General features: G+C 42.7%; 1 pseudogene; it reads right to left on the bottom strand.

The window, feature by feature from the left end:
- Positions 1-41,276: 41,276 nt before the first annotated feature.
- LOC116905610 lies at positions 41,277-60,646 on the bottom strand (annotated as a pseudogene).
- Between the last annotated feature and the right edge of the window lie 11,443 nt (positions 60,647-72,089).

Genomic DNA, 72,089 nt, shown 5'->3' with positions numbered 1-72,089 from the left:
TGAAATAGGAAAATATGATTGGAGTTTGTTTTCAAGTTGAAAGAATCTGGAATCACCTGGGAAATAAGCCTCCAGTCATACCTCTGAAGAATAATTTAGTCTATGGATGTGAGTATGAAAGATCAGAATATAGGGTAAATTGATGCAGAAAGGCCCATCTGAAAGTGGGAAGAATCATTCCCTAGGCTGGAACTCTGGACTGTGTACAAAGGTGAAAGTAGGCTGAGCACAAGTATCTATCACTCTCTGCTTCTTGGCTGTGTATGCATGAGACCAGATGCTTCAAATTCCTGAAAGAAAGACTATATAGACAAAACATGAACATAGACAAAACACACATATATACATATATATGTATGTATGTATATGTGTGTGTATGTATATATGTTTTATTCAGTAAACAGACAATTAGACAAACTAAAAAGGACTATGTTCAAATACCCACTGTGATAGCTATTCTTGGTTGTCATCTTGAGTACATCTAGAATTACTTGGAGGTCACATTTGAGATGAGTTTTGCTTAATTTTAAATGGGAAGATCAACTTCTGAACCGTATCTTTGAGATAGAAAGACACATCTGTAATTCAGATCTTTTGAGCTGGGAAAAGTCTACCTCTAATTTGGGTCACATCTTCTGCTAGAAGCCTATATAAGGACAGGATGAAGGAAGCTTTCCCTCTTTGCCTGCTTGTCCTTGCCTTGTTAGTAAGTCTATTCCTCTCTTCTTTGGGATTCCAGTTTATACTGAAAACCAACCAAGACATCCAACCTGTAAGCTGAACAGCTACTGGATTTTCTGTCCATAGCCAACCATTGTTGGATTAACTAGACCACTGCCTACAAGTCATTCTAATAAATCCTCATTTCTATAAGTAGAGAAATGTATTCTGTAAGTTGTGTCACTCTAGAGAACCTTAAGTAATGTACCACTGTGCAGTTCCTGATCCTTCTTTTGTGCATAACTTGCTAGGACCCATAGTCACTCTAGGTATCTTGTTTTACAAACCTCTATTTTAATACAGAGCCTTGTATTTAGCCCTGTTTGTTTCAATTTTGTTGAACTAGATCATGTGATATGAAACACCCTACAACCACTAGAAGTTTATAAAAGTCAGACCTATCTTTTCCTTTGTTCTTGGGATTGGCCTGAGACTTCTCAGGAGGATTTGCTGGGAGAGGTACTCTGACACTTGCACTCTGGAGAGAGTTCTCTGGCCTCCTCCTGGGCTCCCTCTCCCTCCCCTTCTCCCTCTCCCTCTCCCTCCCCCTCCACTTCTCCCTGCCCCTCTCCCTCTCCTTCTCCCTCTTCCCCTCCTTCCTCTCCCCTCTCCCCTCTCTTCTCCTTGTCCTCCTCCTCAGGTTTAAAGGAAGCCTAGCTTTCCTATTGGGCCCTATCATTTTTAGATCTCTCTTTATCTTGTATTATTTGAGTCTAACCTTCTTCTTCTACCTCAAGACCTGCTCATAGCCTTGAGAACCTCACTTTATGAGAAACCCCATCAAAGGGAATTGTGTTTCAGCTTCTTCTGCATACTGACCACTGTGGCCTTCTACCTCTTCTGCATTTTAGTTACTTGTTCTTGTGGCTCACTCAAAATTAAGATATCAAAGCTATATTGCTAGATCATTGTGATTGGAGCCTTACTCACAAGAGCCACATGGAAACACTGTAAATGTGGATTGATAGAAGAGGGGCCATTGCATAGTGGAGTACTGCTCAACCTTAACAAAAATAAAAGCCACACTATGCAACGAAATGGATGAACTTTGAAGACATCGAGCCGATCATGCAGGGTGAAACAAACCAGCCATAGAAAGACAATGCGTCATCATTCATCCATAGCTGGCATCTGAAGTAGTCAAATTAATAGAATCTGTAAGTGGAATGGTGGTTACCTGCAGTGGGAAAGAGAAGAGATGGAGAGGAACTGATGAACAGTTCTTGCATTTCGAACAATGAAGATAACGAAGCCGTAGAGATCTGCTGTACAACGTTGTACTTAGAGTCAGTAACCATGTACTGCACACTTAAAGATATGTTTAGAGGCTTAATTTCATGCTGTATTTTTTTGTGTCACAATAAAAGAGTAGAAAAAGAAATGATGCAAATGTTAAGGAAAGTTTTTAGAGGATAATTATAGAAAAAATCCTATAGTGTTAAACAAATAAAATAACTGTCTGATGAACTTAAGTCATACTGACTGGTTGAAGGGAAAATGAAAGAACGCCATACACAGTGTTCTTGGAACGATCTAGTAGACTGGGTGAAGGAAAGAAGAAATCAGGGGTGACTCCTATTTAAAATACTTGGCTTCAGATATTGGCGCAAAGAAATACTTTTCTACTTTAAAGTAAAATAATATTTATTGCCATGGAAAGGGATCCATAATATTCTATTGTAAAATGAGTGTGCCTTAAGCTGTTACAGACAGCCAATTCTAATTTTGCTAGTATTTAAAGAGATGGGAATGAATGAACCCATGAACGGACATCTAAAATATTACTACTCAGCTCATAGAACTGCAAATGTTATTGTTCTTTCCAACTTTATGTATAACTTCTAACCTTCAAAAATCAAAGACTGTCTTTCTAGTAAAATGTGTTTGCACACAGACACACAGCATTTTATTTATCTCTGCAGTTGATGGATATTAAGTTGTTCTCACTTTTTGGCAATTGTGAAGAATAGCCAGGATAGAACATAGCTACTAGGAACATTTGAGTCCAAGTCTTTCTGCCGACATATGTTTTTAATTCTCTTGGATACATATACCTAGGAACAGAATTGCTGGGTCATATAATAACTCTGTGTTTAACATTGTGAAGAAGTGCCAAAATGTTTTCCAAAGCAGACACACCATTTTACACGCTCTCCAGCAATGTGAGACGGTTCCAATTCCACTCCAACCTTGCCAACACTTGTTGTTTTCTGTCCTTTTGATTGTAGACATTCTGGCTGGGTTGGCTTTCCTTGCATTTCCTTGATGAGTAGCGATGCTGGTGTCTTTTCAGGTGTTTGCTGACCATCTGTATACATTCTTCAGCAAAAGTCTGCACAGTTTCCATGTGGGTTATTGTTCTTGATGATATTAAGCTGTAATAAGATTTTACACATTCTACATACAAAATTTCTTGTCAGGTTGAGGTTTAAAGCTTTTTCCCCATCTATGTGAGTTTTCTAATTATCCTGTTGATGTTTGTTTGAAGACTTCTTTTTTTTTTTTCTCTGAAAGAAATCTGGTTTGAGCCTTTCTTTTCTTGCTATTGTGATTGGTAATGTATCTAACCAACCATTTCTCTATCTGAGACCAAAATGTACTCCCATATTTTCTTCTAAAAATGTTAACATTTGGGATCATTTATTCGAGTATATGGTTCATTTTGAGTCAAGTTTTATGTGTAGTATGAGGTTACATGTACAATCTCATATTTTTGTCTATGAATAACTCCACTTGTCTCTGTATTATTTGTTGGAAAAAGTATTCTTCCTCATTGAATTGTCTTGGTATTTCTATTGTAATGCTAAATTGTGTGTGTTGATTTTATATATAATGACTAACACACACACACACACACGCGCGCGCGCATATAATGTTCAGTCATTCGGTCAAACATTAGTCTAGATGTTGCAGTGAAGGTATTTTCTAGATATGATTAACACCTATAGCTAGTGACATTAAATAAAAGCAGTGATTCTAGATCATGCAAATGATCCCCATACAATCAACTGAAGATGTTCAGAGCAAAATCAAGAGTCTTCTAGAGTCCAAGTAATTCTGTCTCATCCTGTAATACAATGATTCTGCATATGTTGTATCTGTTGACCTGCCCAGCAGTCATCAGATTCACTTTCCCCAAATGACAAGCATTACCAAGACTTTCACATTCACTGCAGCATTAATAACAACAGAAAAGATAAAGGATCACATTCAGTATTCATGAACAGACAACTATATAAGAAAAATGTGATGTATATTCACACAGTAGAAGATCATCCAACCAGAAAGGCCAATACTGCCATTGGCACATGGATGAGCATGGAGGACATTATACAAAGTGAAACAAGCCAGGCAAAGAAAGACAAATATTGTATATCCTCCTGTGTAGAAGCTAAACATGTCGATCTTATAGAGGTGGAGTATAAAATAGTGGCCACCAGAGACTGGAGAATAAACATGATTAATGGAGGCAAAATAAAATTGGACGTTCTAGTGTTCCACAGCACAGAGGATGACTACAGCTAACAATTTAATGTGTATCTCAAGGTGTTCAGAAGGAAGGAGTGAATTTACCTCCAATACAAAGATATGATACATGTTTGCACTGAGGACACACAATTGGCCTGATTTGGTGGTTGTCCATTGTGACAAATGTTGACATAGCAGCTGCATCCCAGGAGTATGCACTGTCACGTGTCAGCTTAACATTATGGAAATTGAGTTTCCTCTTGTATGCTTTACAAAGTTTTTGATTAGTTTATTTTTATGTGCATGTGTCTTTTGCCTACACATACATCTGTGCTTCGTGTATGTGCTTGATGCCCATGGAACCCAGAATAGAGCATTAGAATAGAGCATTAGACTGTAAAATTGGACTTACAGTTGGTTATGAGTCACCATGTAGTTGTTTGGATTTGAATCTTTGATCTCTGCAAGAACATCCAGTGCCTTATGCACTGAGCAATCTGTCCAGCCCCAGTCCTTTCTCACTTTCCCTTTACAAATGACTTAGCTAATATGTTTTTGTAGATTCCCTTTATAGGGTTAAAAGTTTTCTATTATATTTTTTTATTTACTGAGTGTTTGAATGATAAAAGGGGTATTGTGTAAAATCCTCTTTGTTAGGCTTTGAAATAATCATGTAGATTTTGTCCTTACTTTATTGACTTATGGTAGAACATAGATTGACTTTGTACGTTGAGCCAGTCTAGAATTTTTAGAATGAATGTCATTTTATTATGATGTAGAGTTCATTTTGAATATTGGCATACTTGCCAAATAAAAATTAGCGTATTAAAAGTATTTATCAATAAAAAATATCTAAAATAACCAGTCAGGTCAAAGAAAGACAGAATAAAATTTCTCTTACAACTTCATAATTTGAAGATTTTTTCATCACTTTTCAAGACTATCTCCTCTAGAACATTGTCTAATATACTTATGGAAATCACTCAAAGGGGAAAATCAAAGCTGACTGTAATACTGATGAACTAGACTTCACTAAACATAGAACTCAATGTCTTGTACAGTGACTTTGAATGTCTGTCACAACTTCAGACACTGCATCCTATTTCTCTTTAGTGTCTCTACGCCCATCTTTTGTTTCCAGATTTCTAAGGGTTGAAGGCAGTGAGTGTCAACCCAGACGTGTAGGCAAGACATATGCTCAAGACTGACTACTGTCACACATGGTATACCCAACAACCAACAGTGAAGATAAGAACACACAGGCATTGCGTGTGTTTAGTTACATATATTTTAAAACATATTTATCTTAGTGTGTGTGTGTGGGGGGAGTGCTATCAGATTCTTTTTGAGCTGAAGCCATACAATATGAACTGGAAACTGAACTCAGGTCCACTGCAAACACTGTTAACCTCTGAGCCACTTTCCCAGCCCTTAACTCTGCTTTTAACCATGGGCCTGTAGCCTATGCATTCAGAGCTCTCTTGAGTCATTCAACTCTTGACCTTACCCAAGCTTTAACACCACAGGAATGGTTGCTCAGTTTCTTTTTGAAATAACAGTTGCTAATTAGTTTTCCAAACTATTTCTAGTATATATTTGTGATCCAGAGGCTCTTTTGTAAGGAGGTCCAGGCATTGAGTGTGGAATGGCTACTGAGTGGACAGAGAAGTGGGAGAGCTATTATAAAATCCTTGAAGTATCGAGACTTCACAGTGACAGAGCAGTCATTGAGTTTATGCAGCTTAAGCATCCATTGCAGGATGTGACTTCTAGACACTCACACAGTCCTCATCCTTCCACTCAGCATCAATATAAGATTCACTGCTATAAGTTCTTCCTTACCTCAGATCACACGTTTTCTCTTGTTCTCTCATTCATGGAGATGAAGAACATCTGTTCTCTTTTACAGTCTCATTTAACTGAATTTATACCTCTGCAAACATTGTTGCTCAAAACGCAGTAGAACATTTCAGTCTGGCATGAAGAAAGGGGCCTTATGTCCTATCCCAGTTATTCCCGATAGCTTTGCATTCTGGCTTTGATTTATGTTTTTGTTTCTGTTGCTTTTTCTGGGTTTTGTTTTTGGAGTGGACATTTATTTTTATGACTAGCTCTTCTTAGGAATTCCTCAGGACATGTGACATTCCACCGTGTTACTTTTTAATTGCTTGTTCCCCTGATAGATAGATGACCATGATAAGGCAATGAATGGACGCTTAAGGCAAACCGCGTGACTGAGAGTTAGAAACAGCCCTGTCACTGTAGCTCCCCAGAGGCGCTGTGGATGAAGCCCTGAAGATGGCCTTAAAGTTCTCTCATGTGAGCATCTATTGTCACTGCCAGTATTTCATACAAATAAAAAGTATTTAAGAGGGAAAAAACTGACATGAAGTGAATCAGTCATGTCTTATTAGGAGACATTTCACCTGCCTTTGTTAGGTTATTATTGCTGTGGAAAAACACGATAAAAAACAACTTGGAGAGAAGAGGTATTATTTCAGCTTACAATTCTCAGGTCACATTGAATCATTGAGGGAAACCAGGGCAAGAACTCAAGGCAGGAGCCCGAAGACAGGAACTGAAGCAGAAGTCATGGAAAAATGTTGCTTACTGGATTGCTCCCCATGGCTTGATCATCCTGCTTTCTCATAGAAACCAGGACCACCTGCTCAAGGGTGTCACCATACCCAATGAGCTGGGCCCTCCCACCTCAATCACTAACCAAAACCAAATCTCCACACACTCCCTTACAGGCAATCTGATGGAGACGTTTTTTAAATTGAGGTTCCTCTTCCCGGACAACACCCACTTGAGTCAAGTTGCCACAAAACTGACCAGAAGCCCTGCAAAGATTATCTGATAGTTTCTAGCCATCATTTGACTCTGAGCTTTGACCCAGAGGGTAAACATGTGGAATTTAAAGATAGGTATGTGATTTCTTCAGAGGAAGTTGCATAAGGCTTAAGACACAGTGCTAAACACTGTCCTCCCCTGTGGATTTATGGCCTCACATGTAGATAGAAAAATGAAGCAGCAGGTCTTCATGGAGTGAGTCAGCTGCCTCTGTTCTAGCTTACAATTTCTCTGTCGGCTTAGGCTTATTAGCTTACTTCCTTGTGCATGTTCATGGCAGTCTGGGTTCTAGCCCTCACTGGACTTAAAGACATCCCTTCACCTCTGTGGACAATCCTAAAGTTGATTAGGGTTGTCCTTGACAATGTTACATCCGAGGAGGAAAGTGGAGCTGTCAGAGTAGGAAATTCAATTTCTATTGTCAATTCAATTTCCTTTCCTATGGCAAATGGCATTCATTGCATATTCTTAATAGAATCAATTGTAGTTTGCTTTTTAAAAATATCAACATGGTACAGGATCTAGGATCTTGCTAAGGAATTGTCCCACCTTGTTATCAAATACCTTGGCAAACATGAGTCCTTCTGACACACTTGTGTTCACAGAGGAACTCCCAGTAGGCGGCCAATTTCAGTAGCACACCAGTCAGTAGTGACCTCTGTACATGGTGTATTTGTAATTTCACCGCTGTATGATGAGATGAGAGGCAGAGATAGGAGGATTCCCAGACACTGGAGGGCCAGCTGCCCTGACATACAGAACAGTAAACAACAGGCACGCCCTGTCTCAAGCAAGTTGGAAGGTAAAGAGCACACATGAGTTGCTCTCTGAGCTCCACATGAATACACACATGCATACATACACTGTGCACACATACAGTTGGTTGCTTTTAAAAGAGGAGGTAGAACAATAACTCAAAGTCACAAAGTTCATACCAGAACACAGACTTAGATCCTGTTCTTTCTTTCTTTATATTTATTTTATTATTTTTTCATTAATCATTTCATTTTGTTTACATTTCAAATGATATCCCCCTTCCAGGTTCCCCCTTCGCAAACTCTCCGTCCCATATCCCCTCTCCAGCCTCCCGTTACCTCTGTGAGGGTGGCTCCTCCACCCCTCACCCACTCCCTGGAGGCTCCGGTCTCTTCCCTGTTACGTTTGTTCTCTGCACACAGGGTAAGTGGTTTCCCTCCGCCGTACATTGCCACTGCAATGTCTGGATGTGCCACAGACCTGAAGTGGTGGCGCCAAATGAATTAGAATTTTTAAATTACTAGTAAAAACAAACAAAAACCCACAAACAACAGCAAACTTTTTTTTTTTCCGAATTCATTACCTTGGGCGTTTTTTATAGGGACAGAGTTGACTCCAAACGAAGAACAACTTCTTTCTGAAGGTGAAGCCTTTGTGTCCTAATCTGAATTTCTTTCCTTGGCCAGCTGGACTATTCAGCAATTGAAATGAAGGAATGGGGGACAGCGAAAGATGCCCTCTACCCTGACAGTTTATACTTTGATTTCGAGAAAGGACTGGAAGAGCTTGAAGGGGCTCGAGACCCCATATGTACAACAATGCCAAGCAACCAGAGCTTCCAGGGACTAAGCCACTACCTAAAGACTATACATGGACTGACCCTGGACTCTGACCTCATAGGTAGCATTGAATATCCTAGTAAGAGCACCAGTGGAAGGGGAAGCCCTTGGTCCTGCTAAGACTGAACCCCAGTGAATGTGATTGTTGGGGGAGGGTGGCAATGGGGGAGGATGGGGAGGGGAACACCTATAACGAAGGGGAGGGGGAGGGGTTAGGGGGATGTTGGCCCGGAAACCGGGAAAGGGAATAACATTCGAAATGTAAATAAGAAATACTCAAGTTAATAAAGGAAAAAAAAAAAAAAAGACAGGGTGGAAGAGTCACCTTTTCTAGGGATTCTTTCTTGATTGAAACTGACTTAGGCTTCTCACCAGGAGGACCACACAGACTCTGTCTTTAACTATTCTTCTCACGGACTTGACCTGGTTTTCCTCACACCTGCTTTGCGATGATGATGCTGTGGTTGCCTCGCTCACAGAGACAGGACTCAATGCAACCTGGACCCAGAGACCCTGTCATCAAGCACTTGCCTATATTCCTCTGTTAAGAATTGCCATTTCTGCAGCAGCCTTGGCTACCAGCCCCTAGAAGGTGAGTGCAGTGGCTCTGAGCCACTGAGATAAGGAGGTTTTGATTGAAGTGGGAGCTCCCAGTCAGATCTCACTGACTTTCCTTCAGAGTAAATCAAGAGGTAGAGGCAGGTATTGGTAAGAAAGGGCATAGAATTGGTTCAGTTGCGAAGGAAGATGGTCCACATGATGCTCCCAGAAGCCAATGGATTGGTCAGGTGAACTTACAAAAACCTGAAGATCAAAGATCGTGTCCTATGTTGTAGAGCATATCTGATCACAAATATTTATTGAGTATTTACATAAAATGGTGAGCATGTTCAAATGTTCATGAATGGCACTATTATATACAGCCATAAGACAAAAATCCCTGCCCTTATTTACACCTGGCTAGAAACTTTAGGCAAAATAAAATTATTATCATACACTCAGAAGTAACAAATTCTTCCTCTAGAAAAATACAGCATCCTGAAGAGGTCAAGGTTGAGAATGGGAAGAGGGCGTCACAGCAACTGGTTTTGAACGGGAAGTGGTAGAAAGCTCACTGGAGAAGAGAATTTGAGTAGAATTCTCTAGGATAGAAATGAACTGGTAATGCACACATATTAGGGAAGAATGAATGTTCTGGATTTCAGCCCTGAATATCCTGAGCACAAAGGTGCATATTTGCTAAATAGTAAAAAGTCCTTTCCTCTGGCAAATGTCCGAAAGCGCTTTGTGAATCTTCTGAGTCTCACTCCCCACAACTACATAAAATCCGGTGTCAATGGTGATCTATCTCTTGATACATGAAAGGGTGAATGCACCCCCCTGCCTCAGCCCTACCACAGTCCTACAGCTAACAAGGACTCTCTCCCATAAGAGAGATAAGAGCTCTCTCCTATAGGGACTCCCCAGGGCTTCTGTCTTTAAGCTCCTGCAGTCAAAGTCCCCAATCTCACTCAATCTCTGTCTCCTGCAACTTCAACTGGCATGACAAGACCCAGCCCTTTCTTTCATAAGCATCACCGTGCCCTGTGCCAGCAGCTGAACTGAAGATTTGGGCACAGAGAGGGAGTAGAGGAAGGGCAAGCATCCTGTACAGCAGTGACAGACCCAACACCCAAATGTACAGCTCTTTCTCTGGGCTAGCCTCCAGCATGGGCTAACCTCCAGCATGCTGGCTTCTCCCTCCCTTTCCCTTCTAGTTGCAAAAGAAAAAAAAAAACCTTTCTTTGTACTTTCTCCTGCCCTTCTGACCTCCAACATCACAAAAGCCCAACTACCTCAGGAATAACTCTCAGAGTATTTCTGGAACAAACATAGCAGCATCTCTAAACTTTGCTATGGAGCCAGTCTGAGGAAAATACTGGTTTCTCATATCCCTGTGTTTAAATTGAAGGCAATTACATCAGCTTTGTTAGGTTATTGGAAAGATTCCGTGAGAGGGTACTGGGATAGCTTTAGCATCACTACTGACATAAGTTAAATGTTAAATAAACAGGAGCAATGGTGGGTACAGTGACGGTGCTGGTGACAGCGGCTGTCAACTCGCTTTGTTCCAGCTTGAGGCCTGCTAATTTTGGGACAACATTTAGAGAAATTGAAGAGAAGAAAGTTCTATACAAGTGAACAACACGAAACAAAAATCAATCCCCTAGATGCGTGGGGCGGGGCAACGGAAATAGAGAGGAATGAAGGATATTAAGCTTCGCAACCAAATGTAACCTAGCGAGAATTCCGGTCCAAGTTCTGAGCCTGATGATGAATGGAACTGGTGACCTTACACCACAGAGCACGAAGCTGCAGGAAGCCACAGAAAGAGCAGTGGATTCTGGGTAAAGATCAGGCCCTATAAACATCAATCTGTCCTCCCCCTTCAAAATCTCAAAAGGAACTGAAAATGGAAAACATATTTTAGTTGCCAGTAAAATAAAGGCATGGCCTCAAACTTCAGCCACAGACCATGTTGCAAACCGGCCAACCGTTGTGAAATCCGGACGAAAATGAGGAAGACCACAAAGAACCAACAACGTACTCTCGGATTTTGGGTAGGCTGGACACTTCCCCAAGAGCAGGTGAGACTGCCCACTGATACAAGTGATGTAGGATTCAGAACTCAGAAGGTCCCCATAGGAACCCAGCTTCAGCACAGAGTAACCCAGGCAGAGAAGAGGAACCTGACAGCATGCATTTTAACCGCTGTTTACCTAGCTATAAAGACAGTTGGAGGTGACACAAGAAGGAAACCATCAGTCCTTTTCCAAATGACCAACCTTTTCTTTCTACATGTGTAGTATGTGGAGGGAGGGAAGCAAATTTCGTGTGCCAGCGTGCATGCTTATATGGAGGCCAGAGGTTTTGTATCTCATTTAAAATTGGAACTCATCAATTTGACTAATCTATCGTATCGCCTTGCTCTGGGAATTCTGTCTGCCTTCTTAGTGTCAGGGCTACAAGAGGGCCACCATGCATACCTGGGCGTTCAGGATCTGAACTCTGATCCTCGTGGTTATGTGGCAAGTGCTTTGTCTTCTTAGCCTTCTCCTTGGATGTGAAGTTACTGATCTCTTTAGTGTTAGAAAATGGATAGCCAGGGTTGGGGATTTAGCTCAGTGGTAGAGCGCTTGCCTAGCAAGCTCAAGGCCCTGGGTTTGGTCCCCAGCTCCAAAAAAATAAAATAAAATAAATAAATAAAAAATGGATAGCCATTGGTAGTCCCTGATTAAGAAAAATAATGGAGTTGGTGAGAAGCCGTGAGGGCCAATACACTCTGAGCTATGCAGCCCACATTGGCCTTGAACTTGTGAACCTCCTGCCTTCACTTGACCAAATACCCAGCCACAGACAACTTTTCAATGAATATATATATGACAAGTGATCAGAAAGATAAAACCTCACGGGCCTGCTTTAAAATGAAAAAAGAAAGTGAATACAAGACAATGAAAAATAAAGAGAAATTATCCAAAGAAAGAGAGGAAGGGTTTTCTATAACATTAGAGGAATGGCATGCAGGAGATAGACCTAAAAGGAAAATGCTGCACAGAAGAAATCCGCACACTGCAAGCAACCAAAACCAAATAAACCCATCTTGGATACGCATGTCTCTTGGTGGTAGAGCCCTCGCCAGGATTTCCTGATGCCCCGTGTTCAGTCTTCAGCACTGAAAAAACTAAGCACACCTTAAAAACCCCTAACTTAAAGTAGGCATTCATTCATTGAGTAATGTCCCTTAGATGCTCGTGATTGGCAGGACAAATTTGACAGCATCTATTCCTTTGTATAGGTAGGGTGGGGAGGAAGAAATATGCAGTGAAAAATGTAGACTAAAGTTTGGAAAACAGGACTACACAAGAGTGTGAAAACATTTTGGGTAGCAAGGAACATTCTCTCTGGCCACATGACTTACATTATCACATGGGTGACTCAGGCTCACAATTATTTTGGTGAAATCTTTGACTTTTATGGACTTATGAAGATTTGAAAGTAATACATATTCAGTAAAAACTCTAATTCGAACGTTGACCTTTGCACAGACATTTCCCCATGTTGGCAGTGGTGGTGAAACTGTATACAACTTTAAGACACACACAAGGTCAGGAGTAGAGAGCAATCCCCACTCTACTGTGCTATGTTTCTAAGCTTTGGTATCTGAGGGCTGAGAGTACAAAATGTAACTCTATGTCCAAAATATGATAAAAACATCATACAAAGTCAGGGAGTATCTATTTAACAATAGTAACTATTACAGATCATTTAAAAAGAATAAAATGGCAGGCAAACACACATATGTAATTGTGACTCACAAAGAAAATGTAAAGACAGAAAATTAATTGACACATAAGGAAAATATTCCAAAATAAATGCTTGAGTAAGAGTGAGGCCCAACAAAACTCTGAAGTTTGATGACTACTGAGGCATAAGCACGGCCTGTGTAACCAGACCTCTGGACAGACTTGTGGCTTGTGCTGCATCGTATGGTGGAAATGTTGTGTCACCTCTGAGACTAAGTCTGAAGGGGCCTTGTGCAGCTCTCTCTTCCTGTTGTACCTGTTCTTATTCTGATCAAACATGGAATATCCTGCAGGAGCAGAGAGAGCACAGAGCCTGGGCACTCCCATTGCTGGAGAGACATGACTCACTGCCACACATGAGAGCAAGTTAGGAAGCAGATCACCATGCAACAATGATGAGAATTGCCTGTTTTTCCAAATCCTTTTGGTATATTGAAAAAGATACTTCTAAGAAATGATATCTTTTATAATAACATGTTTACCTGAATTTCAGCATATATTATCATAGTCTCCTAGTATCTGGAGAGCATTGTCTCCAGGACCTACAGATATAAAATTCTGTGATGTTCCAGTCTTATATAAGTGATGTAATATTCGCTTATAAACTCAGCAATCTTCTCCAATACCCTAGATAATCTTTAGATTGATTATAATAGTTGCTATCTTATAAATTAGTTATGTTGTATTATGTAGGGAAAAAAGCAGAAGAGAAAATTCTGTAATGTTTATACAAACATAGTTGGTTTTAGGTATTTTCAATCCGTGAATGGCTGAATCCACAAAGGATCTGGAGGGCCCACTGTACATTTTAATTTCTTTTTCTTCTGCAAAATTAAAATGAAATTACATTTACATCCACTCCCATACCAATACCCATGATATGCATATCCACACTAATGCCAAAAACACGCTGCAAACCTATAAACAAACAGCTCTGACACGTTCCAAATGCTCCGCGAAGGAGCTATTTTTAGAAAGAGGATCGTTTCATTCCAGATTCATCATAAAGGAAATCCCCTGGAGGATTCTGACCCAAATAGAAAGAAGACAACATAAACTTGGGCCTGACAAAATAAAATTTTCTTTTCCTTATTCAGGGCAAGTGTTGACTTCTTTGTTATTAAAACAAACAAGCAAACAGTAATTCTCACCAGGAATATTATGTTTGTTTACGAAAGTTGCATCTGAGCCTTCTAAAATACTACCTTGAAGTCAAATGTGAAGAATGTTAATTAGCAAAAGGAAGAGGAGTGGACAGAGGCAGCCAGGAGGCGGCCATCCCTGCCAGCTCCCTGTGTAAACAGCCCTGGGTCTGACATTCCACAGCAGCGACATGGGGGTGTACTTGGAGCAAAGGAGATAAAAACATGAGGCAGGCCGCAAAGAAGATAGGCAGAGCTTTGCAAAAGCTGTTCCCTGAACAAATACAGTCTTCTTCAAAACTACTAAACAAAACAAAACAGAAACAGAAACGAAACAAAACAAAACTGGGTTTCAATTATCTGGCTTACTGGTTTTTACCATTTGACTTAGACTCCAGCATTTCTTACTTTGCTCATTCTTTGAATTAGTCTGAAACTCTGTTAAAATGGCTTCTACAACAAGGATTACAAAATGCAGACACATTTTTAAAGTACATGGAAAAATTTTCCAACTCTACATATTCTCCTCTAGAGCTACTCGCCCACTAGTTCAAGTATACAACAGGGGAAACCTATGTACAAACAAACAAACTTTAACCCTCCACCCTCTCATATCTTACCATATTTATTGTGGGGCATGAAATTTAAAGTTGGTTAAGTTTGACAATCAATAATCCTTTAGTCCATCTTTTAGTCCTTAAGTTTCACCAAAACCATATCTTCTTTTGTGCTATGTCACCCTGAATTCAACAGAAAGGACTTAGCAGTCAAACCCATGGTATTTTCTCTGCCTGTTATACTCACCAATGTAATGATTGCCTTAGAGGTTTAAGGAGCCATTTTATAATTTCACAGATCAGTGTTCAACCCATTTAAAATAAACATCAGTTAAAACATTTTGAATTATACAGATCAATGGATAAGCCAGCTTCTATAAGAGTAAAGTACATACATCAAAATGTTAGATTTTCAAGAAAAATTCCTGAACATGAATGCATGTGTTACTATGAATCTGTGTTAAAAATAAACAAAACTCTTGAATATATTAAAAGTCAAGATTGAACAAGGAGTTTGGTAGTACACCACTATCACTTAGAAAGCTAAAGCAGGAAGTAGTATTGTGAGATTGGGGACAGCCTGAGATACGTGGTAAAATATTAGTGGATGGATGGATGGATGGATGGATGGATGGATGGACAGGGAGATGAACAGATAGATGGATAGAGTGATATATGGGTAACAGACTGATCGATGGATAAAAGATAGATAGATAGATAGATAGATAGATAGATAGATAGATAGATAGATAGATGATAGATAGATAGTTAACAAAAATATTTATTGCCAATGAAATTTCCAGGTATTCATTCATTAGGCAAATCTTTTGTAGAGAGCATGAGCTCAGGGTGTAGGACATAGGTGTCTTCTTTGTTCTTTCTCTCCAATATCCACTGTTTGTTTTATGACCTGTGTAGTCATCCACACAGCATTGCAAGCTGGGTATGGATTACACAAGTAGCAAGATCAAGGCCAACTCTGATATATATTTTTGCTTTTGGAGATAAAAGTATGGCTGGACAGTGTTTTTCTTCCTGCAGGAGAGCCTTTCACCCATCATGGTGACTGAGAAAATTGGGGCTGAAGTAGTCCCACCTCAATGGACAGTGTCACCACCTGCCCTGAAAAGAGTTGTGAAGAGGAGGGGTCAGTGAGCCTGTGTTCTTGAGGCAGAGTTTGCTTTGCCCTCTACACTAAAGCCAAGTACATGGATAAGGCCAATGTTTAAGAGCAGGCCTCATCAGCAGTGCACATCCGGTGGTGGCCACCAGGCTTTAAGGGATGAAGGGCACCATACCTAGTCCCTAAGACAGATGTGCCACCTAGCTATGTTCACATGTCACTTATTCTCCTAAAGAGAGCCAGGCTCACTGTTAGACAAAGACCAATTGCACACAGCGTTTGAAATGGGCATTAGAAATGTTGTAATTGTGTGAGAAGTAGGATTGTTTAGTCTAGGCTATGCCCACGGTTACCTGGCAACAGCCAGCTGTGCCTGACACTATAAAAAGGGCTGCTTGCCCCCTCCTCACTCTCTTGTTCTCTTCTCCTCTTGCCCTTGCCCCTTACCCTCCACGTGCTCATGGCCAGCCTCTTTCCTCCCTCTCTCTCTCTCTCTCTCTCTCTCTCTCTCTCTCTCTCTCTCTCTCTCTCTCTCTCCTCCCTCTCTCTCTCTCCCTCCCTCTCTCCCTCCCTCTCTCTCTCCCTCTCACTCTCATTCGCTCTCTCTCTCCCCTCCTCTCTCTCTCTCTCTCTCTCTCTCTCTCTCTCTCTCTCTCTCCCTCTCTCTCTCTCCCTCTCCCCCCCTCTCTCTTTCTGCATGTGTGAGCGCGAGTGCGCAGCGTGCCTTTGCCTTTCTTTGTCTTTACTCCCATACTTCCTCAACTCCCCTCCCCCATGCCTTAAATAAATTCTATTCTATACTATACCATCGTGAGGCTGGTCCCTCAGGGGGAAGGACATGAGCCCAAAGAGGCACCCTTTTCCCCCCACACCATACCACTCCTCCACCAAACATATCCCTGGCTTTCCTCTTTTTAAAATATAAAACACAACGTTGATGCTGAGATTTATCATCCAAGACAGACCTTTCTCAAGAGGACATTATTATAAACCATGCTAGGCTGACAGGCATATAGGAGCTTGCCTAGAAAAAATCACATGACCAACCTACAAGAGGGGAGTTGCTTGGCATGGCTGCATCTTCTCTGTAGTAGGTTTACAATCAATTGCATTCTTGAGATATTAAGAGTCCAGGAGGTTCCGCCTCCAGGGTTACACTGCCTGGAAATGGTTTCAAGGGTGTATTTTGGGACAAAACAGAGTTGTTGAAGAAAATGTCCCTATAAATGCGTAGTGATCGTTACGTAAGAGGTCACATTCCCACTTGCCTTCCCAGTGTGGTTAGAGAAAATTCTAGAATTAGAAAAGAAACCAAAAAATGAAAGACCTGCTCTGAGGGTTTAATTTTGCCCTTTACAAAACAAACATTCAAAGTGGCTGACGGAATCTTTAAAAAGGTCTCCGTCAATCTTCTACCTCTTATTCATCCTGTCTACATTCAATTGATGTTCTCCTGTTTTCCTTTTAGGGAAAAAAATGTTACTTTTCTCTGCAGCTTAGAAATCTTGATAGTTCATCGATATGAAACTTGCTACATGGAAAGTGCACATTATCTTTGCCAAGGCATGGCTGCTGGTCCAGCCCGCATCATTTCATTATCAAATCCTGCTTTATATGAAAGGCCTTGGATGTATCATCTCAAATGGAAAAACGCTTCCTCCACAGCTCAGGAGAGAGAGCCTGGGCTGTCATAGGAAGAGACAGGCTAGAGCTGGGGAGAGAAAAGGGTGTAAATAAAGGCCTGAGCAGAACTACAAGAAATAGCTAGCATTCCTGGCTTCCCACAAAGGATAGGTCAAGGAGAGGGAACGGGCTGTCGGGATGGCGTGTACACCACAACTATTCTTTCTCAGGCCTAACCCAGTCCGCTGAAGCACATAAACCTCCCCAGTAAGAAGGCCCCGAGTTTATTTTGCTGTGTGGCATTAAATGTCGGGGGGTAATTACACATGAAGTCTGTCTATCAGGCAGGATGGGGTCAAACTCTGCAGCAAATACACAGCCGCCGCTTTCCTGACTACGTGTTAAATGTGCTTTTGCTCACAATTGTCAAAGCCATATTCAGAGCAGCTCTGTGTTTAAAAGTCCGAATCCCCAGGCTCCAGTCAAAACAAAGTTTGCCTCTTTCCATGTGCCCACAGGCAGGCAGTCTCCCTCAGAACCCTGATGTCAGCCTTTTGGATTGGGATTTTTGGACAAGGAGGCACGGCTGCTCTTCCTCGCATGGGCAATGATTTGAGATTTGACAACGTGTGTCTCATTTTTACTGAGACTCTGGAGCAGAAAACCCACTTCATGGTCGGTAACGTAAAGCGCCACACACACACCCCAAGACAAAAGCAGCTACTCAGCCCCCGTCTTCATTCAGCTCCGCTCTGTCTTTGGGGGCTGGTTTTAGCTTCTGCTCTTAGACCTATAAAATGCTCTATTGAGACTATTTCACTGGGTTTCCAGTGAAGGGGATTTCCAGCTACTGGAAATACCCAGTGCCAGTCTAAGCTCATTTGTTTTTCTTAATATGAGTCTCTAGTTACAGACAAGGAGCAGAAACTGCTTGGAACTGGGTGCTAATTCGCTCAAGTTCTACCAAGGCAACACGGAAGGAGCTAGGACTCATGGGAAACAAGACACTGTGACAGACAGGTCAGCGGGTAGACAGATCCCTCCTTCTAAGCTAGGTGGATGGACATTTTGGGGGTGAGAAAATTAAGAAAAAAATCCCTCATAGCCCAGCCTAATAACAGAAGGGTCTTGGTGTCCCACCATTGTCTTCATCTCTTTGCTCAAGCCTGCAGTAGAGAGTCCTTGTGTGAAGTGTAGCATTTGGTGAGCATCGTGATAAAGTAGTTTTGATTTTTGTTCAGTTCAGATGACTCCATGGGCAGACACCTTAGACTTCCTGATACAGCCATAATTTCAAATATTGAATTGGTGATGTCTATAAGCCTGCCAGGACCGTGTTCCTTCTATGTTGGGTTCAGAGAATGTGGCTGCATAAATCTTAGCAGATGAGTGTGTTTTATGGGAAAGACAGAGGAGTAGGAGAGAAGGAAGGGGTGGGCATGGAGTACAGACTTTGAGGCAAGAACCATAACAAGAATTTGCATGGCAAGTATCCTTAGTTGTCACAGTGGCAGGCACTGTAGCCTGGTTTTATGACATAAAAGAGGAAGCCAGAATTCGGAGAGGCTCGTCAAGCTGTAGTATTCTACAGAGAAGTAGTCTGTTGGGGGAGTTTAGGTGGAGTCATTCACATAGGAAGGCCCACACTAACTGAGATACAGCATTCTGTGAGCTGGAGTTCCAAACTACACAGGAGAAGGCAAAGCCAGTCTGTCACTCATCTCTTTCTGCGTCCTAACTACACACTCTGTGTGACCAGTTGCCACAGTTGCCCACCGGAACTCCTCCTCCTTAATGGCTCAAAGAAAATCAGAAGTGGGTCTTCTAGGAGATTCTAGATCCTGTCATGTCAACCAGCAAGAGCAATCATCACAGGGAGGGTATCTGCTTTCTGGAGTCCACCCATTTAATTTATCGCATCCAAATTATTCTTACTGAAATATCTGGGATAACATTTGACCAAAGGCACCCTGAGACCTAGTCCAGTGGGATAACATTTGACCAAAGGCACCCTGAGAGCTAGTCCAGTGGGATAGCATTTGACCAAAGGCACCCTGAGAGCTAGTCCAGTGATAAATAAATAAATAAATAAATAAATAAATAAATAAATAAATAACCATCACATAGCATGGTCATGAAGTGATGAAACCAGGCTTCAAAACAAAGTCCGTTTGACACTAAGCATTATGGCCTGTCTACCATTATATATGAGTTATCAATTTTGTTCTCAACCAAGTTACCTGTTCTTAACAATACAAGATTTACAAACATAAAAACTCCCCCTCATATAGATGAGTGTTATTTGCTCACATGCTATAAAATGTGGGTCACGTGTACCCCTAAGCTTTATTCCTAGTGGGATCAATTTTTGTTCATTATATCCTGAGGAGGATTCTCAATTGCAGTCCAGACTGAAGTATTTTTGAATCCCATACAGCATACATAACTTACAGGAGTTGAGAGCTTCTGGGTAATACCCTGACTCTGCTCAATGTTTAGTGACAAAAGAGATGAAGAGGTGACAAGGAATAGCCGACAGATAGAGAGGGAGATACTGTTTCTTAATTACTGTCAGCCCCCAATATGTTCCATCCTATAACATATACTGGGTATATCTTCCAAGCAAAGCAGAATGTTGACACATGCTCAGGCTATTGAAAAGCAAAAGGCACAATTTCTATGCTCCGTGTGTTTATAATAGACTAGAAAGGAAACACAGTGGTTCTTAAGAAAAATGCTAAATGATAAATTCAAGCAATGTATTCTGGTGGCTCCCAGTGGGAATGCTGCCGTTGCGGGAAGGCGGGGGTTGGTGGAGGTAGTGTTTGACATAGGCTTTGCAGTACTTGTAGGAGTCTAGCAGACACGGGAAGGGAGGGAAAAGCAGGAGAAAATGCTCAGAAGAGAAGAGGATTTGTTTAAACAGCAGTGAGTCATTTCTTCACCTAGGTTGTAGACTCTGGGAGGGGGAGTGGCAGGGACATGACTTAATCCCTTGCCTTGCACTTGATCTTGAGCCTTAGTCATAGGTACGATTTATCACATTTGGCATGGGCTCCTGAGTATGACCAGACTTCCCAGACAGCGGGAAGCACTTGCCTGGAGGTCATAAGATGCTGCCCTATGTTTGTGTCTGGAAGAAGAGGACACTGGGAGCCCAGTGGTTTGCTCTCCATAAATTCAGCCTGGCTTGGAAGAACGAACTACTTCTTGGCTTGCGTTATTGGTTTGACCTCCTTTCTGACCTCCTGCCTTTGGTGTCCTCTGCTCCAGTCTACCCCATTTGTTCTGAGTCTCAGACCCTCTGCATGGAAGCTGCGTCGGCTTCGCTTGCATCAGAGGCCACAGAGGGAGCTGTGGGCCCCAGAGGAAAGTAGCAACCAGAACTGCTTTCCATCTGTCTCCAGGGAGTTTCTAAGGCTGGCGGTGACCTATCAGAGAGGCTGCAAGCTGTTTGCATTTGGATGTGGTTTATGTGTCAGTCTGAGATTTAAAACAAAACAGAACAAAACAAGGCAAATTGTTTCATTACATCCTAAACTGTTGATTTCTAGTCATGTTCTCCAAACATGTTGGGGCACAACCACCACAAGCCAACTTCCATAAGGAAAGAAATCACGTGACAAGCCTGCTTGGCTCTTCCCTCGTTTCAGTGCCTTGTGAAAGTGTCTAATTCTACAGTTGAGCTGGACTTCTCAGCTGGGATATTTGCTGTATTTAAAATCTGCCTGGTGGGTTGTTTAAAACTCAAGTGCTAGGACTCATCTTTTGCAGGACCAAATATAATTGTAAGGCCAAGGACACTCTCTGAAGTTTATTATTATTATTATTATTATTATTATTATTATTATTATTATTTGTGTGTGTGCATTTGTTTGTATGTGTGTGTGCATGTATGAATGTATGTATGTATGTATATGAGAGATCTTAGAGATTAATCAGCTTAGCATTTTCCAAACTTCATATAGGAAAACTGAGAACTCTTGGAGGAACGGATGGAGCTGACAGCACTCCTCAGCTTTCAGGGCTGCGCACCATCTGCCGTTGGAGTATAAGTTGGAATCTCTCTGCCTGAGGACCACAAGGAACTTGTGCCAGTTTATGTCAGTTTGACACAAGCTAGAGTCATTTAGGAAAAGGGACTTTCTACTGAGAAAACGACCCCATAAGACTGACCTACAGACAAGTCTTCTTGATTGTGATTGGTGTGAACAGGCCCAGCCCACTGTGGGCGGTGCCTACCCTGGTCGGGTGGTTCTGAGTTGTATAAAAAAGCACCAGAAGCAGAGTAGTAAGCAGTGTTCCTTCATGGTTTCTGCTTCAGTTCCTGCCTCGTGGTTCCTGTCTTAAGTTTCTGCCCTGATTTCCTTTAGTGAGGAAGTGTGCCGTAGAGCTGTAAGCTGAAATAGAATCCTTGTCACGTCAATATAAACCTATCTAAGGAAATGAAGGCCTAGGTCGACTCCACCCGAGAACACATGGCCCCTGGCCTCGTAGCCCCCCTGCTTTCTGCCTGTGTTGCTTCTGTATGGTCCCTCAGCCTCCCGCTGTTGGCTGAGGATGGAGTGAGATAGCGGATGAGATGCTCGCTGAAAACGCACCTTCTGGAAGTGCAAAAGGATGTGAGCAGTAAGTCAGGTGATCTGATTATCAGAGAGTATGTGAGAACAGTGGAAGTAAAGCCTTTCCTTCTCCCAGTAAGAAACCTGGGTCTTAGAACCTAGAAACCAAGACTCCTTTCCTCCCATGTGAATTTGAACGCAGCTTTCTTTTTGGACTCTGAGAGGCACTAATTAGTAGTTTGTCTCTGATCTCACACTCCCTCCTGGCTGAGGTTAAGTACTAGGAGTTGATGCTCGGAGGGGAAGATGTTCAGCAGAGCAGGGAGATGCAAGTGGAGAGCTGGAGGAAGCTGGCACAGAGAGTGGACAGCACGAAGCCTCTGGGCCCCATTCCTCCCCTGGCCCAGAGCTCTGGAGGCACGTGGCACATTTGACCCGGACAGCGTGTGAGATCAATTAAAGGGCGCCTTCATCTGATGCTACAGAAACTACGCAATAATGCTTCATGCCTTCGGGACATCTGTCCTTGCTCTGCTTCCTATGAATTATTCAGCTGTCATACAAATAATCAAGGGCGCCAAGTGCCACGGTGGGACTTCTCCATCCTCACAAACATCTGCTCTTACCCTCTCTTTATCCCTTTTAGTGGAGAAGCTCTCCCGCTTGTTGGGAACGATTCTTTGCTGGGACCATTTCATGACCCCCATCGTTCCCCCAACAACACCACCTAATCCATTTACTTTCACATCCTTGCCTAGAAATCTCCTGGAACATTGTCTCAGTCCTGGCTCCCCAGGAGGAAAGCTTGGCTGGAACAGAAGCTTTTCTCACCTCGGTTTTTTAATAGCAAGTAAGTAAAGTGTTCAAGACTCCAAATAGCGCAGGCAGAAAGCGGCCACACATAGCGTGGGGACGACTACCACAATAGACGATTGTTTAAAGTGCTTTAATGGGTCTCAAATCTTGGTACTTAGGATCAGCCTCCACTTTTATCCCTTGACAGGCTCCAGTAAATAACATGAATTGACAGGAATAAAACAGCTTGCTCAGGAGCAAATGAGTGGACTTAGAAGGAACAGTCAAGAAAGGAAAATGGGCACTCAGGTCACAAGGAACTTTTTGTTGGGAACACTGGGGGATTTGGTGGGAGGTGGTCCTGTTGACTAGATCACCGCTATCGAAAGTTTACGGCCTGCCTACCAGGCCAACTTCTCAAATAACTTAAAACAACCCAAGAGGTGGCTGTTAATTCCATAGGCAGTCATATGAGGCTTTTAACCAGTGTGGCACAGAGCGTGTGATTAGCAGCCTGTGAGATAATGAACCCTTGAAATAAGGCTTTCAAAGACAAATAAACAAACAAACAAAAAAAACCCAAACGAACAAAAACTTCCCTGGGTTTATTTTTGTTTAAGCCAACGGTACAGACATTTGCTTCTGTAATTTAAAGAAAAATGTATGGTGGGGCATCCATATTTCACACAAGATGAGTCATTGGGTCATTTCACATGAGTTCCTTGGCTGCTCAGGATGGTGGGGCTCTGAGATCCTCCGGATACTTCTTATCCAGAAGAAGGCAGGTTACATATGGTGGCCACCAGTTGGCCCACAAACAATAGCTATGGAGCCTTCCCTCTCTCCTTGATAATAATCTCGCAGATAACACAAGGGGCTTGCCACACCCAGTAATGGCAATGGCACAAGGCAGAGAAGCCGGAGAATAAACCTGCGGCTTCCTTGACTGAGGGAGGAAAATGACCAAAAAGAGAACAAGAGATCATGTGTTTTCTCTGTGGAACCAGGAGCTGAGGGGCCACATGGAAAAAGCAAAATGGGTATACTTGGTTCTCCAGGCAGAGAACTTCTAGATCCATGTGTAACATTTGAGTCTGCATGTTAGGGAATGGGCAGCTGATAGGTTTAAAAGTTCTGAGCTCCAGTGATAGGAAGGTTAGGCCCCCCTCACCTTTAACCAGCTAACTATGACTGCCCCGTCTGATCCATGAAGTCTATAATAGTGTCACTCCTCTTCCTCCCCTGCCTCTTCCTCTTCTCGCCTTGAAAATCACATACCACATACCTATCATTTCTGTATTGACTGCTCATCATTAAACATGGTACGAAGAGCTAGGGATATAAGTGTAAGTAGGTGAAAATCGACCAGAGTCCTCTCCTTCTTCCACTGATCACAACTCACAGGGCAGCCCCATGGGATAAGCAGGTACATCCCTGGGGGGGCTGTGGCTGGCTTTACCCTCTTTCTGTACCTATTGTGAGTCAGAGCAGTGGTTTCAGGCCTGGGGATTCTTGAGCTAAACCCCAATGTGCCTAATGCCACTGGCCAAGGACTGAATTTTCTTTGTTTGTTTGTTTGTTTATTTGTTTTTGTTTTTTGAGACAAGCACTTTCTATGTAGCTCTGGCTATCCGGAACTCACTATGTAGACTAGGCTGGGGGTCTAACTCACAGAGATCCGACTGCCTCTGTCTCCCTAGTGCTGAGACTAAAAGCCTGTGTCACCACTCCTGGCCCTTGGCCAAAGATTAAAACAAATATAGCATAACGTAAAACATAACATAACAAACAGACCTTCTTTGGAGCAGTGTTGGGGAGGGAAGGGAATAATGTAAACAAAGAGATTAGTTACAGGAGAATGAATGGTTTCCTGCCTCAGCACTGGCACCAAACCCAATCTTTCCCATTACCTAATTCAGTCCTGTTGGCAGCATCCATTCTGGCCTCAAGTCTGCATTCTTTTTTGAAGGCAGTTTTTCTGCCTTTCACCCAGTATGGGAACATTAGTAGTTTCCAGGGACTGGCCCCCAGTGTTCATCATTTTCTCTTCCCCTGGGTGTAAGTGCACGAGAGTCCAGGAAATCCCCTTCTAGAAGTTTGAGATCTGGTGAGTTCTGAGTGAAATCTGACAGCTTCACCCACCTCCAGCAGTTCTGAACATGCTGTGAATTGCATCTGAGATCTGTGGGAGCCTGGAATGCATAGGAAAGCTACACAAAGCCCATTTTGTGTTAAGGTACTCTCTCACTCTCCAGATGATCATGCACAAAAAAGGAAGAGGGTGGCTGTGCTTAAAGAAGGGACCTCATTCTTGGAAGGCTGTAGAAAGCAGAGATGCTCTCTGGGGGTCAAGAACACTCTTCTAAAGTTCTTAAAAAAGAAAGTAAGGTTTATAATGCACTTTGACCTTTGCATACTCCTGAATTTTCAGTGCTCCCCAGTTCTGGAAGTGTCTAAGAAATCCCTGGTAAACATGTTTCATTAGGGTTAGCTCCTCCCTACTCCCCAGCCTCCACCCTAGGGCTCATCTCAAATGAGACCCAAGAATCCTAATGATTCTTACTCCACCTCCTGCCACTACAGAGGGATGCTGACTGACACTGGGGGCTGCCTCTGGGGTAGGGTGTAGTGAGACTTAAGCCTGAGACACTCTGAAGGAACTCTTGTCTTTCTTAAAACACTGGATCTTGGACTTTAGTTAGACAGGGTGCAGGAGGGCTAGAGGCCTCCAAGACAGAGCCAAAACTTGCTTCTGAACCCCATGAGCTTGTCTGTTCACATCCTCAGTAGTTTGGTCAGGGAGCTCCAGCATCCCCTAGTGATACAGTCAGTGGAGGGAGGGGTATGGGAAGTATTGGAGAGGAACTTGTAAGTTCTCCAGAGAACTTAGACTCAAGCTGACTCTCCGGTTATGAACAAGAGGCAGGTATTTTTTAATTCAGCCTGAGGCTGAATAAAGCCTTTTAACCTAACTTCACATCTTTGCTGGTTTACTTTGTCTACTTTCTATTGTTACCGTAGACAATCCTACCCTTGGGTAATTTATAAAGAAATTTTGGCTCAAGTGTTTTGAGGTCCAAAAGGATCTATCCGGAATCCATTTACTGTTCTATGCATGCAGGAAAAGACAAAGGTACTTAAGTACAAATAGAGCAGAAGTCACATGGTAAAAGAGAATGGTAGAGCACTGATCGGCGAGCGTGGAAGAGAAACACGCACACTCAATAGATGCATGCATGTACTAGAGGAAGTAAAAGAAAATCGAGGACGCTGAGCGTGTTTTCATAGACACCCAATCTGGCGGTAACCCATCCAGTGCCACCATAGTGTGGACTCATTCCTGCAATAAAAGGAATCAATTGTCCTCAATCTCTTATAGGCTCCATCACTTGATGGCAGCATTATCCTCGGAACCAAATCTGTCCCACCATAATCTTCAGGGAAGACAAACCATTCCCACCCCTACCATCAGCTGTGCATGCACCTGCCGGCAAAGGCTTATTGAGTCACCCTATGCCACACACAAACATGGGTGTGGTAAGCCCACAGGCAGGAGCAAACCTCTCCCTGAGAGGGATGGGGACCTTTAGGTCATTTCCTGAGTTCCATAGATGTACCAGACTCTGTACCCTCTAGCCCAGTGGTTCTCGACCTTCCTAATGCTGAGACCCTTTAATACAGTTCCTCATGTTGAGGTGATCTCCAACCCCAAAGTTATATTTATTGCTAACTTCATATCTGTAATTTTACTACTGTTATGAATCATAATGTAAATACCTGATATGCAAGATATCTGATATACAAGCCCTGTGAAATGTTGGATCAATTCCCAAAGGGGTGACCTCACAGGTTGAGAACCACTGCTCTAGAAAGAAATAAAAATTGCCCCCCCTTTTTGTGCAGCAACCTTGTGCCCACAAGGAAAGAAATAATATCTGCGTTAGTTCCTAAGGATCGCTACTTTTCACAGCAAAAGAGCTGGGTGACTGGCTCTTCAGGGCCTGCAGAGTCATGAGTATGTAAAATGGAAAGACGGCTGTTGTACCTCACCATCTGCGTAGGTAAAATCCCTGACTGAAACGAACGGCTCTGTTATAGCCAGGTATCCAGATAGATGGAGGCAAAGTTAGGTCAGCCTATCATAAAATTATTGCCTTACCAGGGATTCCCTTGGACGTTTCGTTTTACAAGTTAACTTTCAAAGAAAACCCAGGATGTGTAGGCCAAGGTGTATTCCTATGACTGATTGTGGTAACACTCCCCGCACCCCACCTCATTCTGTCTCTGGTGTTTATTTGACTCAGCACAGTGAGTCTGGTTATAGAATCTTCTGAGAAGTTCTTGAGATGGTTCTGACTGGATACCACTAGCTTTCACCCACAGTCCCTGTGAGCTCTGCTTTCACGTGGACAGCCCAGGATGGCTCATCAGGATGGCCTGTGGTAGCACCATCCTCATCCTTAAGTGTTGTGTGCATAGCATGTTCAACCTAGCACATGAGGCTTGGCTCCAAGGTAGCCCCTTTCTTCTGAACCTATTGGGATCCTTGAGCTGGCAGGGCCATCCCATCACTGGTACCCATGCTGGGAGCCCAGGGAGTCAGAGCAGCATGGCTGCTTAAATTCTCAACCTGTCCTGCGATGAACAAAGACAGCTGCAGGGACACTGAGGTTTCTTCCTGGGCCAGGTCTCTTCCCTCCTCCTAGACTAGGAAGCAGCCCTAAGAAACACCCGGAGCAAGGTTGCCTCTAGCCTTCTTGTTTCTACTCTATTGCCCCAGGGATATGAACTGGAGGGGTTGAGAGGGAGCTCAGACACCCCAATACCTCCTCACAGTCTGAGTCAGGCTGCAGATCCTGTCCTGGAGAAGAGTGGGGAGTCACATTTGCTTATGTCTTTCTTCATTCATCCACCTACAAAGACCTGCTGTGCTGCTGTTAGTCTAACTGTTCGTGTGAGGAGTGCGGGCGTTCAAAAACAATGGTTCTCAACCGGTGGATCATGACTCCTTTGGGGATTGTGTATTCTGCATATTGGATATCTACAGTATGGTTCATAACAGTAGCAAAATTACAGTTATCAAGTAGCATCAAAATAATTCTATGGTTGGGGGTTGCTGCAATATGATGGGCTATACTAAAGGGCCATGGCATTAGGAAGGTTGAGAATCACTGCTCTCAAGAGAGATACTTTGTAGGAGGAACGGCAGGCCTCACTGACAAGGTGATGGCTGCTTCTGTATAAACATGGAGGGGGCGAGCATAATATGGGATGGAGGCAACTTCTGCATGAGGGCCTGCCTGAAGCCTGCCTGAGAGCCTAGAGATTGGTGATGCAGACAATGCTAGCCAGTGAGGAACTGCCAGTAGGAGGACATGCTTGCTTAGGATCAATAGGACATGGGTGAAGGGTATAATGAGTACTCCATGAAAATTAATAAATGAGCTTGCTACAGTCATCTCATCTGCTCCTGGAGTCTGAGCTGTTGATTCTGCACCACCTCATCCTGAAGCCCCAAGGATGAGTATGGTTGGGTGGTCCAGGGCACAATGTAGCAATACTTGTCTCTTTGGCTATCAGACTTGGGAAGCAAAGGCGCCCCAAGGTTTGGAATTCTTCCTGATTTGTTATGCTAGGAGGAGGAAAACCCTAAGGAACTTGTCCTCTAGAAAGAGATTTCACTTGGCTTTGACAACTTCCCAAACTACCTTGTAGGAGAGACTTGAGCACAGACGGTGGGTCGGTCAGTTGTGTGCAGAAGCATACTTGACCAGAACTGCTGACCTACTGCTTCTTACTTTCTACTTAAAAACCGAACCTCATGTCAGGACCCTCAGAATGGAATTTGGGGGATCATGGATTTCTTCCTTTATTCCTCTTCCTCATGTAGCCACATTGAATAAATCTCCATTCCCTGCTTTTCACTATGATTTGTCTCTTTGGTTGGAGCATAAGAGGAGGGGTGTCCTAGCATAGCTTATGAGGGTGCAAAGGTAAATGCTTTGATCCAACAACTCCAGTAATATTTAGGTCCTAGGCAATCCCCCTGGAACAGACCTCATGGTTTGCCAACCCAGGTAGTGAATACTCACTTTGGAAACAGCCATCTAAGTGAGTTGAGCCAGGCTGGGTTATGTCCTGGAGGCATCAGGTACAGAGGTAAAGATAGAGGAAGGCAGTCCTCAGTATGAGCTTGTTGACAAGCAGCAAATTCACAGGACAGCAGTGGGGTCTGTGAAAAAACTTAACTGCAAGCTCCCAGGAGCCCATGGCCTCAACCATATAAGGATGGTCTAGAGAATCAGCGTAGAGAGCCATCGTCCACTGGCAGCCCTGACTGAAGGCCCAACTCTCTGAGATTTGAAGACTGGCACCAGAGTCACTTTCTTTCTGACGAGGGCAGTGAAGAAGGAGATCCTAATGTTTAGAGTGTCGGTGTGTTCTTTGCAGCTACCAGGAAGAACTGTCCTGAGCTCTTCTGAGACGTGTCCTGTAGCTGTTCTTCAAGAGTGAAGCCCACAAACAGAAAGAGTAGGCATTGCAGCCCCTCCTCCTCTGCCAACTGGAGTCCCTCACTGCTTGACAAGTATCTCAACCTCATTCCAGCACGATAGTATCTTAGCTTCTAGGTCACAGCCTGCTCACCTCTCCAGGGGGTTAGGGGAGAATCAGATGAAAGCATTTGGGTTATCTTCCTCCCATCACACGGAATCTCACAGAGAAAGTGGGTTTTTGTAAAGCAGATGAGGCATAAATTCAAACCATTAAATCATCTAATAGTCACGTATGGCATTCAATAGAGGAAGTAAAAGGGCCTTGACCTGCTCGTGACATTTGGGGTGATAAATCTCTCTGATCGAAATGGATGCCAGAAAAGCAGCTGAAAGTCTCCCAGCTTTGACCTCTGAAAAAGTAGCCCTCAGTGCAGACACTGATGCGTTGGGCCTGATTAGTCAACTCACACTTGTGACTGTGTCTTCCTGGGAGAGGAGAGCACTGGGAAGCCAGCAAGCATTGAGTGTGTCTTAGGGAACCCTCTTTTCAGAGAAAACCCAGTTGCACAAGGAAAGTTGCAATTCCAGACCAAAGTCAAATGTCTGCAAATTCTCTGAAATCTGGGGAGCTATCACATTTAAAGCATCAAGGGAAACCAATTCTCTTACCCTTAGGAATAAAGAGTCCCTTTGCTGGGCAGCAGCAAATCAGTTCAAATAAAAACAAATCATTCTAAACTGAAAGGATTTTCTTATTCTGACCACAAAATGAGATCATCCAGGTTCTTTACAGATATCTCTTATGTTGGGACCTCTGGCTTCCACGGTCATTAAGGCAGTTTGGTGAAAGTTCACTAAATCGGTGCCTTTGAGGGGGATATTCCTAGATGCATTCTTTTTATATTTAAAATAGGCAGATGGAATGTACCCATAGTTTTTCTTATGCACCTTTGGCAAATAAATATAAATATGGCACCACATCGCGGTGCTGTGCCTCTGGAGCACATAGTAGAACTAGTGGGACTGGCTCTGATGGGGAAGGAGAGTAATCCTGTGTCTCAGGGGGTTGGGGATGGGCCTGGCATATGCTTGTGGTCCCGATCAGTTTGCATCTAGATTCTTCAGAGTTCCCCAGTCTGGATGATGAACAGCAGTCACTGGGCGAAGATGGTCACTGAAGAGAGAGCATCAGCCCATCTGTAGGCAAGCATGTTCAGCAATGGATGTGCCCAGGACCTTTGCTTTGGATAGAAAAAGAATCTGTGCAGATGGCGTTGAGTGTGGAAAAGCACTGAGGGAAGGGGCTCCAGTCTTTTCTCCCTTCCTGTACCACAGCTTGAGCCATGGAATGAGTAGACGAGAGACTGCGGAAGTCCTACTGCGTGCTGAAGAGAAGGCCACTTTCTGGTTCTGTGCTAAACACACGGAGAGTAGCGTTTGACAAAGATGAGAGAAGTGCTGAAGCCCGACAGGGGAATGGAGCTCCTTGACCCAGTTCAACAAGAAGTTAATACCTACTTGTTCCTAAATTTACTCAGGATAACCTCGGTACATTCTAGAAAGCCTCTGGCCACAGTTTCAAGGACCTAAAGCTATGTATGAAAGGGCGGAAAGCTAAAGGAACACAGTATTTGTGTTAGTATGCCCCTTGCAGAGTACACTCGTGGATATGGCCTAAACCCACCGTTGGTAGCAGCATAGGGACTTTGATAGGACCAGCCCTAAAGACGGTGGTCATCTTTCAGCCCAGTCCACCCACTTCTGGATAGCAAGGTTTTTGTGACAGGCATTCAGTGAGTAGCCTCCTTAAAGTACTTCTTCCTGACAGGCTGAAGCATCCCTAGGGCTGGGAACTCTGTAAGTCTTTCATGGCGCGCAGCCCCCCTTTGTGTACACAGCATTTGTATATATTACCTTTTCTCATTGCTGTGACCAAGTACCTAACAGAAGTGACTTAACAAAGGAAGCATTGATATTGGTTCAGTCAGAGAGTTCAGTCAGTCATGGCAGGGGAGGATTGGCTGGAAAAGAAGGCTGGAATTCTCATATCTCAGTAGACCAAGAAGCAGCAAGCTAGGACCAGAAAATGAGGCTGGTTAGAACCAGTAAACCCCACCCCCTCGAGTGATCCCCTTCCTCTACTGAGGCCCATTTCCTGAAGGTTCTACAGCCAAACCCCCACCAACCGAGGCCAAGTGTTCAAATGCATGAGCATGGGGAAGGGCGTTTCTTTTCTATAACAGAGAGCACACAATATCAGTGAGTACATGAATGGATGGGTGGAAACTAATGGGATTCTGTATGCCTTAGTCTCCAGTCAAACTTCAAAGCCGAAGTTATCAAGAATGGGCTGAATTCATTAAGTGCTCCAGTCTCTCATGTCTCTGTTCAGTCCAAAACCCTGCCACTCACAGTAGTTCTTTGGGTGCACTCCTAATGTTTGAACTCTAAAAAATGTAATGTCTTTGAAAAATATTTTTAGTCACCATATAATTGTGCATATTTATAAGGTACAAGGAGGTTTGATCCATGCATACAATATGATCCAATCAGGTTAATTAACCAGCCCTGACTGCAGATGCTTATCAGTTTCTTGTGATAAAAACATCCAAAATCCTTTCCTAAAAGTATTTTGAATGGTAGCGTGAATTCTTATTAACGATAGTCGTTCACTGTGCTACAGAACACCGGGACAATTAATTCCATCTAATTGTCGTTTTGTACCTAGTGACCAGTCTCCCCCTACCACACCCTCCTTTCCCTTCCCTGGCCTCTAATAATGATTCTTTCTACATTCATGAAATTATTTAACAACTTCTATAAATGGCAGAGGACATGCTGTGTCGGTCTTTCTGTGCCCGTCATGTTCTATTTAACACAATGCCCTGTAGGCAGGCTTCCTGATAACCTAATACCTGTGTGATGTAGCAATCCTACCACAGAGTAAGTATCCAAAATGGGAACGTCAGTATGTAGGAGATATATTACAGCCCGATGTTTATTCAGTGCTATTATAATAGCCAAAGCGGGAAATCATTTTAGGAACGTATCAATAAAAAACACAGATGGAATTTCTCTTCAGAGGACTCATGTTTCTCGTCAATAGACCTTTTACACCCATATCTACTTCAAACCCACCCAGCTTCAGAGTGAGCTGGGGGGTGTTCAAACAATCTCTGCCCCCTTAGTGGAGTTGTGACGATTTAGAATTGCATTATAAGAGTTACCAGAGACTTCCCTGATTCTAGCACTCATCTAGTCTTGGGATATTTACTGCTTCTGCTCCTGAACTGAATGAGCTAGTAATACCAATCTCATGGAGTGGTTGGGACAATCAAATAAGGGAATGGTAGAAAGAAAACGTGAACAATATAGTTTTCTATGAACCATTAAAACCACCATTAGCCTAATCTAAATAATCCTTTATAGACATGTCCAATCTTTTGTAGACTTGGGTCTTTGGTGATTTGAGATCCTGTAATGTTGACAGTCGACTATTGTGATAGAGCAACATAAATTATTTCTGCTGTTAAAACATGTCCCGGAGCTTAGCCCAACATCAAGACCTAGAATAATTGTCCCAGTTATCAGCCTCAACTGTCAGAGTATAGAGTCATCCGAGGGAGCCTTGGTTGAGACTGGCCATACCAGAATGGCCATGTCTAAGATATTGTTTGGATTGACAATGGCTACAGAAGCATCCAGCCCACTTGGGACAGCATGATCCCTACACAGATGGCACTGGGCTGTATAAGAAAGTGAGCTGAACGAGACCTCACAGGAGTGATCCTGAGAGGAAGCAGCAAGCAGTGTTCTTCCATGGCTCTGCCTCTAGCTTCTTGACTTGAGTTTCTGCCCTGACTTCCCTCTGTGATGACTTGTGACCTAGAGATGCAAACCAAATATACCCATTGCTCCCAAGTTGGTTTTGGTCAGGAAGCAACAAGAAAACAAGCTAGGTCGAAGCTGCAATCTTGGCATATGCCCAAAAGGAAGAATATGCCACCCTTACATGGTCTATTTTAAACGTCGTAACAGCACAGTGAAACAGGTTTGCCATCTGTCCCACTGTATAGATGACGAATAAGGAAAGTAATGTATCCAACCTTGAAAAGATTAAAGTGTGAATCCAGGTATCCTCCTCAGCACAGGAGTGACCTTTGTGTCTCAGAAGCCTGAAGGAACAGAATTTTTGTAGATTAATTCTTCCTTACCACTCTGAACTTCTTTGCCCCTTTATTCTGTCACAGTTACAATGTTAAGCTTCCAGATATCTTGGTGACATCTAAGTTTCTATGACCAGCTCTGGCTTCACAATCCTTCCCATTCATGTCAGCTAGGATGAGACAAGAGTATGAATAGTGTCCAAGACACCTATGCCAAAAGATAGGAGTTCATCCTTAGCTGCCTTGATTTATGATGAAAAGGGTGTTGTCTATTGTCTAAAAGGAAGCCCTGCTCTGATTGTCACCTGGAGTGCTTTTTAATTGATGAGACTTTGCCCAGATTATTTCTACAGGACATATCATATTTAAAAGAGAAAAGAGAGACAGTGGAGGATAACCCTGGTGGGCTGGGCATGATGCCCTTGAACTTGACTGCAGCTGTAAAAAAGGATTAGTCCAGAATGGAGGGTTTAGTGTCCCCAGAATCACATTTCATGGAACACCACTCCAGGAATTATTGCACGCATTATCCAAAAATCTGTTTGAACTTTCTTAACTCTGCCATCCTCGACTCATAAAGAAAACAGTAATCGCATGGTTTGAAGTCCACAAGAAAGAAAGGGTAAGGTACACTGAGACGAACTGCTCCAGGTCGTGGTTTAAAGCTTCCCCTGGCATGAGCCCACTTCTGTGGATTCCCAGCCGGGAAGTACCACCCGGGTTTATTTTCAGGGGTGGAAAGTCAAGTGACAATTATCTCCTGTCACAGCAAATTAAAAACCCAGGCTCACCCATCCCAAGAGCTGGACTAGTGCGGAACCAAAATGACAGGCTGAAGCTGGGGCATTTCCTTTAAAGGCATGGGCCACTCAGGAAACACACAAAATAAACAGAGACATAAAAGTGCATGGAAAGGGCCCACACGTTGAGCAAGAGTTTGTGCCAAGATGAGGAAGTGCACTGTCACTCCCCTGGGCACTGAGAACAGTAGATGCTAAAAGAACTCAGATAAGAAAGAACTGGGTTGAGGATGATGTGGGTTCTACTGTGTACAGCATTCACAGAGGGTGATATGGGTGGTCCTGCCCCTCAGATAGTCATCTCTATGCTGTTAAGAGCATTTTCCCATCACTCTTACTCCTGGCAGAATTTTCTCCATCTATATCTGGACACCTGCCCATCTTCCCCTGGACAGGGTTGTGGTCCTGGAAACCAGGATTTTGGCTCTCCACTCTCATGTTCTGTGTCAGCATTATTGTGACAAGCTGGGGTAAAACTCACCTCTTCCGGGAAGGCTTCTAGGACTGCAGTACCCCTCCTCACAGCTTCCTCAGCTCTCTCTGCTGTATTTGTCAGTGACAATGTTCATCTGTGTCATCTGAGCAGGGATTCTTTCACAGTTTGTCTTCAGGAGTGGTAGCAATTTTTCTTTATATTAATGCTAATGCCCGTGTCCACCTCCCCCAAATGATTGCACGGCTACTTCAGTATCACCCTGTAAGGTATGCAGGGACAGAAGTCATCCTGCAAAACTGATGGGAACTGATAGAATTAAGTGAACAAGAACACGGATTTGGTTCAGGTAGTTAGGTATAAATCAGGAATGGAGATAGCGTCTGCTCACAAGTTACTTTAGGGATTCAGCCAGATAACACAAGAAATATGTACACACCTCATCAATGTGAGAGGCCCCGGAGAGTTGTTATTATTTTTAAAATAATGGATAGAATTTAAGCTCAGAGCAGTTGATCCACAACCAGGGGCATGAGTTGACATCACCAGTTTGGAGGCATTTGATCTGGTTGCATTTGATCTGTGGGAAAAATACTCTGCCTCTTAACTTCCTCATATTTTAAATAGAAATAATGACATCATATATCATGTATACTACACTGACATGCTTAGTTTAACTTCTTATTGTTGGCATATACAATCAAGCAGAATAACAGGTTCCATGGCTGTAGGTCTCCCTTTTCCTTGCAGGTCCATCGACCCATGAGGACAGAGAGAACAGAAGTGGCCAGCAGGGTTTGGACAAAGTGCCTATGACAGAAGAACTTCTGGGAGTCAGCTTCAGTGAGACCCTCTACTTTATTGTTTTGGGGTTAGGGTATATAAGAAATCTTTTAATGGGTGGAACGTGCTGATTGGTCATAACACAGCACCTAATTACCATATGGGGGAGAGCGATACTCATGGGCTGAATCATGCAGTACTTTGCAGGAAGCCTGTGCAGGGTCATCTTCCAAGTAAGGTCAGGCATCTGTGTTCCAAACAAGGGCCAGCAAGCCCTGCTGAGAAAGGGAAGCCTCCATTCTGCGCCAATCAGAGAGCTACCTAGACATGGTGGACTGCAACCTTAGCAGCAAGGTTCTCCAATACATTGAGACATTTCAAACATGCATATGGCATACTTTGCTCACATTCAAACCTCCTTAATCTTTTCCCCTCTTTTTCTCCTCCCCTGGTTCCCTTCTCATTCTCTTTTGGACACAGTTTTACTCTCATGTGGCCTTCTTCCAGCCCTACATTCCATGTATGAAAGTAAGCATGTGCTATTTGTCTTTCAGAGTCTGGCTAACTTTGCTTAATATGATAATCTCTGGTTCCACCCATTGTCCTACAGTGATTTCATTCTTTTTGAATGAATCGTGTCCACTGTGTATATATAGCACATTTATTTCCTCATCCACCATGTACTGATGCGCACTGAGGCTGATCCCTGTAACTTGGCTATTATCAATAAACAGAAGTGTGAGGGCATCTCTAGTGCATGGTGACTTCAAGTATACTGTGCATTGTGATGGGCCTCAAAATATTAACTTACTTAACCTGCCTGAATGTATGGAACACATCAGTGCTGGGGCTGAGAAGATATGAACATTTGTTCATGATTCTGTAAATTGAACCTCACTCATCTGGGTAATTCTGGTAGCATCACAAGCCTCCCTGCTCAAAGGGGACCCTGCTCGGGGCATTTTTACTTGGTTGTGCAGGATGTCAGGGATTTTCTGAAGTCTTCTGCCCAAAGTTCTTCCGATATGTCCAAGTAGACGCAGATTGGCGTCTGGGCCTGGAATGCTCCAGGTCGTCCTAAAACATTGTTTTCCCCCTTCCTGTTTCCACACCCCCTTTGTAAGCATAATTTATTACAGAATAATTTAGAAGTCTCTGAGGAGCTAATGAGAAGTTGGTATTGGGAGTGTGTTCCTACCATAAGGCCAACGGAATTGGGGATGACTGGCCAAAGGACTGGAAAATTTGGTGCTAAGCCTTACTGTGAACACATGATATAATGTTAGAAACATTCTCGATATCTTTGGCCAGACACATGTGTTCAACACTGTGTTAGCCACATAGGTAAGGCAGAGAAATTAATAAGCCCCTGAGCTTGGAGCTCACGAAATTTGAGGTTATATTGCATATGCTTACTCAAAGAATCATGTGCATGATAGGAATGTGTCTTTACAAATTCATCAAATTCCAAGTTCTTTCTGTATTTAGTTAAAACAACCACTAAACGATGCTCAATCCACCATAGTTTGAGAGATGACATCATGAGTTGACCTCATGCCTTCTTTCAGTATTTACACAAACTTATCATCTAAATATTCCAACCTTTTTGCCTTCGTCGTGTTTCATTTTCCCACTTTAGTGGTCTAAACTAACAACCACGTTTGTTCATAATTCTGTAAATTGGGCCTCATTCATCTGGGTAATTCTGGTGGCATCCCATGGAATTCCATACGCTTGGACTCAGCAGCTAAAGGTCTGAGGAATACTGGAAGGCGCTGATGGTTACCTGTTGACCTTCATGTCTGGGTCACTCACACCCAAGTACTTTAGCTTGGGCTTCCTTGTGTGAGAATCAGAAGTTGGCAGTAGACCTCAAGGCCTGTTGCTATTTCTGCCATATTCTACTGATCAAAGAAAGACAGAGAACCATACAGGACTCTTTGTATGGTATAAGGACAGAAGATAAGACTTGCCCTTAATTGAAGGGGATTACAAGTTAATAACACAAGGAAGTATATATATCAAAACATGGACAAAATTCCTGGAGCCATCCATATAAATCTATCATAGACTCTGAAGTTGAAAAGTTATATTTTATCCTGTTCACATTTAGAAATGACCTATTCTTCATGACAAAACCAGAAGAAAATCCTATATAAACCTCCGTACAACTTTATGGCAGGTATGAATTCCATTCTGTTGTTAAGGAAACTACGGCAATGGAAAATGAAGACAGTGTCCCTTTGGTATGTAGGATGCAGCTAGGAGTGTCTGTGTCTATAGAACGGTCGTCATGAAACTTCACCAACAGCATAGCAGTGAGGGATGAGAGCCGCTGGTAGACACTGAAACAACGGCACAAGAGTCAGCTGTTTTCACTGGGCCAAACAGACTTTTGTGGGGAAAGTGGTTGGTTACCTAGGAAGGCGCCAGAGTCCATCTGAGCCTGGGCCAGACACCAACTGTTGTTAGTCTCTCAGCTGCTATTTGCTTTGGCCTCAGATCAAATCCTTCACCTAATGTCTTGGTGATTGTAGACAAGAGAGCCCCGCAAAGCAGGTGGACAAGCCAGGGCAGGCTGCAGGTGAGGACCAGCATGCTGTAGCCTTTCCCTCCAGGACTACTCCCACTGTAAGGAGAGGCTGGAATCAGGAGTGCTGTTACCTTCTCAGGTTAGGATGGGGAAGAAATACATGGTTTTGGTTATAGCTGTTGTTCTTGATACAAGATCACAAAATACAAGATCACATATGTGGCATTGAACGTCTCTGGGCTTACATTTCTTTTTTTTTTTTAAAGATTTATTTATTTATTACATATAAGTACACTGCAGCTGTCTTCAGACACACAAGAAGAGGGCATTGGATCTCATTATAGATGGTTGTGAGCCACCATGTGGTTTCTGGGAATTGAACTCAGGACCTCAGGAAGAACAGTCAGTGCTCTTAACCGCTGAGCCATCCCTCCAGCCCTGGGCTTATGTTTCTATTTGCTATTTCTTCATACTATTTCTTTTAACCCTCTGCCAGACTTGACGCAGCTTGAAGTCACTTGAGGAGGTCTCAATTGAGGATTTCCCAGATCACATTGGGAACACTGGAAACATGTTTATGGTGGATTGGCTTGGTTGTTAGTTGACGTAGATTCTACTGTGAGTAGAATCATCTCTAGGTGACCCTAGGCTAAACATGGAATGCAGCTAAGTAGGAGCCTATGATTGAGCCACCAAGCAGCATTTCCCATGGTACTTTCATGACTGTGAGTGACTATCTTACTCAAAGGTAATGCTTTATGGAATGGCAATCAGTCCTGCCTTCTGGGTCGTGCCTAGGGTTCCTGCTCTAACTTCTAGTGATGGACTGTGACCTGATAGTGCAAATGCAATAAAGTAAGTCTGCTCAGAAAGGGTCAGTAAAGTGCCCTCTTCCCTATAATCTTTCTCCCACGTTTTTCATCTGTACACACAGTGTTCTACTCCATTGTCTAATCTGCTGGCTGGATACCTCCAGTTTCGTGGTGAACCTCATTCTCTCAGAAGCCAGAAGGTAGGGCCAGCCTTCCCCAGTCTTCTCTTTGCACGATTATCTGCTCAAACACAGCACACTTGCTTCATCCCAGTTGTGTGCTTCTCAGCCCCATCATGTTCTCTCTGCCCCACCGTGTTGCTTTCCTCCTCCATTCTCCCATCAGTCACTGCATCATGGAGGATCTTGACTTCCTCCTCCCAGATACCTGCCATTGCCAAGGACAACATAGCAGTGGTTCTCAACCTTCCTAATGCTGTGGCCTTTTAATACAGTTCCTTGTGTTGTGGTGAGCCCCAACTATAAAATTATTATTGCTGCTACAGTTATGAAAACTATAATTTTGCTACTGTTGTAAATCATAATGTAAATATCTGTATTTTCTGATGATCTTAGGAGACCCCTGTGACAGGGTCTTTCAATGACCAAAGGGGTCGTGACCCACAGTTTGAGAACTGGTCGCTGTTATAGACTCAGAGTGGCCATTGTTCTTTATTCAAATTCCATGACAACTGAGTCTACAAAAGACCTGCCAGGTGGAAATAGAAACGACATTCAGCTGAAGGAGGCAGAGGCAGGGAAGAATCAAAGCAAGACGGTTGCAGCTCAGTAGAACGTCATAGCAGATGCATCCATTGGTGAAACAGGCCGCCTTGCAGATTCATTAATATTTACTATAAAACAATCTGGGTCTAGTAACAAACAAAAAGTCAGATTTAAGTCAGGAAGTTTTGGTGTTCAGTTTCGTCCCAACTCCTTATGCACTTATGAACATCGGATGGCAGTTAACTTCTGTAACTTTGAGAAATGAAGAATGGTAGTTATTTTTATCTCATTAGGTCATAGTGAAAAAGCAAATGGTATCAAGAACTGTAAGCTTTAGGATATACAGCAAACATCATTATAATCCCTGAAGACAAAATATATAACTTATATAAAGCCAGTCTTGGTGGTAAGCCAAAAGGGAAGAGCAGAGACAATGAGAGACTAAGTTCCAGCATTCCTGAGCAGAAGAAGTACAGGTCTTCCCACTCCCTCCCAAATTCCTGGCTATTTTAAAGACGTTAACTCACAAAGGTGGGCATGAAAGGACAATGAGAGTCATATGACAGCCATAGTAACTCCTCCTTTGGAGGCTGTCTATACCTCCTTCTTCTCTGATCACTGGCTGGTGCCTCTAGAAGTACGTGAAGTAGGGCTGAGAACAACAGGCTTCCTAGTCTTTTTCTGGTCTTAGAAGGAAAGGCTTTCAAGTGCAGTGTTAGCTGCTGGCTTAGACGTATGACTGTTGCATTAGGCACATCTAGTCAAGACCTAACTTGCAGAGAGATTTTATCCTGAAAGATGTTTAGGCTTTGTCAAATGCTTCTGCATTTACTGAATTACATGGTAGTAGTCAGCCTTCATTCTGCTAGCAGGATGATGGATCTGTTGCTTGATTTGCATATGCTAATTACGTCCCAAGGAAAAATCTCAATTAGTCCCGTGAGAGACTTTCCCGCCATGAACTTGTATCAGCTTGCCTATATTTTATGGAGGATTTTTACGTCTGTGCTCATCACTAACACTGTTCTGCATTTTGTTTTCTTGCAATATGTTCTCAGACTTGATACTGAGGTTTTGTGAAATAGGTCTGGAATACTCCTTTATCTTTAATTATTTGGAAGACCTTGAGAAAGATTCATATTGCCTTTTCTTTAAATGTTATATAGAATTTCACCTTAATACCATCATGAGTTTTTCTTTAATGAGAGATTTATTCATTAATTCTGTTCTCCACACTTGCTAGTCAGTTTGTTTGAGCTTTCTATTTTTTTCTTTTTGGGGGGAAGGGGTGGTGCAGCAAACTTTATTGATGGCATTCACAAAAGTAGGGAAGGCTCCAGAGGCCCCTTCTGCTATTATGGAGATTTGGGATGGAAATTGTGAGGGAGACACTCAGTGTTGGGGCCTGAGTTGGGACAGGACTCCTCAGCCACCTAGGACCTCTCTCTTGCTTTCAGTGCCCTTGCTGAGGTGGGTGGTCCAGGGTTTCTTACTCCTTGGAGGCCGTGTAGGCATGAGGTCCACCACCTTGTTGCTGTAGCCGTATTCATTGTCACACCAGGAAATGAGTTTTACAAAGTTGTCATTAAGAGCAACGCCAACCCCAGCATCAAAGGTGAAAGAGTGGGATTTGCTGTTTAAGTTGCAGAAGACAATCTGGTCCTCAGTGTAGCCCAGGATGCCCTTTAGTGGACCTTTGGATGCCTGCTTCACCACCTTATTGATGTCATCATACTTGGAAGATTTCTCCAGGTGGCATGTCAGATCCACAATGGATACACATGGAAGGCCATGCCAGTGAGCTTCCCATTGAGCTCTGGGACGATCTTGCCCACAGCCTTGGCAGCACCAGTGGATGCAGGAATGATGTTCCGGGCAGCCCCATGGCCATCATGCCACAATTTTCCAGAGGGGTCATCCACAGTCTTCTAAGTGGCAGTGTTGGCATGGACCATGCTCATGAGCCCTTCCACGATGCCAAAGTTGTCATGGATGATGTTGGCTGGGGAGGTAAGCAGTTGGTGCTACAGGATGCATTGCTGACAATCTTGAGTAAGTTGTCATATTTCTCATGGTTCACACCCATCACAAACATGGGGGCATCAGCAGAAGGGACGGAGATGATGACAATTTTGGCTCAACCCTTCAAGTGGGCCCCCACCTTCTCCATGGTGGTAAAGAGGCCAGTAGACCCCAGGACATACTCAGCACCAGCATCACCCCATTTGATGTTAGGGGAATCTTGCTCCTGGAAGATGATGATGGCCTTCCCATTGATGACAAACTTCCCATTCTCAGCCTTGACTGTGCCATTGAATTTTCCATGGGTAGAGTCATGCTAGAACACGTAGACCATATAGTTGAGGTCAATGAAGGGGTTGTTGATGGCAACAATCATCACTTTGCCAAGTGCAGAGCAGAAGGCAATCCTGATAATCAGGCACCCAATATGGACAAATCTTCACACGGGACAAGGCTGACACCGCACTAGGAGATGTGGCTGTCTCTGGAACAGGAAGGAGCAGAGAGACATTTCTATGTTTTCATGAATCAGCTTTGGAAAGCCATATCTTTCTAGCAATATATTCAGTTATTTTACATTATTTAATCATGAAATGTTTCTTAGTAGTCAGTCCACTTTCACTTCTGATTTTATTAGAATTTTCTTTCCAGTCCTGCTTTATTTAGACACCTAAAGTTTTGTTGATTTTGCTTTTATGTACATATACATATACTTTAAACAATATATATATACATATATATATATATATAAAATTAAAACAATAGTACAGTGGTTTTTAATAAGAATGAACCCCATAGGCTTGTATGTTTGAATTTTTGTATGCAGTTGGTGAAACTATTTGGGAACTATTTGGGGTTTCAAAATCCCATGTCAATTCCAGTTCACCTTTCCTCTGTCTAGTGTGCATTAGGATGTAAGCATTCGAATACTGCTCCAGCAACATGCCTGATGCCACGGTTCCCACCATGATGCTCATGGATTCTAACCCTCTGAAACTGTAAGCAAAACCCCAGCAAACGTTTTCTTCTATAAGTTGTCATGGTCATGGTGCCTTTTCACAGAAATAGAAAAGCAACCAAGACAAATAGATAATGTGATCATCATTTTCATGAATTAAACCAAGGGCTGTGTACATACCAGGAAAGTAAAGAACCTCAAGCCACATCCTTAACATAGGTTATATAATTTTTAATTATACATTTTATTTTTAATTATAATTACATCATTTCCCCCTCCAAATCCTCCTATATACTCCTCCTTGCTCTTTGTCAAATTCATGGGCTCTTTTTTATTATTGATTAGTTTTTACATGCATATATTTATGTAGATATATATATATCATGTATGTATGTGCATATGTGTGCATTTAAGTGTATATTCCTAAATTTTTAAATAGTAATTCTTTGCTTTGTTGTTTTTATACTTTTTGCATTAATTTTTTTCACTTGTTTTTTTTTCTTATTCCTGTCCTTCTAGGAACTTTGGGCTTCGATTAAACTTCTTGTTCTATAGAATGTAATATTAGGTCCTTATCTGAGACCATTCATTTTTGAAATATAGGTGTTATTACTATGAACTTGCCTGTGACGGCTGCTTTTGATGCATATGTCTCTGTTGTGCCTGTTCAGGAAGCATTTATGAACCCCGAAAGACCACCAAGGAGCTGATTCTAATGCAATCGCACTAGGCTTCTTATTCAAGTTCAAACTTGGGCCACACCATCTTCACTGACACAGCAGGATGGGAGGGAGAAACCTGACCTTTTGAATCTAATGCCTGCTTGGGATATGGCCACTCCAGAGGAGAGGAATTCCTGCCTTTAGACAAGAGTTATTCTATGATGATTTCTAGTTTCTTCTAATTCCCAAAACAGGCATGAAAATAAACAAAATCAGCCACAGTTTTGCAGGTGCCAAAAGGTTCATGGGACTATTGTATGGCTGATGCTGAAGTGTAGTTGTGGAGGGCTTTCTGGGGGTGACTATCATCTGTGTTGATGTCTTATAGGTTGCTTCCTTGACACTGCTTGCTAGTCATGCAATTGCTACCATAAATTAAATCATGTCTGAGTTGATGTGTTGTAATGTTTTTCTTGCTTCCATGTACTTAGGCACATCAAAACATCACCGAAGGAATTGATGTTTTCAACACCTAGTGCAGAGGCATTATTTAATAGGAGAGGTATGTGTCTGGTGTCTCTCTGATAATGCCTTCGAGTGAGGAGCAGGGTTCCAACAGTCATAGGGGATGTCAAACTGCAGACACCAAGTGGATAAGTAATGGAGTGCAGGTTGTGAGATTTTCTTGGCTCGGTCTTCCACTCCTACCTCTACCAATCACACTAGGAGCTACTAGTGGGGCTACCAGGAACCGCAGGGGAGCAGTGTGCCTGGCAAGACAGAAGCAAATAAGATGAGAGGAACATAAGACTGGAGGCAGGAGTCAGTTCTTTGGCAGAAGAAATAGACTGTGATAACCTCACTGCAAGCTCTAACATAGCTTGTGCCAAAAACTACAAGATGCCAAGTGGTTAAAAGTGGTAGACTTCTCAAGGGCCCCATCCAAGAACCCTCATAAACCCCTCTGAAACATGGTTGCTCTTTTTATCACCTCCAGACATGTTCAGGGGCCCTCCCTACACCCAGAGCTTGCTCTCTTCAGGCTGAAGTCCAACTTGTAAAGCCTTGGCAAAGCACTAGTGTGTGGGGGGTTGACTTAAAACAGCCCATTCTCTCCATAAGCCACCCCCAGGAGATGGCATTTTATCACAAACAACGTGAGGATCCAAAACTTGATTTTTAATAGACTTAGTTGGTGTGATAAAAGGCTCTTTCTGGGGACAGGCATGTCAATAGGCTATAGTTGTGATGTGAAATGCTGGGCAATCAAGTAAATAAAATCGCTCCATTGTGTTTTAAGAAGGAAACTGTATATAATGAGGTAATATATAGATGTGGTAGTTCAGATCGCTGGAGAAGAAGATTATGAGGTGGAAGATTGGTGTGTATAAGTGATTTGTTGTCAAGCGAAGACAGTTAAAGCACAAAGGGAGAAACATGTTAGGCAGGGAATCTTTAGAATTTGATGAATGTCTAATAGTGAAGGGAAAGGAGAAAGGAAGGGAAGTAGGGCAAAGGGCTCTCTGCCCAATCAGGAACAAACATTTCCCAACAGGGAAGTGTAATTGTGGTCAGATATGACCACACCCAAGGATCTCCACCGAGCTCAGCCATTGTCTGGGGTCTTCAGTGCCACAGTAGTAAATCAGTTCTGTTGCTAATGGTGGGACACAAGAATACTACAGATGGTTGCTGTCTTCCAACCACCTCTTATGCAGATGAGCATTAGATTTTCTCTTGAAGAAGACTGTGAACGGCTTGATAACCACAGGCAGGAAAAGCATAAGAAAAGAACATGCTAAGATCCTCTAAATCCATGCTGTAAGCCAAGACACAATAGATGCAGAGTGAGGACTATGAAGAGCTCTCTATCTAGAAGTCAATTCACCAAGCTGACTGAATCTCAATGGCTCAGTTTCCTATCCAGTTTCCCACTATAACCTCATGAACTCATTACTTTTAAGTTTATCATGATAAATGTTGATGTTCCACTATGTACTGAATACTACCCCGGCCTCTATTCACAAAGAGTTCCCGGCAAAGAATTAAGACACTAAAACAGTACTGGCTAAGGGCTGATGGAAACACATAATTATTGCAGGGGTCTAGGGGAACGAAGGGCAAAAATATGAAGTGATTGACACATTTGGTTTTGCCTTGAATAGGAGGCCTGTCCATTTACTTCAAACACCACTAGCTCTAGAGTTGTGCAATTGAGCTTTTCAGGTGGATTGAGATAGTCCAACAATTGATGAGCAATGATCAGCTCTAGAGGAGAAAGTTCTCTGTTAGAGTTCTCTGTTGGAGAAGCCAAGGTCTTAATTACTAACTTTAGACTAGACTGGGATACAGCAAGTCCATTTTTAGAAAAACGAAACACACAGCCTACTCCAGCAAATCTGTTTTTCTAACTCAAGTGGAGAAAGCTAGACATAGTTCAGTTTTGGAAGTACAAGCTCACAGATGCATAGACAAGATTGCCAACTTAGAATTCTAGGATAGTACTTTTCCCATGGCTTTTCTTTTGGTCACATAGACCCAAAGTCTATGAGTTTAGATGGTGATCAAAGAAGTCTTATGTTGAACCAGCCTTTGATATGTAGTGCTCTAGAATAAGAATCTGTGCTAGGCTTTGAGGGAAGGGGTCATATATAAAACATGGTTCCGATTTTTAAAGGGCAATCAGGAGCAGGTCTTAGCAATTCCATTGCCCCTTGTTGGTGCTCTCCTTTCTTCTACAACCAACTGTGGGCACTTCTGAGAGCTCTAATCATTAGCACCCAGAGTATTCAAGTCAGACTCTTCCACACACCTGTATTACAACGCTGAACATTACCAAGTCCAGACTGCCTAACTGTTCAGACTACAGCATGGCTACCACTCTTGTCCCCAGTATGGCTCAACCTTGCCTCAAGCCATTTACCCACCTAAGAATAATGATGGATGTCCCATTATCCTCACAGGTCTAGACTGATATCATAATCAGTCCATGTACAATCCACATCACTGTTATCTGCAGTGACTCAAGAATTGGTGGCATTCCCTGTCATACATGTCTTGGAATGATTTTTATAAAGATTTGGGGGAAACAGACCCACCCTCCACGAATAAAAAACCAACATGCAGAAGCAGGCTGACTTTCATCAGATAGAATAAAAAATGTATCAAGTGTACCATATTTTATCCCAAAGCTCTCCCCCTTTCCCTGTTCAATGGTGGATTAATAGGAACTCTTTTTTCCATTCTTCTTTTCTCGTTAGCCTGTAGTCTTTATATTTAACTACAAATCATTCCACTGGTAAGAGAGGGTCTGTTGAGAATCACATTCTCTGTCAAAAGCGGACTTTACATTCTTCTTCTAATTGTTGCCTCCTGAAAAGTCAGGTAAAATTGGTTTGTTTTTATAATGAAGTCACCGACATAAATTTTCTGGGCTTAAGGTCGTTTCAGCAAGTCAGCATGCTTGTATCAAGGATGAGTCCTCCGAGTTCCCCTCTTTCTAAGGAAGAGACAAAGAGTGTGATTCCTTTTCATAAACTCCAGTGCTGGGGGAGAGTCATAAACACATTCACCATAGCCACCTCACTGTAGATCAGTCCCCTATAGACCACAAAATATTGGTTCAAGCTAAAGCTTACATCAAAACAAGGAAAATGGCTTGGATTTTTCAAATTCCCCTTTAATCTCATCATTTTTCTTCTTTGAAAGTCTTTGGCTTTTTGTTTGTTTATTAGTTTTAACCCAGATGAGATAGAGCATGTTGCTTTGGGTTATAAAGAACTCAGTTCAAGTTGGAGAGAGTTCAGTGGTAGAGTGGCCTGGAGGGTACAAGGCCCTGGCTTTGATTCCCAGGGTTTGCTGGGCATGAAAGGACACAACTAGAATCCTAGAACTAGGGAGGTTGAGATAGGAAGATCAAGAGTTCAAGACCAGCCTTGGCTACTTAGAGAGTTCAAGGACAGCCTGGGCTATATGAAACACTGGAAAGAAGTAGAAAGAGAGATTTGTAGAGGGGTATGGGTAGAAGTAAATGAGGTAAAAGGAAGAAATGAGGGGAGGAAGAAGGAGAAAAGGAAGGAAGGAAGGAGAAAAGGAAGGAAGAAAGGAAAGACAGGAATAGAGAAAGGTCAGGTCAAGTTTGAAGCCCCTCTTTCTCTGTGTAGCTTTTGGCCTCTAGCACGTGTTCTCCACATATTTCTTCAGCTGTTACAGAGGAGTGGTAGCATCATGATGTCACTGTAGGGAACCAACACAAGTGTAAGTTTCTGGCACGGAGGCACCGATTTTCACTCCCTTGACTAAAGCCACCTCTGAAATGAGTCTCACTGTGCAGCCCACTTCCAGCCTTGCATCCATGCACTCAGCTGGAATACCTGCCTTTGGAACACCAGTTAGCTGCTCGACCATCTAAGTAGCTCTACACCTAGGCAAGGCACACCTAACTCGAGTGCAATATTGGCTGGCCCGTATTTGCCAGTAGACCCCCAAACTAATGGTGTTTAAAGAGGTAAAAACATTAATTTTTCCTATGCTTTCTCCCCTCTTCCTGTATTTAATGGCCTGACATTTTGTCAGTGATTAAGTTTGTCAAAAAAACAAAACAAAACAAAACAAAAAACAAAAAGCAAAAACCAAAAAACTTCCTTTAGCCTTGCTGAATGCTACTTCTTCCTTGTCTTATATCCCTCTCCTCTCTCTAACTTCTCATTTCCTGCTGAAACAATGGCTGCTCCCAGACAGACAGTCTGAAACTGGTCAGAAAAAATTAAATCAGGTGAACTGCTTGCACCACTCTAAGACCAAGACACCTACTTCCTCTCGATCCCATGATGAATTGTGTGCAGATTTCTCAGGCTGCATTTCAACAGCTTCCCCATTTGGCCCTGTCTCCCTTGCCAAACTCATGGCTTGCTAGGAACTAGCATGAACTCAATCCCAAGAAATCTGGCCTTCTCAACACTCTGTGTTTTCACTCCTGCGTCTCAACTCCAATTCGAATTATCCTCTACTCCTTTCCATATTCAACTTCCATTCATCTTTCAATGGTCATCCCAAGCCCTCGCTACTGTATCACTATCTATCAGTAGGCAACTCCTATGCACTTTGGACTTAGATGGCTCTCTGCTATTTATTAGTTATGAACTGGACAGCTCACCCACGCTCATCCTGTATCTGCCACGTAGAGAGAGCCCGTCATCCCCCGCCACCACCACCACCGTGTTTTGGGGAGAATTAAGTGACATGAACTGTAGAGCCTAGCAGCTTGCAAGTAGCAATCAAATCACCAGATAGCGGCCGTTATTACAAGTCTCTCATCATTATCTGTGCATCTGGAGCTCATCACTGGCTACATAATTGGACCATATTACATTCAGCTTGTGACCAACTGTGGAGATTTGGCGACAACTTCCATGGTGTCAGAATTTAAGACTGAGGAAACTGAGGTCATGTGGAAATACACAACTTGTAAATAAGGTTTTGTTTATTGAAACAACACTAAACTGAGAGACACTAGTCATATTTTATGCATATCGCTGTAGTGGAAATAGGTTTCCATTTATACTCTTATGCATTAGAAACGCTGCTGGTACCCACGCCCATGCAGAGTTAAAATGATGCTTAGCTGTTGCTTTCTTTGTAAGGGCCAGAGCTAGAGCCATCTTGTCTGTACTGGCTCCTCTACCCAAACACCATCTGCCCTTTGATGTGGTGACTTGAGCTGTGGCCTTCCCTTCCCAGAAACCCTTGCAAAATGGACTTATACTTGCCCATTGTCCACAGGTGACCCATTATCATGATCCCTACCCTGCCCTGCCTTTGTTTTCCTTTGTTCCTCCAAATTCTCACAGAGCCTGAATTAAGGGTTCAGCCTGTCATCACTGAAAGACTCTGTCTTGTTCATGAAACTACACCCACCACCCAAGGAGAGGAAATCAATCCAGGGGGCCAGGTCCAGCTACTCCCTCCCTAAAACTGCACAGATGGGACCCATTGCCCTCCCTGTAGAGGGACCGCGTATCTTTTGAATTCACCTTTCCTTCTCTTTCCTTCTTTCAGGCCAGCATCTTTTTGATGTCTTCTTGTTCCTTTAAAGTTTCTTCTTTTCCCTATTTTCTCCTAGGAGCCTCTTCTTTCCTATGGGAAGAATTTGGCTTTGGAGCCGGACATTTGCAGTGATGGGTAGCTGGGCTGTGTCAGGCATTCTCTGGATTCCTCCAGCCTCTACCTCAGTGACTGACTGCAGACTCCAGGAAGGGGGGGAGGGGCTGTTGTAGTCCTTTCAGTAGAAGAAACTTAGTATTTTGTACTGAGATGCCTTCTCTCGAATTTCTAAAATTGGCACTTTTTCAATGACTCCTAACTAGTCTCCACTGATAGTCCTTCTAGTCAGATGATATGCCTTTTTTTTTTACTAGCTTTTAAAGTTCTAAATTTCTCAAACAATTATAATCTGTTTCTTAGGATACATGAACAGCCAGTGTATCATGTTTAAATTGCTTGTTCTAAACACTACATCTCCACTACTACAGAGGTGGATGAAAGTAGCAAGCCTCAGTTTACCCTTACCACTACCTACCACATCTACTGGAAGGTAAACCTACAAATGATCTCAGAAAAAGTAAATAAAAGTAATCTCATCCCTAACAGAAGCTCTCTTTAGGAGAGCGGGAAGTCATTGCTAATGTAACATTCCCCAATGTATTTATATAGAAAAGAGTACTTTATTAGGATTGAAAGCTATTGAATGTGCTGAGGTTTTCTCCTTTATCTCTTCTGTGACAGTCTTTATAGACTCAGGGTCTTTGTGGAGACTGCCTTTCTTTCATACCTACATGAGTCATTTCTATTCAAGAAGCATTTGCTGAAAGCTGGTTATAGATTGAAGGGGATCTCTGATGCATCAAATCCACAACCACTTTGCACACAGCAACCCACTTTCAGGTTTCTAGTTGTTGTGACTCATAACTTCGTTACCATGACCCCGGCTGGTCAAAGAAGGAGGTGAACATCCAACCAAAGGCAAGGATGTTTTGGTTGCCAACATCACAGATTCGTACTAGTGAGACCACTTTGTACTCTAGGAGAAGTCCACTCTGAGTGTTGTACAGAAGACCAGGACTTTTCCTTGGGTCAGCTGGGATGAGAGATTAGAAACAAGAGGTAGTAGCAGGAAAAGAGAACTTGAGTCACTTAGATGGACTCAGATGTCAGGTTGAACCATCACTGATTGCTAATCCTGCTCCTCAGAGATCAAAACTAACACATTGTTAAAAGGTGTTCCAGTGAGCCAACAAGATGTCTCAGCAGGTAATAAATAGTGCTTGCAGTTAAACCTGAGGACCTGAGTTTGATCCCTGAGACTCACAAAATGGAGGGAAAGAACAGACAGCCATGAGTTGTACTCTGACCTCCACATGTGTGAGTACACATAACAACAAAACCAAACAACAAAAAGATGTTCTAGTAGCCATAAGGAATTGCTGGGACAACTTTGCCCATCACTCTTTATCCCATAGAGTACCTGTGATGAACATCTTTTATTAGGGTTCATGGGAATGTGTTGCTATTTAATTGTATCCTAAAAGGATCGAACAGACAGTGCCCAGGTATGCCCAGTGATGGGACACAGAGGCGAGCTTGTGATCTCTACCTGAAGAGATAGATTGTAAGCAGAAATGTCTTTCAGTTAATGCTTCTATGTCCTAGGGTGGCTATGGCCAAGTCATCAATAAAAACAATGACTTAAGCTAATCCAAATCTATTCTTGGAAAGTTCTAGATATTGCAAATCTCAAATCAGTCTTACCATGCTAAAGTCAAGGTGTCACTAGGGCTGGCTTTTTTTAGAAGCTTTAGGAGGTGCCATTTTCTTGCCCTTTCTAGACCCATCTTAGTGCATGCCACAAGCCTGTGGGTTATGCACAAGGCGGTAGGGATCTCAACAACTAGACCAGGTTTGAGGCCACACACACACACACACACACACACACACACACACATACACACTCACAAAGAGTTTTAGCAAAGTCTTTTTAATAAGTGAAAAAGTATCTCTTTTCTATCTCCTGTAATTTCTCCATCTTGGGATTCCAGGAGAGGAAAAGTAATGGTTCGGGTAAAGGTGTGGTCAGGGCGATGTTGTCCTGTTCTCTGTGTGATACTCGTGAACCTTATCCAGTTTGTACCTTTATCAAACAGGACTACTGGGAAAACAAACTCTGCAACTCCTCACACCTAAATGAGAGACTGCAGGGATACATGCATAACTGCATTGTACTCATAAATAGAAGATGGCTTTGCCAGAAATGACAGAGATTGGGAGGAGCAGAAACACCAAGTGACATTTCTTGGGCAAATGTCTAGACACGGGGACTCCTGACCACAATTGGAGTTGGAAACGGAGTGCTCATCAAAGAAACCAAAGAGTGTAGCTCAGAATTAAAGCGTGTGCTCTGCTGTTTAAAAAAGAAAAGGAGGCTTCATTTAGTTTATAAAGTTAATTTAAAAGTATGAGAGTCTATAAATGAGATGCTTAGAGGAAGTGACAATATCCTTGTCATTAAATGCTTTCCTGATATGAAAATACTATCCTTGGCACTTACAAAGGAGGTTGAGTTTCACTACTAAGCATTCACTTATTCATCGAAAAGAATATTTCCCAGTCACCTTCTTGTTCTTGAGATGAGCAACTTATAAAGACAATTTTATTTAGGCTTGTACATTCAGAATTTTCTATCTGTGGTTGCTAAGGTTACTTTGTGCTTCTGCCTATAAAGCACATCACAGGAAGAGCATGTAGCAGAAGAGAAAGACAGACCTGATCCAAATATCCTGAATGACCTAACTTCCTTCCAGAAAGGTCTTACCACCTCCCAATAGCACTGTACATGCTACTCGAGTACCAAGTCTTTAACCTGTGGAACTCTGGGGCTCATTTAAGATTCAAATCAATAGACAGAAGGAGGAAGATGGGGGAAAAAGGGGATGACTCGACTCACAAAAGAGACCAGCATTGTCCCTGGCACTTTTGGAGAAGGTTTGAGTTTCCATTGTTAGGAACTCACTAACCTGAAACAAAATAGGTGTCCATTAGTGAGCTTATGTGTTATGCAGGATTCAAAGTCGAAGGGGTTTATGGGTAAAGGGGTAGATGGACATAAAGATAACCATATGGATGATTGCCCTGACTGGAAACTCTAGATCTAAGACAGACAGAGGACAGTGCAAAGTAGCCAGACTCAGGAAAGCATCATTAACATTCATTTGCATCTTCTTTGGTTTGCTTTTCGGGTTGTGTTCTTGAAACCTATAGGAACTGGGGCGACTTCTGCTCAGGGTATCAAAAGATAATTTCCCTTTCACACAGTAACTATAACAATGCCTCTCTGCTTTCTTCTCTGCCTATCTTTGTCAATTTTAAGTGATTTAATTACTAATCAGTGCTCCTTGCACTTCTCCACACACACATTTTTCCCCAGGAATCTATTTTCTCAACTAATTATGACGACTGTAATAAGAATCAGCAGAGGCTGGTCCATGAACTGCATTTGGCAACCTGTCAGTTCGTTAACAGTTTTACCTTAGAGGCATGTTGTGACTGAATTGGCCTGGAGAAATCTCTCTTGAGCCTTGCTCTGTTTGATTTTATTTAGCTCAGTCTATCCAACCAGGTTTAACCTTGTCTCCTCCTCCCTCTTTACATGGAAGCCAAATCAAACTTCTCAACACTGCCCTGGGGATTGTTCGTGCCCAGCAGACCATGACTTTGCTATGTGACTCACTCTGTTCAAGCATCCTTTCTCCTCTACGCTGCCTACTTCCCTTCCCATCTCCTGTCAGTCCTTGAAAAGCCCAAACTGAAAAACCTTGTACGTGAGGAAACTTCTATTGGCTCTTCCTGTCCCCTCACCTATACTAAGTATACTCTTTTGTACATAATGCGTTACAGCAACTTTAAACAAATTCAGAGGGGGAAATATGAAATATACTGTAAGCCAAGCAAGAAGAGCAAGTGACCAGCATCTCAAGAAGATTCCTAGAACAGATGAAAGGCCAGAGGCCCTGCAACCAAAGGAGCAAATGGGGATTAAGGGATAATATCACCAAAAGTTGTGAAATAAGTAACCAAGATGGGCTTTGTCCAGCTTGCCAGAGATGTTCTTGGTTCCAGCTGAATGTGTAGCCCAGATCACATTTACCTGGGCCTAGAAGATGATCTTCTACATACTGTATTGACTCTTGAAGATTCAATCAGAGCTGTGACCACGGAAAGGGCCACTGAAGAGAGGAGTCACATTGACGCTGAACATCAAGGGAACGGCATCCTTTATGGCCAGTTCACTTTTGTTCCCACCAGGAAGACAATGGCATTATGGTCAATAGAATGACACCATGCTAACATCGGCTACATCAAGATCACCTAGAATAGGGCTTCTCATCTCCCTATTCCACCGGACAAAACCTAGCCAGCACAGAAAATAATAAATACACTACAAACCAGAAATTGCTATTTCCTGCCTCATTCCTAGTTTCTCAGTTGAAGGTGGTGTTAATTTTTAGTAAAGGCCATCACAAATCTAGATTTTAACAGTGATGTTCACTTCACGGACGTTTGAGTACTGAAAGTAAGCCATCAGAGAAACTGTCTGCAGGGTGAGACATTCTGACCAACCGAGCAGAGCTGCTGGAATCCATCCCAATTTCCTTACAGACAGATTGCAAAGGCAGTTTCTCCAGGTTCCTGCATTGAGCTCTTACTCTGGTTCTTGGAGTGGAATCTGTGAGACAAACTCCTCTTGCCTGCTGTAGTACAATCATGCGATCATGCGTAGTTCCTGATCCTCTCTCTGGCCCTCTCTGGTTTTTTGTAACCCCTCTGCCATATTTGAATAAACCTCTTTTTCCTCCTTAGACTGATCAGAATGAATCCCCCTTACCAATAAACACCCCATCTTATTAGGAACAGAAAACTCAGATTTCTGGAACTATAGACCTTGTTACTATAGCAAAAGTAAACACTTGTTTCTCCTTAAAACAAAAAGGTGAATAACTCTTACATGGTATTGGATAGGCCCAGTTTCCTTACAACTCATTTGCTTTTTCTTTGTTTTTTTAATATATTTTTATTGGTTACTTTATTCATTTACATTTCAAATGTTATCCCTTTTCCCAATTTCCCCTCTGTAAACCTCATATCCCATCCCTCCTCTCCTTGCTTCTATGAGGGTGCTCCCCCATCCACCCATCCACTCCTACCTCAGCACCCTAGCATTCCCCTACCCTGGGACATTGAGCCTCCACAGGACCAAGGGGGTTCCCTTCCCATTGATGCCAGACAAGGCCATCCTCTGCTACATAGGCAGCTGGAGCTGTGGGTCCCTCCATGTGTATCTTTGGTTGGTGGTTTAGTACCAGGGAGCTCTGAGGGGGGTGTCTGTTTGGTTGATATTGTTTTTAAAGTCACATTTCTTAATGAGATTTTCAAGTCACCCGATAAAGATGTTCAAACGGAGTGCTTTCCTTCTGATGCTGCATTTGCAGGAGGCACATGCATCCATGCATTAGCTCAGCCTCTCCACACACTTGCTCACTTCATTCTCGGCAGCCTAAACTCTCACAGCCACTGCAAGGATGGGCTAAAAGTATTGTCCATACAGCCATTACCCATGAACACTGGTCTTACTGGTTCTATGCTTAAGGTGTTATACAATAACCAGGAAATTAGTCCTTCTTTTCTTCTGAAGAGGAATGGGTAATGGATTAAAGAAAAGAAAAAAATTACAATAACTCTGTAAGACCAGTGTCAGCAAGAATTAAGGATGAGAGAGTTGTACTTCCCTTGGCTCCGTGTCCTGTTAGATTGCTATTGCTAAGTCACATGCAGAGTCCTGAGATTTATGCACAGCTTCTCAAAAACTCATTTCGGGTTAGACATAGCATTCTACGGTCACCAGATCTTTTCCCAGCACCATTTGACGTGTTTAGTTAGGCCTTACATAAGAAGAGCCAAGTTTACCGAGATGAGCCACGCTTCAAAACACAAGCCATTGAGGACATTAAGAACGGGTGTTTCTATTCTGTCGAACTCGTAGCCACCAATGCTCGTTCCAAACTTCAAATCTCTGTAGATCAAAAGTCCTGCCAGTGGAGAAAGCATACCAAAGCTGTGGAGAAACGTTAGTTTTGGCAAGTTGAGCAAAGAGAAGTGGGAAGCAAGGAAGCAAAGAAAACACAGAGAGGAAATTCTACCTTGACTCGCTTCACAGAAATGTCATTTAAAAACAACAAACAAGCAGCCAGCAGTGTCTCTCTATCACTGAGAAAATAATTAAAAAGAGCATTCTCAAATGCATGGCCTCTGCAAGCTGCACTTCTTCCAAAATGCAGAAGTCCAAGGTAGAAAGTTCTGTGAGATTTAGTCTTTAGAAATGAAGAAAGGGGCAGATGCCAGGCTGACTACTCTTGGAGTAGGAATGACTGGATTATCTCCTTCTAGGTAAGAAAAAACAGATTCCAGGGATCATTTCTGTGTTTGTTAGAAAAAAAATCTTCTTGGGAGGTGTAGAACATTGGAAACCACAAGGATGGGGTTTAGCCTTGTGGCTGATGTGAAGTCGGGGTTCAGCATTGCTCCGCGGCCTCTGCTCTCTGCTGTTGATCAGCCTCCTTTTGAGAGCTCAAGAAAGGAAGGATGAAATCTGAATGTTCTTTCTCTTAAAACGAAAGAAACACATCACTTTCTACAAACTCTATTGGATCACACCCCATCCCTGAAACAGAACAGCTTATCACAGAAGGGACACCACACCCAGTACTAAAACAGTTTGAAGTCATTCTAGCATTTCCCAAGAGAAACATCAGAGATGCTCTGTGATCACTAATCTTGGTTGTCAACTTGACACAGCCAAGAAGAGAGGACCTCAGTTGAGGAATTTCATCCAACAAATTGGCCTGTAGGTGTGTCTATAGGTATTTTCTTAATTGCTAATTGATGAAGACAAGCCCAGCCCATGTAGGAAGTACCATCCCTGGGTAAGGGGCCTGGACTGTGTAAGAAAGTAGTTTAACATGAGCCCACAAGCAAGCCAGTAAGCAGAGTTCTTGACTTGAGTACCATGTTTTCCCACCAGAAAGAAATGTGACCTGCATGATGAAATAAATCATTTTCTTCCCCCAGAACCTAACTAGAACCCACACTGCCTGCCTCTTTCCCCAAGTGGCTAACTTTCATTGACTTTAAAAAAAAGTCTTATTGGTTCATAGGATCATAATTCCATAAACAGCTTGACTATAGAATAAGAACATTTTCTCTTCTCCTTGAACATCTGTGCCCAACAGTAAGAAATACAGAGGAGTAGAGTATAGCATTCTGCTCGCTTCAAGTTTGTTGGTCTCAGGACTTGTGCTCTAAGTAGGCTGAGTTCTACTCCAAACTAAGTAGGTATTTACTTCCTTTTGCTAGAACTTATGAGCAAAAACTAATAGAAATTATGTTTCATATCAAAAAAATATTCCAAAAATATGTCTTGTTTCAGGCAGTTTCAACTCAACCACATTACTTGGCCAGCACCCAAACCAAGAGTCAGGGCATGTCGAGTGCTGACTTGGGTGCACCTGGAACATGACTCATTTTTTCGCTTGTTCCATGCTTCCTGTGATTGACCTGAATGTGTGTCATTTTCATTGAGAAAAATCCAACTTCGGGTCACAAAAAATAACCAATAAGAGCCCTGTACTCTATTGGCTGCAAAGCTAGAGACCACGGTGAGAAGTGGTCCGTTCGTTACTAAACAGAAATGGAGTATTCACCTACATGCGCTTGCCCGCAGACTGGTGATTACATTTGTTTCCAGATGAGCTGCCAGATGAAGTTTATTGCAAGCCAACCTGGAAGAGAGCACAGAATGCAATTATCACGGACAATAAAGATGCCCTCCATCTAAAGATAAGGTTAGCGTGAATGGAATCTGAGTTCCTGTCTACGACAGCCGCTTTTTATCTTCTGCTGATACCTGAGTGGTTCTCTAAGTCATTCAAACAATGCAGACGTAGCTGCACATCCTCACACACATAGGGAGAGAATAAGAAAAGAGCATTCAAAGTATAAAATATGCAGGAGGCATTGGTATTGTGTGCATGTGCATGGTACAGGGAGTATGGGTGTTTAATATAAATATCTCAGGGCATTAAGCCTACACTTGAGCAGATGTCCTTTCAGAACAAGTACAGAGATGTTCACTTTATACACAGTGTGCTTTTATATCCTCAGGGATGTAGTGATCTCTAGTCACAAGGGCAAAACCAGACCTTGTTCTGGGTATGGTATAAATATTCTTAGGAAGAAAATTTCCAGGCACTCTGACTTTCCCTTCATATCCGTCTCCATAGAGACGGGCAAACAAAGCTTTATCTGCATGCCACTGGAACTGCCTCAGCGAAGATGCTGCTAGTCGCCCCCTCCCTCCAGGAGAGCTCACTGGGCTTTGTTTCCAGCCTTCTTGCTCTCTCGAAAGCGGCTTTTCTGTTGGAGGCTGGAGAGCATCTCCACTGGGGTGAGATCAAAGATGCTGCTATCTCAGAGACCTCCTTGGCCCCTCTAGCACCCCGCCACACACACCTGAGCCGAATCCAATCTTCCAGCAAACTTGGAAAAGGAGCCAATTAGCACTCATATTCTGTATACAAGAAAACAGAAATTGGGGAGACTTGCCTGAGGCTGTTTGCTGTTGAGCCCTTATTCATGAGCATATAGTTTTCTGCATTTTACATGTGCATATGCACATGCACGTGTGCAAGGTCTGACTATTTACATACCATGAAGTGGGTAACTGACGTATTTAGAAGGGACCAATTCTGCGCTATAAAGACTCTATAAAAGGAATCACATAAATTGCTTAGATCTGGCAAGACCCATCCTTCTTCATGCTATTCCTCACATGGGTACTACCAACACATGTTCCTGACACATTTTGAATGTGTGCTTCTTTTACTTATACATGTAGCAGAACTCTCTCTCTCCTGCTTGCCTGAACACAGGCTGCCCAAGTGTCATTTACACAGACATTTCTTTCTGACCCTGCTACTTGGTGGTAAAAGGACAGACTTTCAAGCCTCTTCTGGATGTGAATGAATCCTAGTTCGATGACTTATAACCTTGAGTTCAAGGTCTATTAGGACCAGCACTGAGACACAATGTGGGGAAGGGTTAGTTCTGTAACAGAAGACAAAAGTGAGTGTTTGAATGTCAGCATTAATGACTACACAACGCTAATATAGAGCTAGCTCACTCTGAGAGTCTCTGTGTAATAAACTGAAAGCCCCGAATCATGGGTCAGGCTATACAGTAAGTGCAGGTCTCTCTAAACTGAGCACATCAGAGGTACATTGCCCCTTGTGAATTTTGTTATAAGTATCTGTCCCACCAGCACCTATAAGAGCTGCCAAAGGAAGGGCTTACTCCATCTTGTTCTGGGATAGTGATCATAAAGCAGAGCTTGCTGCCTGTAGTTCATCTTCTTCCCTGGGCATTCTCTCCATTGTTCTTTCCTGTGTGGAACCCAACTCTCCCACCCCTACCTCCCAGGGGTAGTCTGATACTTCTGGGGAAGATCAGAAAAAGCTTTAATGAGAAGTGTCCTGGTCAGGGCATTACTTCCACCAAACGCCACACTGGAAAGAAGTCAAATGAGTTTTGTTTTTGTTTTTTGAGGCAGGGTTTCTTTGTGTAGCCCTGGGTATCCTGGAAATCACTCTGTAAGCCAGGCAGGACTAGAACTCATAAAGATCCACCTGTCTCTGCCTCCTGAGTGTTTGGATTGCAGACATGCACTACCACCTTTACCTGGAGCCAACTGAGTTCTGAAACATCAATTTACCAAGGCAAGATGGTGCCCTGATATCTAAGCTTGCTGGGAAACTGCCTCGCCTCGAAACTTGGGCTCTGCCTGTGGTAGATACTGTTCAACCAGCCCAAGGAACCATTCAGGTACAATTGTTCTGAGAGGATTGGGCTGTGCACACACAAGAGAATGTCATACTTGACTTCTGGTCATTTCCAGGCAGCAGATTTTCTGGGTCATATTCTATGGTGGTTGTTCTTAACTTGTGAGTAGTGACGCCTTTGATGATTGATAGATTCTTTCACAGAGGTTCCCTAAGATCATTGGAAAACACAAATATTAACATTATGATCATAACAGTAACAAAATTATGATTATGAAGTAACAACAAAAATAATGTTATGGTTGGGGGTGAGTACAACTTGAAGAACTGTATTAAAGGGTCACAGCATTAGGAAGGTCTATGAGAACCACCAGTCTATGGGCTAAAGGAGACAACTTGTTATAAAAACTCCCTTACTTGGGAAAGAAGAAAACAGCTCTAGCAGAGGACCCACTTTCAGTTCCTAGCACCCATAACGTGTGACCTACACCCTCCTGTAAGTCTAGTTCTAAGGGATCTAGCTCCCTCTTCCGGCCTCCTTCAGCACCTTCATGTATGTGATACACAGAACACTCATGCAGTCAGGCATATATACATAAATAAATTTTAAAATCTTTTAAAAAGATGCAACCCATTTAAAAAAATACGAAGTACAGTAAAATGGAAAGCCAATCAAATGATTATGAACAAGTGAATGGCAAGACAAACTGTGGTAAATCCATACACATTATATAGTTAGCAAAAATAAAATAAGTGCAATGTATTATTATGTAGAGAAGCATGGATTAGTCTTAAAATAATCATGGCTGAGTGGAGAAGCCAGATGAAAGAGAAACCATACCAATAAATCTATAGTGGCGGGAAGTCCAGGAGTGGCTGGATAGTAAGGGTGTGATCAGGACCAGGTGGGGAGAAGGATCACAAAGGGGCTTTAAGAATCTTCACCCACCCCATTCTTTTAATTAATTCCCATGTGCTGTGGAGCCATAATGACTTAGTATTCACATAGTCTACCTTAAGTTTTTTTCAAAGATGCATGCTCTTAAAAATAAAGGGCTTTGGTAGAAAGAACTGTACCTCACAGAGTTATTCTCCCAATATCAAACTTTCAATCACAAGGACAGGATGGTTTAAATGACACTTTTTAATGACTTTTAAATATACAAGTCTCTGGGTATAACCTCAATATTTCTCAGCTATCTTCCAGAGGGAGGACCAAAATTCAGACGGTTCTAACATTTGACATAAAATTACATAGGCAAAACCAACACAGGATATTAGCCAGGCACTCTGACTCCAAAGCACAAATCTTTCTACTATCCTACAAGCCTTTCTCTTAACTGCCCCTTTGTGCAAGTCTTCAGGCCATTAGCTGGTTTGAATTAAGGCAGACATGAACTTCAATGGGATAGCCACTTTTATGGGACTCTCTATAACTCAAATAGGTACCTTGAGGATTACTTTTAATTGGCCTAGTTGGTCTGTCAAATGGATCTCACCTTCTCCTTTCCTCTGGATATAGCCAAATGTTAACATGGTGTAGACAGAGAGGATAGTAGCTTATGGAAACAAGCCAATGTCCCCAGAGTCCTTGGACACTGCCCTGGATTAGCCTGCCCTCTCACCTTCCGTGAACAGCTTAGCCTTGGTTGCTGTGATGTCTTCTAATGGTCCCACAGGGAAAAAGCACTGCCCCTCTGGTGGCCTTGGCCCAACCCTGGCCATAAAAAGGGATTTCATATCATTAGTGACTTCCCTTTCACAGTTCGTTAGCATGAAATGTCCTGGCAGCTGAAATGACAAAGGAGACCCTCTTCTCACCAGTGAGTTCATGGAGAGAGACAGAAAATACTCTGTGCTAAAAGCTGCCATGGGGCAGCTGTTATTTTCTGCTTTAATTTGTGGCTCTGGCTCAATAGCAAACTGAGATGCTGGAAAATGATTGTAGCCCTGGTCATCTGGCTACCAGATGGCAAATGGATTAAACTTTGCACGGTAGGTCTAGTGACAAAACTAGAAGGGTCTGGATACCTAGCTTCATTCACATCACTAGAAGAAGTCTATGCTACCAAGCAGAGCTACACAGTGAGGCAAACTGAGACATCCTGGATGGTCCCATAATGTGTGTGTTTGTATGGGTAGACATATTTTATGTAGATAAGATGTAAATAAATGTTTTACTCAATATTTTTGGACTATCATCCAAAGAGAGGTAGGAGATCTATTTGTGTTACCCCCTGAACAAGTTACTTTGAGGTCAGGACTTGAAGTTCGACTGTCTTCTTTTCAAAGAATCGGTCCACCTATTAGGTCCTAACAGATAGGAGTTGAAATCAATAGATTCCTGAGCCCTTTGATATGTATACTTCTTTAAAAGATGGCATGAGAGCTGTTGATGGAGTCTCTCCAGTCCTGAGGAGACATCTATACTTCTTTCTATATTGAGAAACACTCATGCTTTGACTGCTTTCTTCTTTGGGCCTGCTGATTTAACTGCTGCCAATAGTCAGAGATCATTAAAAGTATCAATGGAAATATGGGCATAAGATGTCCTGTGTAGGCTGCTATCTCTGCTATTTTCTAACAGTAGTGTAACAGGTTCCTTCTAAGACATCCCGTCCTGACCTCTGATCCTAGTAATTGCACCTGTGTAATTCTCTTTTTGAATGTGTGCTAAAGTTGACTTGCTTCTTCTAACAGACACGAGAAAAGATGATGGCATCATGTTTGAAATTAGGTTATTCTCAGAGTCTTTCATATTCATGTACATTTCTCTCATTTAGCTTCTCTCTCTGTCTCCTTTGTCATCTTGCTTTTACTCTCTCTTTCTTTTTCTCTCTGATGACAGGGAAGTCAGATGCCCTGCTGTATAAACTAGCCCAGTGGAGAAAGATATAGCCCTGCCAATAAATATACAACTAATCCTGAAGACAGTGTTCTTCTTCCTCCACTGTCTGGACTTTCAGTCACTCAGTTTTTGACCCATAGAAATTAGGAGACAGTGAGCATTTGTTATTTAAAGCCACTGAGATCCGGGGTCATTTGTTAGTCAAGCAGCAACAAACAACCAACTCAGGGGCAATGGAAGACTAACCAGTGTAAGGATGAGCCAAGTGGTTACAAGGCTCGGCAGCCAGAAGACTTGAGTTATAAATAAACCCTGGGTTAGAGGAGGAGTTTTTCTAAGTTTAAACAGTAGAGTGACCATGTGTAACTCATTGTGCATGCAGGAACTCCTCACACACACTTCTACCATTCCTTGGGATGGTTTGAAGATGGTCCTGTCAGATTACTATTAAAAATGCTGAGGTCAGAACTCCACCCCAGACATACTAGAATAGTACCTCTTGTGGTGGGAACTGGATTTGAATTTTTAGAAAATCAGCCTGGTAATTTTGTCATTTAGTTCAATTTAGAAACTTCTGGAAAAACAAATTACCTTTCCAGGTTATGTTCTTTTTCTCTTTATGGATCCCTCAGGGGTTCCATGTGTAGTGCAAGTTGCTCAATCAGAAAACTGAGCCCCAGAGTGAGTTTATCATATTTGTGTACACTAAACGTTGAGAGGACACCAGCATCTCACAGGACAAGAGAGGTTAGGCAATATCAAAGGGCTTACTTGTACTCTCAAACTTATCAGCATAGTGAGGGGCTCTAGAATAATTCTACGAATGTTATTTTCTAAGTATTTAAACACGCAATGATATGCTGCTCAAACCAAACATGGTCACACACTGTGGTATGAGGAAGAAAACTTGAGGATCAGTGTCAGAAGCACAGGGCTTGGGTGCTAATTATTCTCCTGTGCTTGGTAGCTTCACTAGCTTGAGGTTTCTGACTATATTCTATTTCCATCTAGTCTAGTTTGACAGGATTTATGTGTGTTTTTAATGTCCCTGGACCATGTTCTTACACAGGATAATTTTTTCTGATTTTTCACTTTATGAAACAAAGAACACTTTTTTGCATCATTAAAGGTTCTCTGAAATGTTTTTGAGGACTCCACAATACTAGAGTCTGGAGGCTATCATGACTGTATTCTTGGGGTTAAACACTTAGGTCATTGCCAAGTATTCACCATCATAAAGAACATTATAAGAATTATAACTGTATACAATGTTTTCTTCACGTCATATCAATTCTTTAGAAGGATATCTAAGAAATAAAATGACTATACCCAGGGATATGAATTTCCAAGGGCCTAATGTACATTTCAAATTGCTCTCCACAAAGATTCGATGTATATTCCCATAGCAGAAAGAATATTCCCATCACAAGAGAACCTTGTCGATTTTACCAACATAAGACAATTTCTGAGGTCTTGCTTATTTTCTACATATTTTCTAATTTTAAGCTCAAAACATACTTTTCTTGGCTTGATTTTAATCATTCTAGTGAGATTAAATGCTCATAATACAATTAGTACTGAGACTCTTTTCACTGGAAAAGGATAGTTAAAACTTTCCTACATTGTGGAGATAGTGGGAATCCTAATGAAGCAACTATAGATGGTCTTTATGAATTCAGTCACATTATATATTTAGAGACATGGCTCTTATGATCTCAGTGTGGCTTGCAGATATTTTATAAATGCAACCTCTTGTGGGGCTGTGGCAGCAAGTCTTCCTTCGCTGCACAACCAGCATTGAGTAGCATTGCGAGCTATAATGAAGGAATGCTCAAATGAGAGCTGCACCCTACACTGTATGGATATCTCTGTATTGTCGTCCTCAGGAATGTTGGATGTCGATGGTGAGGTGATGTGGTCAATCATATTTTAGTTTGGGACTTCAGTTATTCAATAGTCACTTCCTTCATCGTTATCCGCCATACTCCTGGGTTATTGCTCAACTATGAGGTGCAGCAGCAGCCATCATCTTTCTTACAACAAAGGGTAAGACTCACTCCTTTCCCCTAGTAATGGGTCTGTCTATGTAGAAACTGCCTGGTTTCAATACATGGAAAGAGGGCAAGCACCACAGGAGAGCCACAATCGCCAGCATTTCTGCATTAAGTGGATGACTTGCATATATCATTCGCTCGACTTGATCCTCTCCCTTATTTGAACAAGAAGAGAAATAAAAGCAAAAATTATGATCCAGGTTCAAATATATGCAAAAATTTTTCAGCAAATTCAATGTGAAACATTCAAGATGTTAAATGGTGTGTGGTTTTCACAATTGAAAAATATGGTGCAATTAAATGTAATCTATGTTCTGTCAAACTAAACTTCACTATCAGAGGCCTGGAATGGATGAAGCTTTTCCTGTTTTCATTGAATTCTCTCTCTCTCTCTCTCTCTCTCTCTCTCTCTCTCTCTCTCTCTCTCTCTCCTCTCCTCCCTCCCCTCTTTTCTCTCCTCTCCCCTCTCCTTTTCCCCTTCCCCTCTGTGTGTGTGTGTGTGTGTGTGTGTGTGTGTGTGTGTGTGTGCCTGGCAGCTACAATGAAATAAAAATTGTAAAAGTAGAATCTGTCCTTTCTTATTTATAATTAAAAATATTTTAAAAGTATCTAGGGACCCCTTGTGCTGGTGTCTATAAACCCACAGCAAGGAATGTTGCTTGAGTAGCTCTAAACAGAGCATTCTTTTTTCTTCTAAATTTATGGAAGAACTTTAAAGGCATTTTGTGTACAAGCTGTAATTATGTAGTCTGGGCTTTAACTCAGGGAATTTGGGCTGAGTACAAACTGCATAGTTATACATTCGGGGTTCAATTTGCTTTAGTATATTTTTCCCAGAGATTACTTCATTTTTATATGGTATCATAGTGTCTCTATAAACTTGCCTGTTTATCACCAACATCTGAAATTTCATGCCATGAGTAGTGGCAGCATGCTGGGGGGGTTGGGTGGAAGTGTCAGCTCCTGCGTCTGTTTCATTGACTGATCTTTTGTCAGGAGAGTTCAGATTTTTACAGACTGCTCTTTATCAGAATCATGAAACAAGGCTCACAAAGTCTCTGGACGTGAAGGTCCCTATCATACTCACCAGAGAACCTTGAAGAGACTATCCCCTGGATCACCATGGTTTCTGTGCCTTCTGTTAGGATAAGACCTGCTTCCCACTTTACATTGTCCCCTAGCTCATGGATGCTTTGAAATGTCTGTGACTACTTAAAATGTGCTGGGTCGGGGAGAGGGTAAGAAAAAACTACTGTGGATAAGAGATGCTTGGCCTGTCTGTAGGAAGAAAGGACTTGCAAGAACTGGCTACTGCTCTCAAGTGACAAATGAAAAAGGACTGAAAGTCAGAGGGAATTAGTGGGGAAGTAAAACAAGTTAGCAGGAGTAGGAGGGAGATAAGAGATAAGGCGTTTAGGGCAAAAGTATAATGAAAAGCAATGAACCAAAGAAAAGGAAAAAATTACTAAAGACTGTACCAATCTGGAATTGGCCATTTTGGAACTTTGTATCCCTATATAATAAGACAAAATTCTGAGGTGGAACCTAAGTAAAGGCCTGTATGCTTCACCAACATTTTATCTTCTTTAAGTTCTCTACCCAGTGCAGAACACAAAGCATTGGTTTTTTTTTTTTTTTTACCACATTATCGCCAGACATATTAATAATATTCAATTATAGCCATTATGTGTTTGAGCTTAGCAGATGAAAAATAACAGAGCAGTGATTGAAGTGACACTCTGAAATGCTGTTGTGAGTGAGGTTGCTGTCTCTGTGGCACATCATAGGCTAAGACTGGGTCTGTCAGGTCAGCTGACTTGCCCTAGCACTTAGCAAGGAATGGCTTGTTGCAGATCCCAGAGTCATTGTGCCTTACCACCATGACGGCTATAAATGGCCTAGAGGTTAAGTGGTTGTAAGACTGCGTTCAGTTTTCCTTCTTCCTGTCAGAGAGTGAGAGAAAGAAGTGATCAGCCTGTCAGGAGATATGCTGCCCATGAGGTGGGCATTACTGTGTCTAATCTTCCATTTTCCTTTCCTACAGCTAACTCCAAAGACAGGGGTCAAAACATTTCTCCCAATATGTCCCAATGGAAGGTTCTATGGAAGCTTGTGAAACAAGATAGCCCAAAGTAAACATCAAGAAATTTGATTTTCAAGATTAAAGAGCAGATGCAACTAAATATCACCAAGAAGCTAGATAGGATAGGAGCTTCGATGAAGTCATAGATTTGCTCATCCACAAAATCTTAGCCAGGTTTTCTCCAAGCTAGTCTGTTCCACGAGGAAGTGAATACTTGGGAAAACAGGAAGATAGGCAGGAATGGAGAGTTCTAATCCCCCCATGATTGAAGTAAATTTACTTAGCTTGTTTGACTGGTCAGCTGGTCAACCTGCAAGAGCCAGCCCATCTCCCTTTGAGTTGCAAGGCTTACGATTCAGTTCACTTCTGGGACAGTTCTCTCACATACATAAGCATCCCCTTCACCCTTCTTAAAAATGTTCTCTTGCAAATCTACCTCCCTCCTTCATCTTTCCCTACTTCATTGGTCAATCTAAGAGTGGCTCTAGGAAGCAACGCTCCAAGCCACACAAGTGATGCTAGACATACCTTGTCAAGGAAGCAGCAAGACATACACAGAAATTTCAACTTGGAACCTATGAAGTTGAGAGCAACCATTAATATGTGAAGTTCTAGAAGCATCCATTGCATCTGTTTAGCATTTCCTTCTACAAATAACCCAGATTTGTGTGTGAGATTCTCCACTTTGGAGATCTCAGGAGCTATGTGGACTGTTTGCCTGCCTTGTATCCATGCTAGTTTAACAAACCTCAGCTCCAGATCAAGTGATGGACACCTGGGACAGCTAAGTCCTGGTCTCTCCCCATAAGAACCTGGCACTGATAAGCAGAGAAGGGCTGTTTGAGAAAGGTGGGTGCAAGGGGCTAAAGTCTTAGACTATGCTGGGTCAGGGAGAGGGTAAGAAAAAACTGTTGTGGATAAGAGATGCTTGGCATGTCTGTAGAAATAAAAGCTCTTGCAAGAACTTGCTACTGTCCTCAAGTGACAAATGAAAAAGGACTGAAAGTCAGAGGGAATTAGTGGGGAAGTAAAACAAGTTAGCAGGAGTAAGAGGGAGATAAGAGAAGGCATTTGGGGCAAAAGTATAATCAAAATGCATTGTTTACTAGGAGGAAACTGTCTAAATGGAACTAGTTTTGAAAAGTCTGGCTTCTGGCTTAATATTGGTTCAAGCATACATGATAAGCACGTGCCTCCCAAATCCACCTGCTCCATTACCACCAGCTGCTAAGTAGATGAGTTGTGATTAAGTTGTTTGACGATGATGGTGATAACCCTGCCATATGCTGCCTTCTTCTGCATACATTAACAGTTGGATCACTCTGTAACAGACTCAAATTTGGCCTTCAAGGATGCTCAAGCTAAACCAGAGGGCTGTCAGCAATACATGAGATGTAATTTTTTTCCTGGTTCCTGATGTCTGTCTTAGGTTGCTTACTGTGCCTCATTGAACATCCGTTTTCAGAGTCCTGATAAAGACATGGGGTATTTACACCTACAATTCATTCTCAGAATGGTGTCTATGCAATTCATGGCCAAGACAGGAAACCTGAAAGCAGTGGGGTTATTTTTGTGCAGCCCCTTAGGTACCACTCACTTCCACAGTTCCTAACAGGCTCTTTACCAACCCACCAGTTAGCATTGCCCAGCAAACAAGCAGGAATTCTACCGGAAGGCAGGCAGACCAAGGATCAAAGATTAAAAGGCACACAATCACTTTTTAGCAGATATACTGTTAAAAGTCCCAGCACACAAGCCTCACGCTTCTCCAACAGCAGTCCCTGTGAGAGGCATTTAAATAGTGGCTCATACGGAGATCCCTGCTTCTGCTTCACGCCCTCCAACTGTTTGAGACCTGCTGCTGAATTGCTCAGATCAGTGGAAATAGTCTTTAGAAGCCTATGAAATCTAAGCCCTGTCTATGTTGTGGAGAAATCCTTGAATAGCTCACAGTAGGTCCTGCTCTGAGACAGTCCTGAAGTAAAGCCATTTCATCTTTACAATCCTGGGAGGAAATTTCTCCTGAGAGTTTTGATTCATGGAACTTAAGTAAAGGCCTAGGGCTCCCAGGTAATAAGTAGCCTCCTGTCTTTAGCTCAACAAATCATGGCTTCAAACAAAAGCTTCCTCTCTCACAATTCTATTGTTCAGAAGTTCAAGGTCGAGGTATCTGCACCATCATTTTTCCTTTCTAAGGCCCTGAGAGAAAAATCCTTCCTTGCCCATCCTAGCACCTGGTGATGCTAGACATCCTTCACCTATCCTAGTCCCTGGTGGCCCTAGACACCCCTTGCCCATCCTAGCATCTGGTGGCCCTGGCCATTCCTTGCTCATCCTATTGCCTGGTTGCCCTGGACATTCTCTAGGCTGTAGCAGCATCACTCTGATGTCTGCCTCCTCCTACACACACTTTTTACTCCCGTGTCTACACCTCCTCTTCTGTCTCTCACAAGAGCAGGGGTCCCCAGCTCCAGGATTTGCTTTAGTAATCCCAGATGATATCATCTCAGATCTCAACCATACATAAGTACACCTGTAGACTCACCCTCGAGTCACAAGGATTAGGAGGCACAGATAACTTTGGGTGCCACAGTTCCACCGTCCCTTACAGCTTTGCAGATGGGATCCAACTCACGCAGCCCAACTCCAGTGCATTAAGTCATTTACATGGGCATTGTGTTGCCCTGAATCCTCCACTGAGCTCTCCCTCTCATTCTTGTTTCTCAAAAGCATTAGCACAAGGCCGCTACATTATGTGAGTGTTTCACAAGTCGGCACAGAGACAGAGAGCTCTTTTTTGTTCTGTGCTGACGTTCTATTCATGTTCTAGAAAGGCTGCACTTGCAGCCTACACTGCCCCAACGTTTCCCATCAGAGGAGAATTAACAACAGCCAATCAGCTTTCAAACCTTGAGGGCTTGTGTATTTTCAAAACTCCATGAACAAATACAAAACCTTATTGTCTCAAAACTACCGTTGACAAATGCCACACCGAGGAAGAATTACGACCCGTGCTGTGAAATCCCAACAGAAAGTAAGCAATAGCCCAAAGTACAGTCATTACTCGGTGCCAGCAGTCTTGGGTTTCCTCCTGTCATTCTTTGGTGGGAAAGGAAAGCAGGTTCTTTAGTGACGCCTGCTACTTAAGTATAGAAATTGTAAAGCTGTGGACAATCAACACTGTCACCAAAGCAGGGAACTCCATTTCCCCTGAAGTAGTGATGAGCTCCGGTGAAGCGCTCCCTCTATCAGACATGATGTGGAAAATAAACACCAGACAGGGAGAGTCGAGGACAGGAGGCTGTCAGAGCTCCAAGTGCAGTTTGGAGGAACAGAAAAGACAGTAAACAATGCCAGAGGCCAGAGGAACAAAGGGGAAATCCTTACTTGGTTTGTTCTCATCAAATACCGTAGACAAATAATCTGTGCTTAGGCAGCTATTCTGCAGGCCAACTTCTGCACCGCACTCGTTTCTTCTCACTGTTTGGGCTCAGCAGTGGCAAGCCGTCACTAAATGGCTTTAAATGGTGATGGAGTCAAGCCCGTTAGGACTAAAGCCAGCCAGAGCCCCAAGCTGATGCTGGAGACCTTACTACCTGAGTCTGGTCAGGTGGACTTTTCCTTTTGCTGTTGCTACATTGTCTTGGTGTTAGACCCCTGTGGGAGGCAGAGTCCATTAACAGAACCCTATGTCTTTAGCAGCCATAATTAGTCCAGAACATAAATGTGGAGCAGAGGCAGTGCTGACAGAAAACAACAGATTGTTAGAAAATCGTGCAGTCATACCACTCGACATTCCGAGTTGTCCAGAGAACAGCTAGGCACTCAACTAATCAATGAAAAAACAAGAGATAGACGAGCAGTAGGGAAGATTGTAAATGTCTATGTAACCAAGGCTCAACTACGTGGGCAAGCACATATGACAAGCACCAGTGTCCCACCGGCTACCCTGAAGCTTGCCAACATCACCATCCCTGGAGCCTGCATTATAATGAGGTCCCTCTGATAACTTCTTCTTTTGGATGGCGTCCAAGAGGGGCACGTGCCTTATGGAATTCTATACTGCAACCAGTCATGCTACAGAGACATTCCAGAATCATGATGATATTGCGTATGTAGGCTAAAGGTTATCTGCTTCTCCTCCTGCAGAGCCTTGTACACCGAGAGAAGGGCACCTCATTAGTATCAAACGACACGGGTCTGGTTCCCTTTATTGGATGAGATTTGCGTGTCTTCCAGACTCTGGAAGACCTGAAAAGCCACTTCTTTTGGCTTCTGCTTAGGAAAGAAAGTATCAGAATCTGACGTGGCAGCAGGGACAGCTGAAGCCTGGAGCCAGGGCTCATCCTTTTACTATTTATGGATGCTCTAGGGGAAATGTCCAAAGAGCTCTTTATAGCTCTCATAATTAATCCTGAAACTCTGCTTGCCACTCTCGGGTAGGAACATATGGATTGCAAATGGTTTAACTGTTGTTACTTTAAGAAAAAAACTAATATGAGGGAATTTAACAAGGAAAAGCTAATACATTTTGATAGAAAGTTGTAGTGTGACAGTAGAATGGTATGAGTAGGGAGAAAGTATGGAATATTTTCCTTTCCTTTCTCCCATTATGTGAAGAACTGACTAAGGAGATGGCATTTAAAGTAGAGAGATGAGATCAATATATATATCTCTATATATGCATATACCTCAAATATACACGTCTACGTTAGCAACTCAGTCAAAGATAGACAAGAAATAAAGGGAACCCAAAAGTCAACCTTGGGTCCAGAGAAGAGCTGACGGATAGCAGGGATAGCTCTGTGCTCTGGGGTAGGGATCGATCGCCACTCTTAGAAGCAGACTTAGAAAAACTAAAAATTATCAACAAGGGCTTGGAGAAAATGAGAGAGCCGAGCAGAAGGCTTTGTCTTCTACAGGTGGAACAGAGGAAGGGTCTTCATTACGCTTGTAGATTCATGCCCTTTCCCCGCCGTTCAGTGACTGACTGTGTTTCATGTGGCTTTACCAGTTAAGGCAAGAAAGAAGTGAGAGAGGCTGGGGGAAATTTTCTGCTTCTGGCAACAGAGAGAAAGGAGCAAGTGTTCATTTACTAACAGGGATTTAAATAGTAAATCAACTTACAACAAATGCCTGGGTAATTACTTGGTGCCAGGCTGAATTCCAAGTGATGCTCCTTTGGATGGCTCTCCCGGGGAAGCCGATGTCACAGAATGTTTTCATCAGAGCCAGAGCCCCTCTGGCTCCAAAGCTTCACCAAGACTTTTGTCTATTTTCACAAGCTACCAAGCAATCAGCTCAAATGTGCCATGTGCCCTCGTCCCGAGGCTGCCCCGATCTTCGCTTCATTGTCTTGGCGTCTAACATTTTTCCATTATGAACCTTCTCTAACTGCTTTTAAATCACCGGAGAAAGGTTTTAATTAAAGTCTACTGAGGCTCAGTCCCCTAGCAAACAATCATAAAACAAGACAGGACTCTGAGCAAGCCAGGGTATACGCAATTTCTATACATTTCTTCAAGAGAGTCCAGCATGCAGTGTGGCTGAGAGCCGTCAATGATGATCTCCTTCTATTGGCAGTGACAGTCATGGGCCGGAAGCATTCCAAACCCAGCAATGCAGAAAGGCAACCAGTTAGGGCTGCACAAGCAGGTCAGGTAGCCTGGACCTGAATCCTGATTCTTCTCCTTCCTGAATATCGGCTAAATTACTTAAACAGCCTTAGTTTTAGCCATCCATAAAGAAAAATTCCAAGAAGCTACCCATGCTCCAGTAGACAGTCCTCTACCCATGCACGCACAGGAAGCACTAAGTAGATGAAGTGAGTTTAAAAGAAAAAAAAGTACATGAATTTGAGAGGGGAAAGTGGTGGGGATGCATAGGAGAGCAATTGGTGGGGAGGAAACGAGGCTGGATTCAATTGGTGGGAAGGAAATGGGGGTGGATTTGGTTGGTGGGAGGAAATGGGGCTGGATTTGATCAAGACATATC

This window comes from Rattus rattus, chromosome 7, assembly GCF_011064425.1.
Source record: "Rattus rattus isolate New Zealand chromosome 7, Rrattus_CSIRO_v1, whole genome shotgun sequence".
Lineage (NCBI taxonomy): Eukaryota > Metazoa > Chordata > Mammalia > Rodentia > Muridae > Rattus > Rattus rattus.
Note: the sequence above shows the minus strand (reverse complement) of the source record. Positions and strands in the feature narration are given on the sequence as shown.